The 72089-nt window shown below is 33.9% G+C and overlaps 5 protein-coding genes and 1 pseudogene across 5 annotated transcripts; 3 read left to right on the top strand and 3 right to left on the bottom strand.

Moving 5' to 3' along the window:
• Positions 1-11098: 11098 nt before the first annotated feature.
• Positions 11099-12931, bottom strand: LOC114742259 (disease resistance RPP13-like protein 4). The gene has a single exon (XM_028930533.1). The coding sequence runs from the start codon at positions 12929-12931 to the stop codon at positions 11099-11101; it is 1833 nt and encodes a 610-aa protein (XP_028786366.1).
• A 17322-nt stretch (positions 12932-30253) lies between these two features.
• On the top strand, positions 30254-33626 carry LOC114742258 (disease resistance protein SUMM2-like). Its single transcript, XM_028930532.1, has 4 exons — positions 30254-30349; positions 31711-32059; positions 32263-32967; positions 33102-33626. The coding sequence occupies exons 2-4, from the start codon at positions 31724-31726 to the stop codon at positions 33624-33626; spliced, it is 1566 nt and encodes a 521-aa protein (XP_028786365.1). The 5' UTR covers positions 30254-30349; positions 31711-31723.
• A 181-nt stretch (positions 33627-33807) lies between these two features.
• On the top strand, positions 33808-35096 carry LOC114742265 (uncharacterized). The gene is made up of 3 exons (XM_028930538.1): positions 33808-34244; positions 34369-34469; positions 34790-35096. The coding sequence occupies exons 1-3, from the start codon at positions 33851-33853 to the stop codon at positions 34928-34930; spliced, it is 636 nt and encodes a 211-aa protein (XP_028786371.1). The 5' UTR covers positions 33808-33850; the 3' UTR covers positions 34931-35096.
• Positions 35097-41235: 6139 nt separating this feature from the next.
• On the bottom strand, positions 41236-42944 carry LOC114742257 (disease resistance RPP13-like protein 4). Its single transcript, XM_028930530.1, has 3 exons — positions 42058-42944; positions 41597-41967; positions 41236-41513 (listed from the first exon to the last, which is right to left on the bottom strand). Exons 1-3 carry the CDS (start codon positions 42942-42944, stop codon positions 41236-41238), a joined length of 1536 nt encoding a protein of 511 aa, XP_028786363.1.
• Positions 42945-50440: 7496 nt separating this feature from the next.
• On the bottom strand, positions 50441-52148 carry LOC114742256 (disease resistance RPP13-like protein 4). Its single transcript, XM_028930529.1, has 2 exons — positions 51298-52148; positions 50441-51197 (listed from the first exon to the last, which is right to left on the bottom strand). Exons 1-2 carry the CDS (start codon positions 52146-52148, stop codon positions 50441-50443), a joined length of 1608 nt encoding a protein of 535 aa, XP_028786362.1.
• Positions 52149-52164: 16 nt separating this feature from the next.
• LOC114742255 (nardilysin-like) lies at positions 52165-60926 on the top strand (annotated as a pseudogene).
• Positions 60927-72089: the final 11163 nt, after the last annotated feature.

Below are 72089 nucleotides of genomic sequence, written 5' to 3'. Positions count from 1 at the left end.
AAACTTCCTAATATGTAAAATTATGATTTGGAACCTTCAATTTAAAAAATAGCAAATAAGGACCCCGTCTTATTTTTATAAATATGAAATTGTGGTGAAATGTATGAAATGTCCCTCAGCCAAATAACAAATTGACTATGAGAAATGAAAAGTTTACTTTAGCGAATGACAACTTCAGTAGATTAAATCATAACTTGGTTGAGGGTATGTCAAATGACGAGTTAGAAATGACAAGTTCATTTTAGCGAATGAAAATTTCAGTATACTAAATCACAATTTGATTGATGTGCATTTCAGACATTTCACTCACATTTCATATTTAAAAAAGTAGAACTCGGTTCTTATTTGTTATTTTTCAAATTTAAAGTTCCAAATCACAATTTTATATATTATGAGGCTTTTATTTGCAATTTTTCCCAATTTTCTTTCTTATTTTTTTTGTTTTTTGTTTAATTCTCTCTCCTCACCTCACTCACGATTCTCTTTTTTTTTTTTTAATTAACTTTTTCCCATCCCTACTCTCTTCCTTTTATGTGTCTCTCCAACCCGTGAATACTCCCTTTTCCCCGCTTCAACACGCATGAGTGATCTGACAAGACTTGTTGGTAGCATCTACTCTTCCTTACTTCATGACTAGCATTGTATGCGTTCAGATCTGCATTTTCAATGGCGACCATTTTGCCACACTTGACACTAGGAAAGTATTTGACTTCAAGCTTCAGCTATGGTGACTTACAATTTTTTTCAGCAAGGAGGTAAACCGGTAACCCACCCAACCCGCAGGGTTACGCGGCTTAATCCCGAGTTGTTGCAAGCTGGGGCAATTCACATCGGGTCACAAAAATTCCGATTTAGAAACTTGACCGGACCAGCCATATCACTGGTCACCGAGTTCCAAGCTAACCCGGCCGGTCCGATCGGAGTTTTAATGCACTGGTTCAAACTTGGGATTTCATCTAAGCGTGGCCAGTGGCATAGCTGCTGCCTGCTGAGACAACTTGCCTTATGAAAACAGCATAAAAAATTTTAAAAAATTATATTTTTTTACCAAAAAAATATGATTGTTATACTCTCATCAAAACTCAAAATAAATGTTTAATTTTTAGAAGAAAAGACAAATTCTGCTTCCTTTAATTACTCTGTGCATGCAGACAGACGCATATATATTGGCCTTCTTTGCGTTATGAGATAGCTAGGATTGTGTGTTTCAGACCAGATCAGATTGTTTTGCCTTTGTGTGCTGCTCTTCTTTCATCTTCAACACTGCTTCCTTTTCCTTCAACTTCCACGCCAAATCAATCAATTATATCAATTTTCTCATTCCCTAAATCCTCCCCTGTTCTTCTCTGTTCTTCAATCAACCCTGTTTTGTTTATTTTCTTGCTTCTCCTCTGCATTATACAAATTAAAGTCTTCTGCTATTGCTGTGTTTTGCTGGTGTCTCCGGCTTGGTTCATCAGAGACGAGAAGATCAGTTTGGTGATAGTGATAAGGGTAAATTCTGCCTCCTTGTTAGAAACTTTTGCATTCACTGGAAATTTGTGTCACTCTGTTTTTTATTCCCCCCCCCCCCCCCAATTCCCTCTTTTGACTCTCAACAATAGAACTTTGTTAAGGAGAAATTCAACCACGAATCTTGATTCAACTTTTTGTGTTCTCCGTCATTTATATGAATGATTGGTGAAATGGATGATTGTCAAGCACTGTTGACTCCATTGAAACATAGCTGTAATTAAATATTTCACATAAGTATATTGGGTAATAATTAAAATTATTACTCTATTGACAATATAATTAGTTTTATTTATTTTTTTAGTCTTTTGTTTGCCATCTTATTCTTTTGCTCGTTAATTAATAATCACCGGGTCTAATTATATATAGCCATTTGTGTGTGCATGGATTATATATATTACATTAGGTAGTATATTATTTCATAGTTAATAATAATTTGCTTTATAAATAGAATGAAAGTGCTTCAAATTCTAGGTTGCTAGAGCTTAAGATAGAATGAAATGGAGTGACTTCATTAGAAATAAAAATCATTATTTGAACATTTTACAGGGGAAGTGGGAGTCTAATTTTATTTTTTTTTAGGAAAATTATTATACGATATATTAATTCTCACTTGACTCTTACGTAAGAATTACTTTAAAACGTCATATTGGCTAAAAAAAAAAACTATTATATGAAATGCATTATAATTTCCTCAATATTAATATGGGGATCAAATCAAATGAATCAAATATTCACAAATTTAAAGTGCAAATGTATACTTCAATAATTCTCTAGCTTTTTTTTTTAATTATTTGTTTTTGTAAGGGGGGTATATTTCCATAGAAAACTTTATGCAAAATGCAACTAAGGTGGACCTAAATTGACCACATTTAATGATTAAGAGTTTTGAATCAGCTAAGCCGCTTGAATGTGTTTTTTTCCTCCTGAGCCTCTAACGAATAGTGGAAAGAGCTATGTATGTCTGGGGATATTCTTTTCATTGTAATGGTTAGCTTCTTTTAGATAACTTCGTCTCTCTGCTTATTTCATTTTCCTTTTTCTATTTCTATTTTTTTTCTCAGTTTTCCATTATCAATGGCCCTAAGGTTTTCCTCCATCAAAGAGCATACTGGGAAAAGAGAAACAAAAGAAAGAACAACAAGTGAAAATCCTGTTGTGTTCCCTCATGTGAAAACCCTAATTCTGGACGGGTTGCCAGAATTTACTGGGTCGTCCTCCAACAGGGATGGTGTTCGTGGTGTTAAATGGCTTGAGTTGGATACGGTGGAAGTTTCTTCCTGTCCCAAGATTGGCAAGTCAATGTTGGGAAAGGTGGACAGATCTCTTTTGAAGAAAGTCACTGTGGAAAACTGTCAGCCATAGGCACTTGAAGATCTTGAGAGCAACATCGGTTATCTCTTTGAGTTAACTGTAAGTACTCTCTTCCTTAGTTCTTCTTCTCACATCATGTGAATGGAAATGAAAATATAAGGAAGCTTAAGGATAGAATTTCATTTTTATACTAAGAGAACAGTTTTTAAGAATATAACCCCCACGCACAGCACACAGGAACAAAGGTTTTCAATACTGTTCCTCACTTAATGCTACTGACTCTGGTATCATTATTTTACAGGATGAAATCTCCAAACTTGAAAATTTAAGGATCGATGACTCGAAGGAGTTGCAGAAATAAATGAGAATGGAGCTTCATGAATCATCTTTCAGGCAATTGAAAACTGTAGAGGCCTTCCATTGCGGCAATGAGTTGAACGACTTTTTGTCCATTTTGCTTCGTCCGTCGAGTAAGCTTGAGCGACTGACTGTGGAATCGTGCGACCCGCTGGAACAGGTTTTCGATCTCACGGGAATTGGTGCTGAAGAAGGAAATCTGAAATTCCCCAATTTGAACACAATGAGATTGTGTTCGTTACGCAATTTGAAATGCATATGGAACAAGGATCCAAGGGGGATTGTGGAACTCGGCAAACTAGTCAAATTAGAAATAATCCATTGTGGGTTACGCCAGGGTCCACTTTCGATTGCTTGACTGGAAAAACTTGTTCTTCTGGAGGAATTGAAGATAGATTCATGTAAGATGCTGGAACAAGTCATAGAGGACAACGAGGAAATGCAGGGGAGATCATTTCACAGTTTAAAGGATCTTTATCTTGCAGACCTCCCAGAGGTGAGTAAGTTCAGCTCAAGGAACTGCAATGTCAGATTTCCTAATCTACTGAGATTGACGATAGAAAGGTGTCCCAAATTGAATGAATTTAAGCAACCAGACGCCAACCATTGAAGTGACATCCAGTGGTGTGCGGCAGAAAGAGATGATGGTATGTATAATAATAAATCTTGTTCAGTCCTCTAATTTGAACATCGTCACAAAGTCAAGTATTCATCAGGCATTACAATTTATTAATGTGAAATCTTCTGTGGCTCAAATAATATCTTGAAGCTCTTTTCTGCAGCACGCATGCCCTAAATTGGAGAGGTTGATGCTGGAAGGCCTGGAATTGTCGAACGTGGAAGTGGTTTCCTTGAGCAAATTGAATCATATGAGGATTGCAGGGTCAAAGGAGTTGAACAAACTGGTTGTAAGGAATTGCAGTTCTCTTGGACGCCTGGAACTGCCCACAAAATGTTTAAATCTGAAAGAGGTTGAGATTTCTGACTGTAACATTTTGGAACAGATTGCCACTGACCGTGTAGAAGGAGGAAAAACGGACGAGAAAACTTCCAGTTGTTTAGAATCTATTGTTCTTGAAAATCTACCGAAGCTTTCATTCTCATCCTCGGAGACGCGTGAATTTCCATCACTAAAAAAACTGAGAATAATCAACTGTCCTGAGGTTGGGACATTGTCAGGGAGCGTTTCTCCAAAAGCAGCGGCAGATCACTCACTAGACAAGGTAGTAAATCTGTTTTTCAAAGATATTTCTTGTGATCTCTTCCTCGTTGTGATGATGATCATCCCAACGTCTAAATATGCAGCGTTAAATTTATGGCTTAAGTATATATTCTGTTGCAGAGGAGTTTAGCGCGTGTATTATTTGACGACGTAAAGGAGGAGGGTAAAATGAAAATGTTAGAATTACTGGAGTTGGCTAACTTACCCAATATGCAGCTGTGGAAGCAGGAACCTAAGTTTCCAGTGTTCCAAAGTCTGGCCGATCTTAAAATCATGCGTTGTGGAATCATGGAAAAATTATTTTCCATTCTGGTGGCCGGTGGCCGAACACCTTTCATGTCTGAGATTGCTATCATTATATGAATGTGAAAATATGGTTCAAGTTCTTGGAGGTGGAGGAGGAAATAGTAGACGAGTGTTCCAGAAGTTGGAGACGCTTGTGCTTAAACATATGCCAACACTCACCAGTTTCTGTGAAGATGATGTTGATTTTGGTGAACTGCCAGAGTTAAAGATGGTTAGAGTGGAGGAAGTTCCAAACATGAACACATTTGTGAAGCAGCCTCTCAGAACTCCAAAATTGAAACAAGTTTATGTGACACATATTAAGAAATGCTGGCTACAAGACCTGAACGAGACAATAACACACGTGCATGAAAATCATGGTACTTATTACATCATCAAAATATTCTAATGTCATCATTTTTAGTTCTGGTTGATTTATCATAGCAATATAGTATAATTCATGTCGCAGTGAATTATGATTCTTTTTCTGCATGGTTTTGTCTGATAGATAAACTTAGAAGGGAGGTCTGGAAAACTGGCATTGCCAGCCTCAAACGTTATGCAGAGGAAGCTGAAAAAAAGCTCGTCACAGGTACGCTGCTGAACTTTTATCTCTTAAAAAAGCATTTTCTGAGCTATGAAAATGCTCTGTGCGATTAAATATGGTTTACTTATTTGATCTTAAATTGAACGTGTTATTCAACTTTAAAGGAAAATTGAGTCAAAAGCTACTTTTTAAAACGCTTCTAGCTTAAAAGTAGTGATATATATGACTTGTGAGATTATATATATGTCATAATAGATGTGAAAAATTTAAATTTCTTTAGATTAAATCAAGGTGTTAGATTTGAAATATTTCTTTTGTTTGCTTCATCGCTTTTACTGTCTTACTCCTTATTGGGAAATGAAAAAGGCAAGTTCGAGATTAATGAAGCGGCAGCAGAGATGGAATTGCATGAAGGCGTGCACAGGAAATCATATGAAGAAAACAAAAAAGAGATCGAAGAAGAACGATGAATATGTGTGTGGCAGTAATTGCTGTGTGTGTGTGAGGGAATCAACATTCTTAATTAGGGAGTATGTATGTTTTACCGGTCTCCTTCTACTATGGCAATACGTGTTTGGTATGACGTTGAATGAATAATGAAGGAATAGAAAGAGAGACATGGAAATGGGAATAGGAATATGAATAATACTCCTTTGGTTTTTAATATAGAACTCAATTATTGAGTTGGTTTTAGTTCTAAATATAAGAATCATTTTTCATATTTATCAATTTTCTCTAAATTACCTCTATAGATACTCCCTCAATCATAGTCAAGTAGAAGAGGGAAAGAAGGTATTAAGAAAGATGATTATGGTATTTTAGGAAAAATATGTCATATTTTTTATAATTAACTAACTTACCTAACTTCCTTAATCTAATCAAATTAGTTAAATAGGTCTTATATTAAAGACCGGAGGAGTATAATATCACTTGAAACCTTTTTATATGGTACGTTTGAAATAAAATTCATCCTCAACTTTTTTTTTGAAAAAAAATCGGTCTTTATTTGATAGAATCAACAGAGGTTGGATTTAGTAATAACATGACAAACGAATTTTTAAATTTTAAAGAGATATTCATATTTAATGCACAATATTGTTTCGAACATGGAACAAGATTGACTCGTTAATGCACTACCCTGCTTAGTAAAGAAAATTGTATCAAACTTCAAATAATAGAAACCTTGTAAAAATGTAATTACTATCATACTTAGTGACCTATAATAAAAGTATACTCTTTTTTTTCCCCAAAAAGTGCCTTTGATTAAATATCAAAGCCGTATATATAGTTTTTTTAGAAAAATAAAAAATGTGTTCTCACAGAACATAATTAGCATTTGATTTTGAAAAGACATGAAGGATTAGGACGTGATGGTACCACACATACGGGATCCAGAATTTTTTGGCAAAAAAACAAGTTGACTTCTCACATAATACCCAAGATCAATTTGGACTTCACACAATTTATTAATCTATAGTACCATTCATTCCCTCTCTTTCATGGAACTAGAAATTAAAGTCTCCTATTTTTATACATATTGGGTGACCTTATAGAAATCAGTTTATTATTGATAACAATTATGAAAATATTGCTGCAACAGAAACGAAGTAATTAGATGTAAAGGGAGAAGTTTGCGAGCTTCCTCCAGCATCTCCTCCGGATCCCCTTTTTCGGGAATGCTCCTTCTCTTGAAGAACCTTTTGGCCTCTTCACATGTGTCTTGGAACCTCTTTTGTCCCATTCCTGCTATGGCGGACATCATGTTGGGCTGCATAACCAGAAGGTATAGCATGTAATCTGAGACAAGCATGCTGATTTGTCTCTTGCGTCGACCCTCCCCTTCATTATTAGCGTCTTCGGCGGAACAGAGAGTAGTAGCAATGTGCCACAATAGAAGGCCATGATCAAAAGGAACTTCGTTGGGATCCACAAACGGCTTCAGACTTTCTAATTTGTCCTTCTGGACAACCTGTTCGCCTCTAGCAGAACATATGGTTTGGATGGCCTCTATATCTTGAGCAGCATCTGATTTCTCTTTCAGCTTTTCGAACAAGTATTCCCAAAGCTCTTTAACGAACGGGTTTTTGGACTCGTACCTCCATTGATCAAGGAGGTCTCTCATATTAGAACGTTTTCCTCGTTGATAGAATAAATCCTTGACATATACCCCGATTCTTAAGCACAGATTACGATGAGGAACCCTCGGAACTGACTCGTTCAGGCAGTAACTCAGCAGATTGTACCCCGTGATTGATCGAGACCATCTGCGCATTAAAAATTTGGTGGACAATCTGTGACACCCTTGGTAAGTGCCTTTCTGGATTTGTGGCCAAGTTAGATTCCCCCACCTGAGGAACCGCGACAAAAATATTCCATTGAGACACTTAAAGATTCTGATTCGGAATTTTTGGTAAGGAGAAGCTGCGTATGAATCTATTAGAGTCATCGGAGAGGGTAGCAGTGTAATCAGTGAAAAAAAGCATGAAAAGAGCCATGACATCCAGGAACAATGCGCCAAACAACAATGCATAAGTCATCCTAACATCCAACTTGTCGAAACCATGCCTGTCTGCCTTAATGAAGAGTACGAGGGTGGCCGTAATGGACATTAAGGAAACGAATTTTCCCCAGAACCAGAACCAATATTGGCGAATCACCGAGGCCTTGGTTTAGAAAACTTCATACATGAAATTGAGCTCGACTTCTATGAGCATGAGAGCCTCTCCTGCGGATTTGCTTTCAAAATATCTCCGGCTGTCTTGCCGGTCTTTGAAGCTGTATATCATGTCAACGATGAGACCTTGAAACTTAAGGAAGAAGGAGAAAGCTTTCTGCACCAACTCAAAGTTTGTAAATATCAATCGCCACGAGCTCCTTTCCATCGTTGGATGGCGCACCGCGAGCTGACACACTGTAGTAATGATAAAGGATAACATGTGTTAGTCTGCTATTTATTTAGTGGAGCTTTAATAAGTGATGTTAACTCAGTAATACAAGTCAGTTTTACCCTTCATTTTTCTCTCCCTGTTTCTTGATTTCCGCTCCCATCTTTTCCCGTCTCACCGGTCTCCGGAATCATGATTATTTCGGCTGAAGGTCGGCCGCCACCCTAGAAGAGTACTCCTCCATGAGCTTCGCATAATTGGCCCCCGCATCCGGCTCTGGAAGTAAGGACTGCTTGAAATTATCGATGGCCGTGATGTACAGAGCATGAGTTCTCTCAGCGTACTTGATTAATCCGGCAACAAACATCAATATCATCAATATCATCGGCAACCATAAGCAGTTGTGACTGACTGGAAAACGAGGCCGCGAAGGTGCCTGAGCCAGAGCTCATTGTCCTCTAAAGAAAACATAGTGATGGTGTCAGAGCCACCCAGGTGTAGGAGAAGGAAGGGACCCCAAAATGCCATGAGGTAATCGTTTTGTGTGAGGGTGGCTTTTTGCTCTTGATTGTTGGAGATGAGTCCAATGCAGTAGCCAGCTGCCCAGTCGGCGAGAAGATAAGCCAACCAGACAAAGAATATGAAGAAGCCTCCTCTGATGCGTTTTCTGTAGGGGGCAGAAACGATGAGGAAGATCTGAAGGAAGAGACTGAAGAGGATAATTATGCGGATGTTCCACTGGCCCCATATCAGCTTCTGAAATTGTGAGATGGAAGAAAGCATGTTGGAGCCTCACAAAATACCAAAGTTATAGCCTTGGGTATGCCTAGTATGTGTGTGGGGTGGGGGGGGGGTGGTTCGTTACAGATTTGGGAATCTTCATCCCCATGTTTCGGAAGCCATCATTTAAAAACAGTACATGCGGCCCCATGGATGCCTGCTTCAATGTTTCTTTTCTTTAATTTTTTCCTTTTCTTTAACTTATTCTTCTCCTTTTTTTAATGTTTAAATCAAATTTGGCATCTTGCCGGTAACAGCCACGCGATACACATATCGCTTATTCTTAAATGTAATGCGACGTCAAGATATACAACCTCCTTCTTCTATTGAAATCAATAAAAATATTAAACAACATTAACTAACCTTAAAATTTAATACTCCTCTCATCTTATTTATAAGATAGAGAGAAAATTTCTTTAATCTTATTTATCAGTCATCTCATTAAATTTTTAGTATGAATAAACTATTTTATCCTTTACTTATTATAGTGTATATGATTATTTTTTTACAAAAGTGTATACATTAAATATAGGCACACTAAAAGAGTTGTTGTATTTTAAAGAAGAGTTAATATAGTTTAAAATTTTTTTAGTCCATATAAAATATATTGAAAGTGTCTATAAATAAAACCAAAGGAGTAACTCTCTAACTTCACTTCCTATTCGGTCACAAAAAAATAACTTCACTTCCTAATTTCACCCTATATTTAGGATTAGAAGAGTATTAGATTACACCTCATAAAAACAAAGTCTACACAGTATTCCCTCCAATCCTTTTTATAAAATCCTAAAACTTGAATTGATTTGATCTATTTTATAAAATCCTGTTTAAGGTTGTCTAAACGTTAAATACATTTTTATTATTTTTGTTCCTGATTAATTTTCTATTTTCTTTGCTTATCTTTTTCTCATGCTACATACTCTTTCTTCCTTTATCTCATTGCAAATATTTCTCTCTTTTACTTGCTTTTTTTTTTTTTAAATAAGAACATCCTCGAAATTTTTTTAAATTCTTATATATTTATTGTTTTTAGCTAATCTTAACTATTTTTTCAAAGCATATAATTTAGCTAAGAAAATTTGTAAAAAGAATCGGTGGGAATAATACATGATGGGTAAATTTGCATGAAAATTTTAATAATAGGACTTATAAATATCATTAAAAAATTTTTCTATCTATTTTAGAAATAGCAATAGAAGAGTACAATGCATACATCTCTATTTTTTTTTTTTTTTGAGCTCAGCATATTTACTGACGGTAGAAGTAATTAATCTCTCCATGTTGTAGATTTCCTGCAAAACTTTAGTTTGAGGGAAAGACTTACTGGTTAATTTTATATACTTTTACACTTTTTTCAATCACATCAAAAAGTGGCCAGATTTTAAAACAATAGTGATATTCATAAATAATTTATGAAAAACTAACATATCTCGATTGATAGGAAATGAGAAACTTGAGTATATATTTCTCTTTGATTTATATATATCCACAAAACTCAAGTTTTAATTTTGTCAAATTTTAGGAACATAATTATTTTTTAACATTTATAATTTTTATAATTGCTGACTAAATATTTGTGTTTGAGATGCAGCAAACATCAAGTTTATTATTATTATTATTATTTTCATAACTTAGTTTTCTTTTTGAATTCTTTTTTCTTTAGGTACTTTTATTTTTTTCATTAATTTCGTAGTCATCATATATAGTAGTACAGAGAGTAGCAGTGTTTCCTACAGATGAATTTGTTGTTATTTTATTCTTTTAACCCCTGGTTGTACAACATCAACTTTATAAATTCTTTGCTTTTATTCAAAAAAGGAGAGAGAATATCTCTCAGAGCCTATAAACTGTTTTGGTTATACTACCATCTGTCTCAATCTATTTAAACATACATGGCACAAAAGAAGAAGATTTGACGTAAGTATGCGACTGAACATTTTTTTATTAGCCTTCTGAATTGTGAAAATCGAAAGACTTCATCAGCAAAACCCATTACAACAAGATGAAAAGGCAAACAACAAAATCAACCAGAAACAGAGGAAAGTATCATCTATCTCTTGTATGATCTCGGTTGGGAAAATGATATCAAGTCCCCAAACAATTATATATATGCCACACATATTCTTTTATTCCATATATAATCTGGAAGTGGAAATTGTTTTGAAAGTCAATCTGTCACTACCTCGTCGTCCTTGTTTAAGGCCACTCAAACTCAACTTTTTCTTGCTCACCTCTTTTGCTGACCCACTCAACCTTCTTTAGGTATTGGAGCGAAGGAAACATTCGCTTGAGAGTTTCTTGGTTAATTGTCGGCATTTTTGTATACTTGAGGACGAAATATTTCACATTATTCCACTGCTCGCCCTTATTTGGTAAATTACGGAGCTTTCCTCCCTTAATGTATAGCGTCTCCAGATTCATCAGTTTGCTGGGCTTTAACCATTCTGGCATCGTCTCGTGAGGAATGCCTTCAAGATCCAGTTTTTGTAGCTCCGGCGGAAAAGACACAGACTGTAAAGCGGTTGCTCTGCCCCAAGATATTTTCAGACACTTGACCTCTGGCAAATCCTTCAAGTTGTCGAAATCATCTTTCTGGATGGTAGCCTCACTCCCTATATGTATGCTTAATCGCTTCAGAGTCTTCAGATGTGGAAGATGCTCTAATCTAATGAGAGTCTTCTGAGAATTGCCTATTATGAATCCCTTGAGCACTTGGAGCGGAGTAAGGTTGTGGAGCCCCTTTGGCAAGCTTTCCATCAAGTAACATTCTGATACATCCAAATGTGTGAGCTTTTTCAAGGACGCAACCGCATCGGGCAAGTTTTCTAGATTATGGCAAGCCTTGAGGTCCAGAATTTCGAGGCTGACCAGTTCTCTGATGGAGTCTGGAAGTGAAGTTATTCTTGAAATCCCACGGAGGCTGAGATACTTGAGCAGTTTCTGGGTCTTCAAACCTCCGGTTAGGAACGATTCATCTTGAACTTCGATGTGATGGGTGGGAGAAACCTGCCAACGACCAAGCTGAAGCACCACCAGTCTCTTCAGTTTAGCAAGCCATTGGTCTTGAAAATGAAGATCCCTCTCGTTCACATTAAAAATGGTCCTCAAAGTCTCTGGCAGCGTGGATTCTCCTTCAATTCCCAAATCAGGGTGACCAGAGATCAAACAAGTACGCCGGGAATGGGCAAGATCAAAACGTGGTATCCCATCTTTTATGTCCAAAAGCCTCTCTTTCTTCGCTAGTGCGATCAACATGCAACGGACCCAGGGGGAAATTTGACATTTACTCACTCTCGGGCACTTGCCATGGGGTATGAGTAATTCTAAATCTAAAAGCTCTTCAAATACTCTTTCGCCTTCTTCCTCGTGCGGGACCAACCCTTCCCCAATCCACCAATAAATAAGAAACCTTTTCCTCAGAACGGCATTTCGAGGGAAAATTGCCAGAAACAAGCAAATTCTCGGGTCACGCTTAAGTTCATCAAGTCCGAAGAAAAATTCGTAGCTCACCCGAAGACGTTTCACGAGCGGATCCTCTTCCGCGTCGTCTATAATATCGAGTTCAGTTTCAGATAAAGCTGGGAAATCTTCCTGATTGAAATCACTAGCACGTCGGCCCAGAATTTTGTTTATTTGATCGAGCTCCTCACGGATAGAATCGAAACGAGAGGGTGCGGTAGTTTTGCTGAGGTGATCCTCTTCCGCGTGGTTTACAATATTCAGCTCCGTCTCAGATAAAGCTTGGAAATCGTGCTGATTGGCCTCACTGGCAGGTTGGCCCAGAAATTCCTGATTGGCCTCACTGGCACGTTGGCCCAGAAATTCGTTTATGTGAATGAGCTCCTCACGGATAGAACGGAATCGGGGGCTCAGTTCCTGTTGCGACTTCGTGTCTAGTTGGAATTGATTCTTCGAATACAGGTCGATCGTCTTCTTGACATCTTTGTCTACATCTTCAAAGGTCTTTTTGAGTTGAGGCAGCAGTTCGAGCAGATCTCTCGTTGGATCTGTTTTTGTTGGGCTCGACATGTTCAGAGCGCAAGAGATGGAAACGTTATCTGTGGGGATGAGGGCATGAGCGCCTGAGCATGAAGCTAACTTGCCTCCGATCCATTCCCCTCGTTGGAACGCTCGCTTGATATTAATTTTTATTAAACATTTCATTGCCTGGACGCTTCCCTACACTACCCGGCAATTTCTCGGTTCATATTATTTTATTAATGACATTTTAATCTTCTAATGCTACATGAAATATGAGTATTAAATTTAGACGTTTTCATCAAAGGAAATTTAAATTATTATTTTAAATAATTTTTCTTTGTACAAGATAAATACAAGATGATTTAAAAGAGTTTAATTTGCGTCATTTTTAGAAGTATAATTTCCAAACGCTCCTACTGGAATAGAACAGATTTAAAAAAAAAAAAAAGATGAGAAGTGACCAGCACGATTTGAATTTATGTAACTTGTGCGAGAGGAAACCTTCTGTAATATTCTAATGCCACTTGAAATTAAAGCATATGGAAAACTTTTTTTTCCCCTCTTTTTGTTTCTTTTTCTAATTTAGTTTGATTGATAAGAATATCCAATATATTTGTATTATTTTTAATACTTGTTTAAAAAAGGGAAAACCATATTGGAGGTACCTATACTTTCTCTCAATTTTTAATTTGGTACCTATGTGTTTTTTTCCCTTTAATTAAACATTTAATTTTATCTTTTTAGCAACATTAGCTCTTATAACTTTGTTCTATTGATATTTTTAGTTTCTACATAAGGATTAATGATGTTAATAGAGGAAAAATAAAGATTTAATTAAGAACAAAAAACACATAGGTACCAAATTGAAAATTGAAAAAAAGTATAGGTACCTCCAATATGGTTTTCCCTTTAAAAAACGATAAAAAACAGCATTAGTTCTTTTTTTTTTGGGGGGTCAAATTAGACATATTTTCATGTATATGTCAACCGAAGTTTCATATTTACAAATTTTTAAATAATACAATATCTAGACAAAATTGAGTCAATTTGTTTTAGGTGCACATTTGCATTACCGATAATAAAAATAGAAGTGTCCATATTTTATTGGCAAATTTATGAGTGCAGATACGCAGTTTAACTAATATAACCATATCAAAATAACAAGATTAGAGAAATTAACCTGATCTTGAACTAGGTTTTATCTCCTAACAAAAACTATCTGATATGAAATGGGATGGATGGGGCCAACTTTAATTTGGGTAAGAGAATATTATCAACATAATTCTTTCTTTTCCCTGTTGGTTTATTTCATAGCTCCACATAAGAGCTTCATCTTCCTCCCACAGGTGCTGGAAACTGCCCAGGTCTGTTCTTGTGATTCCTGTCATCATCATGGAATCATCCTATGTCGCCAGATTTCTGATAAAACAATACTCCCAATCCATCGACAAAGAGACTTCATTCCTATCAGATCCTACCTTGGACAGGTTTAAAGCCATAGGTAAAAGCTTGAAGACAACGTTAATGGGGCCTGAAAGCAATTCACGGCTTTCCGATCTTAACGACACCCTCACAGAGTGGCAGATCCTCAAGGAGCAGGACAAGTCTATCAAGAGGATTTTGTCCTGCCAGCGTCAGATGGCTCGCATGAGAGAGCGCTCAGATATCGTTGCTAGACTCGACCGGATCCAAAAAGATCTGCCAAGTCCTTCAGACTCGACCAAATCAAGCCTGCACACGGATTTTCTGCTCTCTGATCAGTGTTCCTCCTCCGAACCCGATCGAATTACTACTCCTCCTGTTGAGGTCCAAGAGTCTTCCGACAAACTCGAAAAGCAAGTGGTTGGTTGGCTCTCGACGCCGGGTGGTGATGACTTCAAAGCCGTCGGGATTTGTGGGATGGGCGGTTCGGGCAAGACAGCGCTCGTTAATAGCGTTTTGGGACAAAAAGCTGTCGTCAACAAATTCCAGTACCGCATCTGGGCTGGCTTATCGGATCTTATGACGTGCGAAGAAAAAAAGGAGATCATAGATGTCAGGATTATGAAACACTTGTTGTATTGTTTAGGCTCAGATACTGATGGCATGGCGGGCAATTTCGACGGGGATAAGGATAGGCTCATGGAAGAACTAGAACGTCGATTGCTGACGATCTCAAGGAACTACATTTTGGTGTTGGATGACCTGTGGGACTGTACCGAATGGTTCGCTGATAATTTGTTAGGCAAATTGAAGAAACATGAAGGTGGTGCTGTCATTGTAACCAGCCGGAAAAAATCCGTGGCCCAAAAATTCGGTGCAAACAATAGATTAATACATCTAAACCCTTTCGATTACAGGGAAAGCGCATTTCTTCCATATATTAGACTACAACCCCCAAGCCGTCCACCAGTAATCCCATCTACAACTCCCAAGCCGTCCACCAGTAATCTCATCGTCGATCAATCTGATGGATTATTGATGGCCATTTAGATTTTATACATCTTCTTCCCTTCTCTTACTGGTCTGAAATGACTTTTTTCTTAAGTTCGAAAGAGATAGCAGTTCGTGGTATGCTTGTGTCTTCGACTCTTGTAACTCAATTATGTGTGATTTAATGCATTTTTCTTTAACTGTCATTTTTTCCATAGTCATATATGAATAATTTTGTTATCCTTTTTCGATTACGCTCATTCAAAACCTTTGTTATTGTAACCGAAGCTGCTAAAGAGGAGATAGAATGCTCAGCATTGACCTAATAAGTACTTACCATATATGTATTGCGTTTAATAATTCCGGGGGTGATTCGTGATTGATAAAATTAAACTCAATTGGTTTAATCAAGAAACTTTGCAGTTTCATTATATTATTCTTCGAAGTTATGAAGAATGCAACTTGATTTGTTGATAAACATTAGCTAGGCACGATATTATGATGGATTTTGCCTGAATTGATTTAAAACCTCACGTAGTAAGCATATAGGATGGAGATTTTCGGATGTGGCTGCTCTTCCTGCGTTGGAAATTAAAACAAAATAATATGTGTTTTGAATGTTAAAGAGGGCTTTTGATAAGTACACGAAAAGCATCGGGATGGATCAGGAGAGTGATAATCACTCTTATTAATTTTAAAAATATAAATTCTATATTTAAAAAAACAAGTGATGAAATAATATAGTTTTAAATTTTAATTTGACGAGTGAATAGTTTTTTCCCCTCATCTTCAGTGACCCAATTGAATCTGTGAATCAATCGTCTTCTTCCTTAAACCTTTATTATCATGTTATGCACAAAACATATATGAAGGAAAATATTTTTTTCTTAAAAAAAGGAAAAGACAAAGCCACGCTCATGCATTGTACGGCATTTTAGGAGGAATAATGGAATGGTCACGCAAGGAAATGATGCCGAATAAAGGAACATGATGTGGCTCAAGAGTAAATATATATAATATGATGTTAAAGAATAAAGTGAAAAACAATGACGTTAGGATTTCCTCTGCTAAAGAAACTCCACATCAAAAATACAGCAAAAATTCAGCACATTGTTTCTTCTTCGGAGAGGAATCAAACTCCACATTTTTCTATTATCTGACTTGCTGGGCTGGCTGCAGGCTGCTCTTCCTGGCTTGAAGCATTTGAAGCTGGTTAGTATTTCAGCAATACAGCGTTCAGTTTTGGGGACTCCGTCTGACTGGGTGGTCCCCTTGCAAAATTTGAAAACAATGGAAATCATGGACTGTAATGATCTCGATTATTTATTTGTCGTTGATGGTCCTGATGACATTGATATAGAATCATTTCGTGCATTGCTACCTGAGTTACATCAACTTTCTTTGTGAAATCTTGATAGCTTCGTGAGCATAACAGACCTCAACAATCATGGGGGAATATTGAAGTTTAAAATGTTAAACCATCTGACGGTCAGCGTGTGTAACCAACTGAAATATCTTCTTCCTCTGTGTGTCCTCAAACATATGAATAGGACTAAAAAATTTTGACGTGTGAGTCGTGAGTCTTCTGCCAAAAAAAGAATCCAAGAAAGAGGCTTGCACGGCCTTCAATAAAGTTGGTATTGATTCGATTAAATGAAAATAGACATTACACCAAACTTCACGGGGCATCCAAACCGCCTCAACTTATTGTCTTTTATTTTCTTTTAATATTATACAATAAATAAACATATGCACTTATACAAATATACTCGCTCCTATTCTTATATATAAACTTTATTTTTTTTAAAAAAATCTTATCTAAAATATAAATTTGATTTTTTGAGTTTAAATATTTTTTATTATTTTTATTTTGTTCCTAGTTAATTGTATTTAGTACTCACTCCCTTTTATCAATGTTATTCTTATATTTTTTTCATCATTTTTTTATTTATTACCTTTCTTATTTACTTGCTTAATAAATAATGGCATATTTTTAAAAAATACTTATAATCTATTTATTATTTATTATTAATTTTAAAAATGAGTTTATAATTTAATTATTTAAAGCTTATACATATAACTGCGCTGAATATTAACGCGGGATCAAATCCGGGACTTCATCTTATCATCTAAATATGTGGGGGTGGTGTACTGGTGTTGCTGCAGGACATCACGACAAACGCAATACTCTGACAAACAACATCACATCTTTCCGTCGTTAAATTTGCCATTAACTCTGAGTTAGTCATCCTTTTCCTGGTATTATCACAATTCACAAGCAGAACAAAATATTTTTGGAAAAATTTATTATAAACCAAAATTACTTCCTCCGACACGCCCATCATATAAATAATATTATTTTTGATCTTAAATATAAAATTTTATTTATAGTTTGTAAACAAAATCTTATAAATAAGTCAGAGAATAGTATCAAGTAGTAAAGGCGTGTGCGATATTCGCGATGATCAGATTTGTAACCTCCAAAATATGGTTAATTATGGTTTTTTTTTTTACCAGCAAATGGTTAACTATGTTAAGCATAGAAAATTACTATAATATCCTAAAAAAATAACTATTAACGAGTCGCCATAATAATTAAGTTTTTTTTGGTTGAGATTTTGTTATAATTTTCTAAATATGAAATGAAAAAGTTAAAAAAAATTTAAAAAAAAAAACGATGACCGACTTTTCAAAAGGTGTCTTTATCAGACATGCCCCCCATTAATTGCCGCTTTCTTTTCTGACAACCCTGGACTTCTGGAAAAGTTAAAAGCAACTTGAAGACTTTAATCTTTTTGTTTTTCTTGACCAGCAACTTGAAGACTTTGATCAGAACTTCAGGACAAAGACAAGGGACCCGCAAACCTGACTTTTTCCACATCAGTAATTATCGCAAGCTTCCAACTCCACTGAACATAACATGTGAATCTGTCGGGCATCATTCAGCGTCTGACGAGGAAGGATATTGTTGTTTTCTGCATTTATATAACTTATTTTCTTTTTAAATTTAAGCTGATTTTAGTTTAATCTCTAAAATTTTAAACAGCTGATTTTAGATCTTAAAGTTTATTCTATTTTAAAATATTAGTCTTTGTAAATATAATAGTATTAAAATTTGCTGAAGTATCATAAATTATTAAAATGATAATATAAACTTATTAAATAACACCTAATTAAATTTTGTGTGAATAGTAAAACGATTATAATAAAAAAAATGAGTTCTAAAAACGTGAACAATTCTTCAATCAATAGTGAGGAAGAAAAATGGGAGCTAAACATTTATATTTTGAGTGCTTTTAATTATAATGTACTTTCTAAATTCACGTCACTAGTTTAACATTGTTTATGATATGTAGCAAGTTCATATCACACTTTAATGTCGTTTATAATATTTTGGTAAATTTTAACATCATTATACTTTTAGAGACTAATATCTTAAGATGAACTAAATTTTAAAGAATGAAATTTGAGGAGACTAAAACTAAAATAGACTCAAATTTTAAAGATAAAAAATTATGTTAACCCTTCACTGTTTATTGGATATTGGATGCGACATGACACAATTAATGGAAATGATTTTAATTATATGAGATTTGAATTAAATGTTGCTCATGTACCGGGCAACCGCTTGATAATGTAGCTCAGTGTCTTGTTTTCTAAATAATTGGCGTGATGGACATTGCTTAAAAAAAAAGAAAAAAAGAGATGAAGTTGCTTTCATTTAATTAATTTATTTTTTCTCGGGTTCCTGGTAAAAACAACTATTTTTTCTTGGGTTCCTGGTAAAAAAAAACAAAAACAATTCTCTGGTTACTGGTAATATATATATATATATATATATATATATGTGGACACATTCTGCACTGGGGACTGGAGGGTAGGAAAGAGACGGTTGAAAAGTCAAGTCTTCAGTGTCTTGTTTTCTAAATAATTAGCATGATGCACATTGCTCGAAAAAGAAGAGATGAGGTTGCTTTCATTTAATCAATTTATTTTTTCTTGGGTTCCTCGTAAAAAAAAACTATTTTTTTCTCTGGTTCATGGTTAAAAAAAAAACAATATGGACACATGGTGACATTCTACACTTTGGACTGGAGGGTAGGGAAGAGACGCTCGAAAAGTCAAATCTTCAGTGTCTGGTTTTCTAAATAATTAGCTTCATGCACATCGCTCAAAAAAAAAAAACAAAAGAAGTTGCTTTTATTTAATTAATTTATTTTTTCTCGGTTTCCTGATAAAAAAAACCTATTTTTTTTCTCGGATACTGCTCTACTAATGCTAACGGTTAGAGTAATTTAACGAGGGTTGGAAAAATACAAATTTTTTTTATTTTCTGGCCGACGAGTTGGAAACTTAGAGTATTACATGAATCAAACTTGACAAAGTTTCAGGCCCATTAGATATTTCGGAAACTTAGACAGGAACTAAAAACCGGCTTGTAAGCAGGCTTATGATTGAGGCTCTTTAACTAAAGTCTGACATGGGCTAACTTATTCTCATCCTACTTGTAACGCTGGATGCACCCAAAAAAAAAAAAGCTTCAATCATTTTAAATACTACCTTCAGTAGTAAAAGCTAATTGACTAATTTGAAAAAATTAAAGAAATAAGTTGAATTAGTTATTTGTCCTAAATAGGTATTGTCTTACCTAAAATATCTTTACTAATCAAGTGTATTGACTAGAATTATCATTGTTAGAATGGCTACTTTAGAGAAAAATGTATAAATATGAGAGACAAAATAGATTGGGGTCTTATATTTAGGACCAAAATAAAAGTCAAATAGAATCTTATATTAAGGACCGGAGGTAGTATAACAAACAAACTCTTTCTGAAGAGTCAAAGGTTCGGTCGGTGCAATCTCTCTAAGTATCTCTATTTTTGTTTTTTATGAGCCACAAACAATTAATTAATTAATTAATTTTTTCTGGTTGCATTCGCTTAATTTCTTTATTTCAGGACAGGTTTTTAAATTAATTATCGTGTTCATTTTTATGCTATCAAGGTCATAATGGAGTTGCAAGCTTGTAATTATTGATACTCGTTTTAGTCCTATATATAAGCTTCAAATAATCAAATCATATCTAAGAACTAACTGTTAAAATTAGTTAAAAATAATAAATTGGTTAGAAATGTAATTTTTTTAAAAAATTTACCCTTATTTATTAAGAGAGTAAATAAGAGAAGCAATAAATGGACAAGTGATGGAAGAAAATATGTAAGGGTAATATTAATAAGAGAGAATGAGTGCTAAATGCAGTCAACTAAAAACAAAATAGAAAAAAAAGTAATAACTACTCAAACAAGCTAAAAAATAAAATTTATATTTTACACCAAACTCTTCTCTAAAAGTCAAGTTTATATATAAGATGGGAGGGGGTATTTGATACTTCTAAAATATGACCTGTTATAAAAAGTGCACGGTCTATATCCCTGTTCTTTCATCATCTTCCTACATCATGGTGGCCCAATGAGGAAGAAAATGCCAGACCTAGGAGCCACTTTATAATCCACTCCCTGAGTTAAACATAAAAAGAAAAAAGAAATGTAAGATGCTGAGGTCTTCTTTAAAAATATAGAAAAAATGACAAGTAACATACATTTTAAAAAGTTAAAATCTTAAGTGGGTGCCACGATTTATTATTAATTAATTATAATACTACCTCCAGTCTTAATTATAAGAGCTAGTTAACTAATTTAAGGATATTAAGGAAATAAGTTAATTTAATTATTTATAATAAATAAGTATTATTTTTTCTAAAATATCCTTGCTAGTCAAGTATATTGGCTAGAACTACTATTGTTAGAAGGATTATCTTGAAAAAATACATAAATATGAGAGACAAAGCGGACTTTGGTCTTATATTTACAATCAAAATAAAAATCAAACAAAATTTTATATTAAGTACATGAAGTAGTACTACCTCTGATCCTTAATATAAGATCCCATTTGACTTTTATTTTGGTCCTAAATATAAGATCTCAATCTACTTCATCTATCATATCTATTCGCTTTTTTTAAGATAATCCTTTAAATAATGCTAGTTCTAACTAAAAAATTTGATTAGTAAAAACATTTTACGAAAGAAAATACCTATTTATTACAAATAACTAACTTGACCTATTTTTTTAATTTACTCAAATTAGTCAACTAGTTCTTATATATTTAGAGCCGGAAATAGTATTAAATTAACTGGCCATCAAATCGCACATTATTGAGAGGAGCACTAGTGGAGGGCCGCATAGCACCATAATGTCAAAAGTGTTAGACCAATAAGTGTGAGCGTGATATTTTTTTTAGTGTCTTAAGATCTAAACCACTCTTCCTTCACTTCAAAATTTTGGCTGTTTAAGGTTATGATTCGTATCTAACAATTTTTAATTCATATAGATGTTACAGATTGACTAAAATATCTTCATTTAATTTTTTTTTAATTAATCTGGGGTGTTAAGAGAGGAAAGAAAAATAAAATTAATAGAAGTCTCTTGTTATTGACACTGCTCCCTTCGCTCATCATCATCATCCTCTTCTTTTTATCAGGGCCCTTTGTGAGGAGAAAAGCCAGATTTTGAGAGTCAATTTTTGACCAAGTCTTTAATTGAGACTGGAAAAAAATGGTAACTAAAGTGTTCTTCTTGTTCCATTTTTTGTTTGTTTCACGTTATCGTTACTCTCTTTATAATACATTAATCTTGATAGCAACCGGAAAGGAAAAAAGTTACAATGACAGATGGAAAAGTCAATGTCTTCGGTAGTTACAGTCTTTTTTTTTTCCCCTCTTTTTTTGAAATGTTTCACACCACGTATTTTTTTTGAAAAAACAACACAAAAATGACACTTAACTTTAAAAATTTATATTTGGTTATCTAAATAATAATTCTTATTTGATTACACATGACTAAATTGAAATTTTAAAATTTGCTGAAAAGACTAAATTAGCTTTTAATTTTTTTAAAAAATTTATCAAACTCCCTTACTAGCCTGCCGGTTGGTTGTAGGAGCTTTGGTGTTGGTGACCAGCGTCGAGATTATGTGGGCTGCCGATCGCCTAAGCTCCGACAGCTAACTAATGACCGGTCACTAGAGTTTCAGTGACCGGCAACTATTTTTTTGTTGTTGAGATTTTTATAATTCCAATAACATGGTTAACAAATTCTTTAATATTATTAACAAGTTTAATATAGTAGTTAACAATAAATTTTTCAGAAAATTCAAAAAATAGCATTTTTATAATTTTAATAATGTGGCTAACAATATTTTTTACACTATTAAGAAGTTTAGTATAATAGTTAACAACATATTTTTAAGAAAATTTAAAAAGTTACATCTTTGCAACTTTAATAATACGGTTAATAAGTCATGTAATGATATTAACAACTCTTATAATTATAATGATTACCTAAAAAATAACAAAAATTTTGTTGCCAATCTTTATAGGGAGCTACTATTAAAAAAAAAATCAACCTTCATAGGAAATTTTGTTAATGGCGCTATAAGAGTTGCTAATATCGTTACATCATACATGACTTGTTAAGTGTATTAATAAAGTTGTAAAAATGCTACTTTTTGAATTTTCTAAAAAATTTGTTGTTAACTACTATACTGAACTTGTTAATAACGCTAAAGAATTTGTTAACCGCATTACTAAAATTGTAAAAATACCAATTTTTGAATTTCTTGAAAAACCTGTTGTTAACTACTATACTGAATTTGTTAATAGCATTGAAAAACTTATTAACCGCATTACTAAAGTTATAAAAATGCCAATTTTTAATTTTCTGAAAAGTGTGTTGTTAACTACTATATTTAACTTGTTAATAGTATTAAAAAACTTGTTAAATGCGTTATTAGAGTTATAAAAATCTCAACAACAAAAAAAAGTTGCCGATCACTGGAGCTTCAGTGACCAGTCGTAGGCTGACAGCCCTGTCTAAACTTCTATGATGCTCGCTGATGCCAGAGCTCTGGCGACCAACCGATGGGTAAGGGTGTTTGATTTAAAAAAAAAAAAAGATAAAGGGCAATTTGGTCTTTTCAGCAAATTTCAAAATCCCAACTTAGTTATGTGTGATCAAATTGAAATTTTCATTATTCAAGTGACCAAATAGGGATTTCCAAATTTAAGTATTGTTTTTGTGTCATTTTTACGATACTTTTTTTCCCCAATTAAAACCTGGAATCCATTAAGAATAAATGATACAAAGAGAACAGACTCCTGAAATTTAATGCTTCTTTCATCATCTGTAATACTATCTCCAGTTTTTAATATAAGATCTTGTTTGATTTTTATTTTGATCCTAAATATAAGACCCTAATTCACTTTATTTATCATATTTATATGTTTTTTTAATGTAGTCTTTCTAATAATTGTAGTTCTAGTCAATACACTTAATTAGTTAAAATATTTTAGAAAAAATAATACTTATTTATTATAAATAACTAATTTAACTTATTTTCTTAATCTCCTCAAAATTGATCAACTAGCTTTTATAATTAGGACCGAAAGTAGTATTTATAAACTCCCAAGTTTGTTCATTTAATTTTGTCTTTGAGATTGTGGGGGGGGGGAAAAAGGTTTTTTGATCGAGTTGCCACAATTTAATATGAATGAATTAATTACGAGTATCTTCAAAATTTAGATATATTTGTTAAATTACGACAAAATATACAGAAAAGCCACAATAACAAGTATATTCGGACACACATTTAAGTTTTATATAAAGTCTCAGGTGACAGCGAGAATTAATTATTCACTAGCCAGTCACTAGATTAAAATGATTGCCCGTCATTTCCAAGTCTCTTTTGTTTTGTTTTTTTATTTTTTTGTTCCTGAGTGCCCTAATTATTAATTATCATGGTCCCTCTTAATGCATCCAAAAATCAAGAAAGCTCTGGTGGGCAATATGAATTGGAGCTGCTGTGGTGGGCTGACCTGCTTTCAGTCTAAATTTCCATCTGGGCGAAAGCGTTTTTTATTTTGGGGCCCAAAGTCTTTGGTTTTGTTTCGTTTTTCTTTTCTTAAAACGTGGTCCAGTTTTTATTACCCGAATCGGTACTCGTTTTTGACTCGTTTCTTGGGGACACATCGGATCAGATCAGATCATGAGTGGGTTCTTGGTTCAATCGGTTGAACTAGTTGATCCGATTTGGTTTCTTAAAACTTTTTTTAATGGCAAACCCCATGAAATAGAAGGAAAAACATATTTGGGGCAGCAAAAGAGGACCAAAGATCCATTTCATGCCCAACCTCGTTAGAAACTAAGTTCTAGTTGATCGAGCCTAAACTATACGAGAAGCCCATTCACAACAGTGTATCATGAAGGCCACAATATAGGATTTTAGAATTAGGCCCTTCAATCAGATCGTACATCACCAATGGAGGTTGAGTCTAGCAGACATCATAGGCAACCATAATGATTTTCTTTTTCAAGAAAAATATTAATATTTAGCGCCTGACAATGGTTCAAACATAATTATCTCTAATAAGAGAATAGCTGTACCTATAAAAAAGATAATACTTTTTGTTTAGAACAATATTATTTAGTACATTTATTTATTTTTTCCACCCAAAGTTGTACGACATCAAGTTTATAAATTCTTTTGGTTATGCGTCCTCTTTCATGTAAATATGCGACTCTAACTTTCTCCCGTTGGCCTTCTGAATTGTGTGCAGTTGAAACTCATTAACTTTCGTGAACAGAAGAACATTTCAGCAACACCCAACAGAATGTAAAGGCAAACAGCAAAACGAACCAGAAACAGAGGAGCGGAGCCTTGTCTTACATGCTGTTTCGGGATTCACTCCAAGGATTATTACTGAGAAAATGATATTCAAATTCCAAAACAATTATTTGCAACAAATATTCTTTTATTTCACAACTTGGAAGTGGAAATTGATTTGAAACTCAATCTGTCATAGCCCCAACCTTGTTCCATTCATACTCGACAACTTCTTGCGCGACATTCTCTTCCCACTCAACCTTCTTCACGTATTGGAGTGAAGGAAACTTTGACCTCAAAGTTTCTCGATTAATTGGCGGCATCTTAGTATACTTGAGTACCAAATATTTCACATTATCCCACTGCCCTTCCTCATCTAATAAATTCCTGAGCCTTCGTCCCTTAATGTGTAGCGTCTCCAGATTCATCAGTTTGCTGGGCTTTAACCATTCTGGCTTCCTGTCGTGAGGCATGCCTTCAAGATCCAGCTTTTGTAGCCCTGGCAGAAAAGACACAGACTCTTCAACATCTGTTTTACCCCAAGATATTTTCAGGCACTTTACCTTTTCCAAGTCCTTCAACTTCTCGAATTCCTCTCCCTGGATAGTAGCCTCACTCCTTATATGTATATTCAATTGCTTGAGATTCTTCAGGCTTCGAAGATGCCATATTCTGATGGGAGTCTTCTGTGAACTGCCTATTATGAATCCCTTGAGTATTTCAGCAAAGTGAGCTTGTCGAGACCCTTTGGCAAGCCCTCCAGCAGGTAACATTCTGATACATCCAAATGTGTGAGCTTTTTCAGTGATGCAATGGCAACAGGCAAGGTTTCTAGATTGTGACAGGCCTTGAGGTCCAGGATTTCGAGGCTGGCCAGTTCTCTAATGGAGTCAGGAAGCGAAGTTATTCTGGAAATCCCACGCAGGCTGAGATACTTGAGCAGTTTCTGGGTCTTCAAACCTTTTGGGAAGGATTCATCTCGAACTTCAATGTGATGGGTGGGAGAAACCTGCCAATGACCAAGCTGAAGCACGGCCAATGTCTTCAGTGTAGCAAGCCACTGGTGTCGAAAATGAAGATGTCTCCCGTTTACATTAAAAATGGTCCTCAAAGTCTCTGGTATGGATTTTGTTTCAATTTCCGAATTAAAGGGATCATCGATCAAACAAGAACGCTAAGAATGGGTGGCATCAAAACGTGGTATCTTGCCCTGATCTGGTATCCCGTGCTCTAATTTCAAAAGCTTCTCTTTCAGGGCAACTGAGATCAACATGTAACGAAACCAAAGGAAAAATTCAACATTTACTCACTCTTGGGCACTTGTCATGGGGTATAAGTAATTCTAAATCCAAAAGCTCTTGGAATACGCTTTCGCCTTCTTCCTCGTGCCGGACCAACCCTTCCCCCATCCACCAATAAATAAGCCTTTTCTTGAGAATAGCATTGTTAGGGAAAACTGCCAGGGACAAGCAAATTCCCCGGTTATGCTTAAGCTCATCAAGACAGAGGAAGAATTCATGACTCTCACAAAGACATTTCATGAGTGGATCCTGGTCTGCTTTGTCTATAATTGCCAGTTCCGTTTCAGATAAAGCTTGGGCGGAATAGTCATGGGCGGCCTCATCATAAGCGGCAAGTTGGTGCAGCTTTTCATTTAACTGAGTGAGCTCGCCAAGGATAGAACAAGAGCCAGAGGGTTCAATTTTGGCGCAGCGATCAGCCAACACCGAGAATTGGTTGCCCAGTTTGAGTTCCCCCTGCTTGGAAAGTGGGAATTTACTCATCGTGTGGTCGATCACCATCTTGATGACTTTTTTGGCTGATGAAACATCTTCAAAGGTTATGTCGAACATCTTCTTAAACATCTAGAGTTGATGCAGTACTTCTCGCATGTCTGTGGTTGGATTTGTTGGGATCGACATGCTCAGAGCGCAAGAGATGGAAACATTGTCTGGTACAAGTTTGGGAGGAGGCCAGGGCATGCATGAGCATGAAGGCAAGCAATAACCAAGGGTCCTCATTCAGCACCATGTACGTGTCCGTATAATGCAATCTAGATTATTTAAGATTTAATGCGAATAATTGAGATTTAAAATTTTTAACATGTAATTTTTTAATAATAAATTTATTTTTTAAAGAAATGTTAGTGATAAGATTATTTTTATTTTGAATTTTGTATCTATTAAAATAAAATATTATTTAAAGTATGTCAAAAGTTTAAATTCAATCTGAAGAATTCAAAATCAATATAATGACTTAGATTAAGATGATCACTCCATGTTTATTATTATTATGAGCATGAAATAAGCCCCAATAACCAAAGCTGCTAAAAAATAAATCAGTTTCAGTGCTCATAATAGCAGTGAAATCTAAATTATTCAAAATTAATTTTAATAGTCTAGATTTAATATTTTCAACTAATAAATTTTAAATAAAAATTTATTTTCTAAAAAACTTACAATTAAAAGATTACAGTTATTTTGAATTATACCTATAAAAAATATTTTTTAGAAATAAAAATATTAAATATAAATCACAGCCATTCATATTAAATTTAAATGTTGAGATTTAATAAGTATCATGCTATTTATCCTTATGCACTGAAAGTAGTGAGGCGGAATGTACAGCATTGGCGCTTCATAAAAGTAAACTCAATTAATTTAATCAAGAAACTTTTCAGTTTCACTGTATTCTTCTACGTCACTTGGAAAAACGAAAGAATATCTGTTCTGAATGTTGAAGAGAGGCTTTTAATTAGTGCACGGAAAGCATTGGGATCAAAAGAGTGATGATCACTCTTATTAATTTTTTTTTTTGGACCAGAATCACTCTTATTAATTTTAATAGTTTAGATTCTACACCAAAAAATAAGTGACTTTTTTTTTAACAGACTAAAGTATATTTTTAGTTCTTTGATTTTGAACAAGATTTTAATTTAGTTCTTAAATTTTAAAAAATGTATTTTTAGTTTTTTAATCCTAAAATTGTTAATAAAAATATCATATTGAGATCTTGAATATTGATAAAACATGATCTAATATCAATATATTAAGTTTAATTTTCAAAACAACTATTATTGTTACAAAAAAAAATTATCATTTAAGATAATTTTAAGATTAAAGAACTAAAAATATAATTTATAAAATCAAGAGATCAAATTGATACTTTGTATAAAAATAACGTCTGAAATACCTCTTTTATACCTTATGACATGAAATGATATAGTACTTTTCTTTTCTTTTCTTTTTATTTTTAACAAGAGAGGGCTTAAATTTTCACGAGTGAACATTCTTTCTTTCTTTATTTTCCCCCCCTCGTCTTCGGTGAAGCGTGATCCGTATATTTATGTGAAAAAGAGGGGGAAAATTCTACAAGAAGAAAATAATCAATCGAAAAATGGAACCTTCTTATGTGGACAATCTTATTCTCGAATCAGTTCTCTTTCTATTGCGCTTTTTTCTTTTTCGAAATATATCTTGCTTTAAAGAATACAATGGATATATATAAGCTTTTTTTATAAAAAAAATGTGAGAGGTCACATATTTACTTTCACTTCTAATTTAATAATGTTAATGCATGACTCTCCAAAGTAGGAAGAAAAAGGAATAAAGTGAAATCAAAGTAAGAGGAAAAAAAGGAAACTTACTTAAAAAATTTCTGGATGAGACAATATTTTGGGAGACGGACCATAAAGTAAGGAAATGATGCTGAAAAAAAAACAGGGAAGCGATTTGGTTGAAGAGTAAATTAAAGTAGCTGTCTAAGAATAAAGTGAAATTAAAGTAAAAGAGGGAAAAAAAAACAAGAAGCTGAAAAAGAGAGAGGGCAAAATTGGTGCCAAGCAATAGTAAAGAATCGTTAGTTTGCTTGGTAATGAAATTTGGTATTTTTGCTTTGAAATCTCTACAGGCTAAGTAACCAAGAATTCTCTTACAGTCTTACCAGAGGCTCATCATTCAAAGTTCAAGTTGAAAGAGACCGAATTCCTTTTTTGTAAACATGGGTCTCTTCTTTTGTACATTTTTTAGTTATTATGAGATTCTTTCTTCACTATAAATATATTAGTACTAAAGGGGGAGGTTACATTGGCTCAGAAAAGGAGAGAAATTTTATAAAAAAATAAAATGAGAAATTAGGGACATTAATTTGGTGAAAGTTTGGATTTAAGGTGGGCAAACATATATTGTTGACTTGAAAGTTTGATTTGATTGGTACATACTCTTGCTGCACACTGATATTTATTTACCATATAATATTTTTAATGAATTAATTAAAAGACATTTAAAATTTTTAATTATAGATTAAATTGAAAATGAATGTGAGGTGAAAATGAAATTTTAAGTAAAGTTAATGATAAAACTAAAACATTTTTTTTCCATGTATAATACTCATTTAAAGCATATCATTTTCTGATTACTACTGCATCTCTAAAATCACAACGTAACACTAAAGAAATTTTAGCAAAGTAATAATGAATTAAGAGTTTCATAGATATAATTTTAATATAATTTGGATTTTTTCAATAAAGAAGATACTATAAACTTTGATTAGATCTGATAATACTTAAATAAAACCTGTGGATAGTATCACATATTCACATCTTATACGTATGTAATATTGTAATGATAAAAAAAGGATAATATGGTTATCATTTTCTTTATTTAATACAATTTAGAGATACGCACACACACAAACACGTCAATGCCAAGTTTAAACTCAAGATCTCATCTAAGCATGGCGGGTAGCATTGTTACTGAGATAACTAACCGTTAACATCATGTAGTTATTATAAAAATAGTATAAAAAATTTTAAAATATAATTTTTTTCCCACCATAATCTCCTCAAAACTCAAAATAAATGCCTAATTTTTAGAAGAAAAGACAAATTCTGCTTCCTTTAATTACTCTCTACATACTTTCTTTCCCCATCATCAACTCTGTACATGCATACAAACACACATATATATTGGCCTTCTTTGCGTTATGAGATAGCTAGGATTGTGTGTTTCAGACCTGATCAGATTGTTTTGGCTTTGTGCGCGGCTCTTCTTTCATCTTCTTCACTGCTTCCTTTTCCTTCAACTCCCACGCCAAATCAATCAAATATATGAATTTTCTCATTCCCTAAATACTCCTCTGTTCTTCTCTGTTCTTCAATCGACCCTGTGTGGTTTATTTTCTTAATTCTTAAAAAAAAAAAGGGTTTCTTTTCTTGCTTCTCCTCTGCATTATACAAATTAAAGTCTTCTGCTATTGCTGTGTTTTGCTGGTGTCTCCGGCTTGGTTCATCAGAGACGAGAAGATCACTTTGGTGACAATCATATAGTGATAAGGGTAAATTCTTCCTCCTTGTTAGAAACTTTTTGCATTCACTGGAAATTTGCGTCACTCTGTCTTTTATTTCCCCTCCCCCTCTTCTTATTTCCTCTTTTGACTCTCAACAATAGAACTTTGTTAAGGAAAATTCAACCACGAATCTTGATTCTACGTTTTGTGTTCTCTGTTATTTATATGAATGATTGATGAAATGGATGATTTTCAAGTACTGTTTACTCCATTGAAACATAGTTGTAATTAAATATTTCACATAAGTATATTAAGTAATAATTAAAATTATTACTCTATTAAAAATATAATTAGTTTCATTTATTTTTTAGTCTTTTGTTTGGCATCTTACTCTTGTAGTCTTTAATTAATAATCAACGGGTCTAATTATATATAGCCTTATGTGCGCGCGCGCATGGATTATATATATTACATTAGGTAGTATATTATTTCATAGTTGATAATAATTTGCTTTATAAATAGAATGAAAGCGCTTCAAATTCTAGGATGCCAGAGTTTAAGATAGAATGAAATGAAGTCACTTCATTAGAAATAAAAATCATTATTTGGAAATTTTACAGGGGAAGTGGGAGTCTAATTTGATTATTTTTAGGAAAATTATTATGCGATATATTAATTCTCACTTGACTCTTACGCAAGAATTACTTTAAAACGTCATATTGGCTAAAAAGAAAATACTCCTCAAGTCCTTAATATAATACTCATTTAACTAATTTGATTAGATTAAGAAAGTTAGATAAATTAGTTAATTATAATAAATATGACACTTTTTTCCTAAAATATCAAAATTATCTTTTTTAATACCCCCTTCTTTTTCTACTTGATTATGGTTGAGGGAATATCTGTAGGAGTAATTTAAAAAAAATTGATAAATATGATAAATGAGTGTTATATTTATGACCAAAACTAACTCAATAATTAGGTCTTAATATTAAGGATCAGAGGAATACTATTATATGAAATTCATTATAACTTCTTCCTCAATATTAATATGAGGATCAAATCAAATGAATCAAATATTCACAATTTAAAGTGCAAATGTATACTTCAATAATTCTCTAGCTTTTTTTTTTTTTTAATTATTTGGTTTTGTAAGGGGGGTTATATTTCCATAGAAAACTTTCTGCAAAATGCAACTAAGGTGGGCGTAAATTGACCCTGATCGGTTTGAATCAGCTAAGCTGACTGAATGTGTCCCCCCCCCCCCCAACAAAAAAAAAGAAAAAGAGTGGAAAGAGGTGCGTATGTCTAGGGATATTCTTTTCATTGTAATGGTTAACTTCTTCTATATAACTTCGTCTCTCTGTGCTTATTACATTTCCCCTTTTCCATTTCCATTTTTTTCTCAGTTTTTCATTATCAATGACCCAAAGACTTTCCTCCATCAAAGAGCATACTGGGAAAAGAGAAACAAAAGAAAGAACAACAAGTGCAAATACTGTTGTGTTCCCTCGTGTGAAAACCCTAATTCTGGACGAGTTGCCAAAATTTACTGGATCGTCCTCCAGCAGGGATGGTTTTCGTGGTGTTAAATGGCTTGAGTTGGATACGGTGGAAGTTTCTTCCTGTCCCAACATTGGCGAGTCAATGTTGGGAAAGGTGGACAGATCTCTTTTGAAGAAAGTCACTGTGAAAAACTGCCGGCCATGGGCAGGTGAAGATCTCGAGAGCAACATCGGTTATCTCTCTGAGTTAACTGTAAGTACTCTCTTCCTTAGTTATTCTTCTCACATCATGTGAATGCAAATGAAAATATAACGAAGCTTAAGGATCGAATTTGATTTTTATATAAGAGAAGAGTTTTTAAGAATATAACCCCCACACACACAACACACAGGAACAAAGGTTTTCAATACTGTTCGTCACTTAATACTGCTGATTCTGGTATCATTATTTTACAGGATGAAATCTCCAAAATTGAAAATTTAAGGATCGATGACTCGAAGGAGTTGCAGAAATATATGAGAATGGAGCTTCATGAATCATCTTTCAGGCAACTGAAAACTGTAGAGGCCTTCCATTGCGGCAATGAGTTGAACGAGTTTTTGTCCATTTTGCTTCGCCGGTCCAGTAAGCTTGAGCGCCTGACAGTGGAATCGTGCGACCTGCTGGAACAGGTTTTCCATCTCACAGGAATTGTTGCTGAAGAAGGAAATCTGAAATTCCCCAATTTGAAGACAATGAGATTGTGTTCGTTACGCAATTTGAAGTGCATATGGAACAAGGATCCAAGGAGGATTGTGGAACTCGGCAAACTAGTTAAATTAGAGATAATCGATTGTGGGTTACGCCAGGGTCCACTTTCGATTGCTTTACTGGAAAAACTTGTTCTTCTGGAGGAATTGAAGATAGAGTCATGTAAGATGCTGGAACAAGTCGTAGAGGACAACGAGGAAATGCAGGAGAGATCATTTCATGGTTTAAAGGATCTTTATCTTGCAGACCTCCCAGAGTTGATCAAGTTCAGCTCAAGGAACTGCAATGTCGGATTTCCTAATCTACTGAGATTGACGATAAAAAAGTGTCCAAAATTGATTGAATTTACTGCCGGGCTTTTAAGCAACCAGAAAGGGACATCTGGTGGCGTGCCGCAGAAAGAGATGATGGTATGTACAATAATAAATTTTGTTCAGTCCTCTAATTTGAACATCCTCACAAAGTTAAGTATTCATGAGGCATTACAATTTATTAGTGTGAAATTTCTGTGGCTCAAATAATATCTTGAAGCTCTTTTCTGCAGCACGCATGCCCTAAATTGGAGAGGTTGATCCTGGAAGGCCTAGAATTGTTGAGCGTGGAAGTGGTTTCCTTGAGCAAATTGAGTTATATGAGGATTGCGGGGTCAAACAAGTTGAACAGACTGGTTGTAAGGAATTGCAGTTCTCTTCGAAGCCTGGAACTGCCCACAAAATGTTTGAATCTGAAAGAGATTGAAATTTCTGACTGTAACATTTTGGAAGAGATTGCCACTGACCGTGTAGAAGGAGGAAAAACGGACCAGGAAACTTCCGGTCATTTAGAATCTATTGTTCTTGAAAATCTACCAAAGCTCTCATTCTTGTCCTCGGAGACCTGTGAATTTCCATCACTCAAAAAACTGAGAATAATTAACTGTCCTGAGGTTGGGAAGAAATTGTTATCAGGGAACGTCTCTGCTAAAGCAGCGGACCACTCGTCGGACAAGGTAGTAAATGTGTTCTTCAAAGATATTATTTCATGTGATCTCTTCATCGTACGTTGTGATGTTGATCACCCCAACGTTTAAATATGCAGTGTTAAATTTATGACTTAAATATATATATTCTGTTGCAGAGGAGTTTAGCACGTGTGTTATTTGATGACATAGAGGAGGAATCCCTTCATGGTGAGGGCAAAATGAAAATACCTCCTGAGTTAGAATTACTGGAGTTGGCTGATTTACCCAAAATGCAGCTGTGGAAGCAGGAACCTGAGTTTCCAGTGTTTCGAAATCTGGCCGACCTTAAAATCATGCGTTGTGGAATCATGGAAAAATTATTTTCCATTCCGGTGGCCGAACACCTCTCACGTCTGAGATTGCTATCATTATATGAATGTGAAAATATGGTTCGAGTTCTTGAAGGACGTGGAGAAGGAAAGAGTAAACAAGTAGTAAAGTTCCCAAAGTTGGAGACACTTGTGCTTAAACACCTGCCAAGACTCACCAGTTTCTGTGAAGAAGCTGTTAATTCTTTTGAATTCCCAGAGTTAAAGATGGTTAGAGTAGAGAAAGTTCCAAACATGAACACATTTGTGAAGCAACCTCTCAGAACTCCAAAATTGAAACAAGTTTATGTGACACATATTAAGAAATGCTGGCTACAAGACCTGAACGAGACAATAACACACTTGCGCGAAAATCATGGTACTTACATCATTAAAATATTCTAATGTCATCATTTTAGTTCTGGTTGATTTATCATAGTAATATAGTATAATTCATATCGCAGTGAATTATGATTCTTTTTCTGCATGGTTTTTTCTGATAGATAAACTTAAAAGGGAGGTTTGGAAAACTGGCATTGCCAGACTAACTGAAACCGACAGCCTCAAACGTTATGCAGACGAAGCTGAAAAAAGCTCGTCACAGGTACGCCGCTGAACTTTTATCTCTTAAAAAAGCATTTTCTGAGCTATAAAAATGCTCTGTGCGATTAAATATGGTTTACATATTTCATCTTAAATGGAACGTGTTATTCAACTTTAAAGGAAAATTAATTGAGTCAAAAGCTACTTTTAAAAACGCTTCTAGCTTAAAAATAGTGATATATGACTTGTGAGATTATATATCATAATAGACGTGAAAAAATTTAAATTTCTTTAAATTAAATCAAGGTGTTAGATTTGAAATATATCTTTTGTTTGCTTGATCGGCTTTTACTGTCTTACTCATTACTGGGAAATGAAAAGGGCAAGTTCGAGATTAAGGAAGCAGCAGCAGAGATGGAATTGCATGAAGGCATGCACAGGAAATCATATGAAGAAAACAAAAAAAGAGATCGAAGAAGAACGATGAATATGTGTGTGGCGGTAATTGCTGTGTGTGTGTGAGGGAATCAACATTCTTAATTAGAGAGTATGTATGTTTTACCGGTCTCCTTCTACTATGGCAATACGTGCTTGGTATGATGTTGAAAGAATAATGAAGGAATAGAAAGAGAGACATCGAAATGGGAATAGCTAGGAATATGAATAATATAATATTACCTGAAACCTTTTTATATGGTACGTTTGAAATAAAATTCATCCTCAATTTTTTTTAATTAAAAAATCGTCTTTTGATAGAATCAATAGAGGTTGGATTTAGTAATAAGATGACAAACCAATATTTAACTTTTAAAGAGATATTCACATTTAGTGCACGATGTTATTTCGAACATCGAACAGAATTGCTTTGTTAGTGAAATTACCCTACTTAGTAAAGAAAAATTGTATCAAACTTTAAATAAGGGAAACCTTGCAAAAATGTAATTACTATCATACTCAGTGACCTATAATTAAAGACTACTCTTTTTTTTAAAAAGTGCCCTCAATTAAATATCAAAGCGGTGTATATAGTTTTTTTAGAAAAATAAAAAATATGTTCTCACATAACATAATTAGCATTTGATTTTGAAAAAGCATGAAGGATTAGGACGTGATGGTACCACACCTACAAGATCCAGAATTTTCTGGCAAGAAAACAAGCTAAACCAATTTTTAACATAGATCGATCTATAGTACCATTCATTCCCTTTCTTTCATGGAACTAGAAATTAAAGTCTCCTGTTTTTATACATATTGGGTGACCTTATAGAAATTAGTTTATTATTGATAACAATTATGAAAATATTGCTGCCACAGAAACGAGGTAATTAGATGTAAAGGGAGAAATGCCCGATGTGCATTACCTAAACCAATCATGAAAATATGTTCTGCAATAAAAGCAAAATAATTAGGAAAAAAAACTTCTTTGGACCTAGAGGCAAAGAGAACTCAACAAATTAAAAAAGAAAACGTCTTATAATTAAATAAAGAAATGACATGATATGAAGCAGCTGTCAGTCAGCCAAGTAACTTTCCCAGTAAAAGGAAAGAATGAAATCCTGGCCGGCCGCGTATTGCTTAAAAATATTACAAATCATAACAATACGTTCTGCAATAGGACAAAGTAGTTTTTTCAAAAAAAGAAATCCAGAAACTATTTATTCTTATGGATCTCACCGAATGTTAAATTTTTCCATAGTTAGTTGTAAATTTTTGTAGTGTGAATGCTGAGGACTTCGATTTGATATTTAAGAATAAGTAGTTTTATATAATTATTTAATGTAAGCTGAATACAATTACTCACAACTTACACTTCCACTATTTACCCAAGAATAACACTTTAGTCTTCATACATATTCAGGATCCTTGAGGATAAAGAATAACATGAGTTTGGTTATCACGTATAATTTAATATTTTCTCATCATGTAAAAATAGAAAAAAAAATCATTAATCAATACTTTGATAAAATGAAAATAACAATCTATCTGGTAATTTTCAACTGATCATCATCATAAATTATCCTGTCGCTAAATTAAAAAAGAAAACAACCAAATCAGCACAAACAATTATATATAAATGGATCACCCTCTCCTCTCAATTTAACCGACCAAACCAGCACAAACCATTATATATATATGTATATATTTATATAGACATGGATCACCCTCTCCTCTCAATTTAACTGTGGGAGTAACCCGCTATGAGTTTGACCCTCGCGTCGCCATCCTTGATTTGAAACTGAGTGCTGAGACCGAGTTGAGCCATTAAGAGCCAAACAAAGGAAATGAGCTCGCCACCTTTACTCAATAACTGGACGTGTCCCGTAGGCCTGCAGTGGCACGCGGCATACGACAGCAATTCCACCCACACACTGGCTATGATTTCCCATTTCTTGTTATTTTCTAATTTGTTCAACTCTTTGGCCAAACGACATGCGTCAAACAATAGGGATTTGCTCCTATCCCCCTTCACATCAATGGGTTTTTGTTCTGTTGGCACTTTCATTAGAATGTCGCAAGCTTCCTTCAGCATATCCTCCCCACCATCCCCTTCTGCTGGAATGCTCCTCCTCTTGAAGAACCTTTTGGCCTCTTCACATGTGTCTTGGAACCTCTTTTGTCCCATTCCTGCTATGGCGGACATCATGTTGGGCTGCATAACCAGAAGGTATAGCATGTAATCTGAGACAAGCATGCTGATTTGTCTATTGCGTCGATCCTCCCCTTTATTATCAGCGTCTTTAGTGGAACAGAGAGTAGTAGCAATGTGCCACAATAGAAGGCTTTGATCAAAAGCAACTTCGTTGGGATCCACAAATGGCTTCAGGGTTTCTGAGTTGCTGGCCTTCTGGACAACCTGCTCTCCTCTAGCAGAACATATTCTTTGGATGGCCTCTATATTTTGATCACCAGTTGACTTCTCTTTGAGCTTTCGAACAAGTATTCCCAAAGCTCTTTCACGAACGGGTTTTTGGATTCATACCTCCATTGATCAAGGAGGTCTTTAATATTAGAACGTCTGTCCCGTTGATAGAATAAATCCTGTACATACACCCAGATTTTGAGGCATAGATTATCAGGATCCCTCTGAACTGACTCATTCACGCAGTAACTCAGCAGATTGTACCCGGTGATTGATCCAGACCACCTGCGCATTAAAAAGTTGCTGAACAATCTGTGACAGCCTTGGTAAGGGCCTTTCCGGATTTGTGGCCAAGTCAGATTCCCCAGCTTGAGGAACCACGACAAAACTATTCTATTGAGAGGCTTGAAGATTCTGATTCGGAATTTTTGGTAAGGAGAAGCTACGTAGGAATCTATTAGGGATTCATCGGAGAGGGTAGCAGTGTAATCAGTGAACAAACGCTTGAAAAGAGCCATGACATCCAGGAACAGAGCGCCAAACAGCAACGCATAAGTCACCCTAACATCCAACTTGTCGAAACCATGCCTGTCTGCCATAATGAAGAGTACGAGGGTGGCCGTAATGGACATTAAGGAAACGAATTTTCCCCAGAACCAGAACCAATATTGGCGAATCACCGAGGCCTTCGTGTAGAAAACTTCATACATGAAATTGAGCTCAACTTCTATGAGCATGAGAGCCTCTCCTGCCGATTTGTTTTCAAAATATCTCCGGCTGTCGTGCCGGTCTTTGATGCTGTATATCATGTCAACGACGAGACCTTGAAACTTGAGGAAGAAGGAGAAAGCTTTCTGCACCAACTCAAGTTCGTAAATATCCTTCTCCACGAGCCCCTTTCCATCGTTGGATGCCGCACTGTAATAATTATAAAGGATAACATTTGTTAGTCTGCTACTTATTTAGTGGAGCTTTAATAAGTGATGTTAACTCAGTAATACAAGTCAGTTTTACCCTTCATTTTTCTCTCCCTCTGTTTCTTGATTTCTTCTCCCATCTTTTCCCGTCTCACCAGTCTCCGGAATCATGATTATTTCGGCTGGAAGCTCGGCCGCCACCCTAGAAGAGTGCTCCTCCATGAGCTTCGCATAATTGGCCCCCGCATCCGGCTCTGGAAGCAAGGACTTCCTGAAATTATTGATGGCCGCGATGTACAGAGCGTGAGTTCTCTCAGCGTACTTGATTAATCCGGCAACAAACATCAATATCGTCGGCAACCATAATGGGTTCCGAGGGACCGTCAGAAGGAAGACATAAGCAGTTGTGACTGACTGGAGAACGAGGCCGAGAAGGTGCCTGAGCCAGAGCTCATTGTCCTCCAGAGAAACGCAGAGATGGTGTCAGGGCCACCCAGGTGTAGGAGAAGGAAAGGACCCCAAAATGCCATGAGGTAATCGTTTTGTGTGAGGGTGGCTTTTTGCTCTTGATTGTTGGAGATGAGTCCAATGCAGTAGCCAGCTGCCCAGTCGGCGAGAAGATAAGCCAACCAGACAAAGAATATGAAGAAGCCTCCTCTGATGCGTTTTCTGTAGGGAGCAGAAACGATGAGGAAGATCTGAAGGAAGAGACCGAAGAGGATAATTATGCGATGTTCCGCTGGTCCCATATCAGTTTCTGAGATTGTGAGATGGAAGAAAGCATGTTTGAGCCTCACAAAATACCAAGTTATAACCTTGGGCATGCCTAGTGTGTGTGTGTGTGATTTCTATATATTGTGGTTGGTGGAAATTTTGTTACAGATTTGGGAATCTCCATCCCCATATTTAGGAAGCCATCATTTAAAAACAGTACATGCGGCCCCATGCATGCCTGCTTTAATTTTTCTTTTCTTTAATTTTTTCCTTTTCTTTAATTTATTCTCTCTCTTTTTTTAATGTTTAAAAAAGTTTGGCATCTCGCCGGCAACAGCCACGCGATACACATATCATTTATTTTTAAATGTAATGCGATATCAAAATATACAACCTCCTTCTTCTATTAAAATCATTAAAAATCTTGAACAACATTAACTAACCTTAAAATTTAGTACTCCTTTCCTCTTATTTATAAGGTAGAGAGGAAAAATTTTTCTTAATGTATTTATAAGTCACCTTATTAAATTTTTAGTATAAATGTAATATTTTGTCATTTACTTATTATAGTGTACATGATTATTCTTTTTAGAAGTGTGAACAATAAATATAGGCAAATTGAAAAAGTTGTTGTATCTTAAAGAAGAGTTATACAGTTTAAAATTTTCTTAGTCCGTATAAAATAAATAGGACCAAAAGAGTAACTCTCTAATGTCACTTACTAATTTCACCCCATTTAATATTAGATTACACCTCATAAAAACAAAGTCTACATAGTACTCCCTCCAATCCTTTTTATAAAATCCCAAAATTTTAATTGATTTGCTCTATTTTATAAAATGCTACTTGGGGTTGTCTAAATGTTAAATACATTTTTATCATTTTTATTCCGAATTAATTTTCTATTTTCTTTGCTTATCTTTTTCGCATGCTGCATACTCTTTCTTCCTTTATCTCATTATAAATATTTCTTTCTTTTACTTGCTTTCTTTTAAAATCAGGACATACTTAAAACAAATTTTAATTCTTATATATTTATTATTTTTGGATAATCTTAACTGTTTTTTCAAAGCATATAATTTAGTTAAAAAATCTTATAAAAAGAATCAGTGGGAATAATACATGATGAATAAATTTGTATGAAAATTTTAATAATATGACTTATAAATATGATAAAAAAAATTATTTTCCATCTATTTTAGAAATGGCAATAGAGGAGTACGGTACGTACATTTCTATTTTTTTTTTTTTTTGAGCTCAGTGTGTAGCAGTAACTAATCTCTTCACGTTGTAGATTTTTTGAAGAGTTTTAGTGCTGATTACGAGATCCTCTGCATACACACATATATTCTCTTATATACATGTGTGTGTGTGTGAAAATACATACTAATTTTTTTGAGGGAAAGACTTAGTAGCTAACTTTATATACTTTTACACCCTTTTCAATCACATCAAAACAAGTGGCCAGATTTTAAAATAATAGTGATATTAATAAAAATTTTGTTATGAAATAAATAATTTATGAAAAACTCACATATCTCGATTGATAGGAAATAAGAAACTTGAGTATATATTTCTCTTTGATTTAAATATATATATATATATATATCCACACACCTCAGGTTTTAATTTTGTCAAATTTTAGGAACATAATGATTTTTTAACATTTATAGTTTTTATAATTGTTGACTAAATATTTGTGTTTGAGATGCAGTAAACATCAAGTTTTTTTTTTTTTTTTTCCATAACTTCGTATTCTTTTTGAATTTTTTTCTTTAGGTACATTTATCTTTTTCATTAATTTCGTAATCATCATATATAGTAGTACAGAGAGAAGCAGACCAATGTTTCTCACAGATGAATTTGGTATTATTTTATTCTTTTAACCCATAGTTGTAAAACATCAAGTTTATAAAATCTTTCGGCTGTACATTCATCTTTTACCTCAATTCTTTGCTTTTATTCAAAAAAGGAGAGAGAACCTCTCAAAGTTTATAAACTGTTTTGGTTATACTATCATGTGTCTCAACCTATTTAAACATACATGGCACAAAAGAGGAAGAAGATTTGATGTAAATATGCGACTGAACATATTTTTAATTAACCTTCTGAATTGTGAAAATCAAAAGACTTCATAAGCAACACCCAATACAACAAGATGAAAAGGCAAACACAAAATCAACCAGAAACAGAGGAGAGCATCATCTCTTGTATGATCTTGGTTGGGAAAATGATAATATTAAGTCCCAAACAATTATCTGCCACAAATATTCTTTTATTTCATATACAACTTGGAAGTGGAAATTTTTTTTGAAACTCAATGGCCTCGTCCTTGTTTAAGGCCACTCAAACTCAACTTTCTCTTGCTCACCTCTTTTGGTGACCCAATTAACCTTCTTCACGTATTGGAGCGAAGGAAACATTGCCTTGCGAGTTTCTTCGTTACTTATTGTGCTCATGTTGGTATACTTGAGGACCAAATATTTCACATTATCCCACTTCTCGCCCTTATTATATGATAAATCACTGAGCTTTCCTCCCTTAATGTATAGCGTCTCCAGATTCATCAGTTTGCTGGGCGTTAACCATCCTGGCATCTTCTTGTCAGGAATGCCTTCAAGATCCAGTTTTTGTAGCTTCGGAGCGGAAAAGACACAGACTGTAAAGAGGTTGCTCTGCCCCAAGATATTTTCAGACACTTGACTTTTGGCAAATCCTTCAAGTTGTCGAAATCAACTTTCTTGATGGTAGCCTCACTCCCTCTATGTATGCGTAATCGCTTCAGAGTCCTCAGATTTGGAAGATGCTCTAATCTAATGAGAGTCTTCTGAGAATTGCCTATTATGAATCCCTTGAGCACTTGGAGAGAAGTGAGGCTGTGGAGCCCCATTGGCAAGCTTTCCATCAAGTAACATTCTGATATATCCAAATGTGTGAGCTTTTTCAAGGATGCAACTGCATCGGTCAAGTTTTCTAGATTATGGCAAGCCTTGAGGTCTAGAATTTCGAGGCTGACCAGTTCTCTGATGGACTCAGGAAGTGAAGTTATTCTTGAAACCCCACGGAGGCTGAGATACTTGAGCAATTTCTGGGTCTTCAAACCTCTGATTAGGAACAATTCATCTTGAACTTCAATGTGATGGGTAGGAGAAACCTACCAACGACCAAGCTGAAGCACCACCAGTCTCTTCAGTTTAGCAAGCCATTGGTCTGGAAAATCAAGATCTCTCTCGTTCACATTAAAAATCGTCCTCAAAGTCTCTGGCGGTGTGGATTCTCTTTCAATTCCCAAATCAGAGTGACCAGCGATCAAACAAGCACGCCGGGATTGGGCAAGATCAAAATGTGGTATCTTTTCCTTTATGTCCAAAAGCCTCTCTTTCTTGGCCAGTGTGATCAACATGCAACAGAACCAAGGGGAAATTTGACATTTACTCACTCTCGGACGCTTTCCATGGGGTATGAGTAATTCTAAATCTAGAAGCTCTTCGAATACTCTTTCGCCATCTTCCTCATGGGGGACCAACCCTTCCCCAATCCACCAATAAATAAGAAATCTTTTTCTCAGGACAGCATTTCCAGGGAAAATTGCCAGAAACAAGCAAATTCTTGGGTGACGCTTAAGTTCATCCTGTCCAAAGAAAAATTCGTAGCTCGCCCGAAGACGTTTCACGAGCTGATCCTCTTCCGAGTTGTCTATAATATCCAGTTCCGTTTCAGATAAAGCTTGGAAATCATGCTGATTGGCCTCACCGGCATGTTGGCCCAGAATTTTGTTTACGTGAACAAGCTCCTCACGGATAGAACGGAAATGAGAGGGTTCAGTAGTTTTGCTGAGGTGATGATACAACTTCGAGAATTCGGGGCGCAGTTCCTGTTCTGACTTTGCGTCTGGTTGGAACTGATTCTTAAAATACTGGTCGATCGTCTTCTTGACATCTTTGGCTAATGAAATATCTTCAGAGGTTTCGTCGAAGGTCTTCTTGAGTTTACTCAGCAGTCGGGGCAGATCCGTCGTTGGATCTGTTTTTGATGCGCTCGACATGTTCAGAGCGTAAGAGATGGAAACGTTATCTGTGGGATAAGGGCATGAGCATCTGAGCATGAAGATAACCTGACTCCGATCCACCCCCCTCGCAGGAACGCTGACTTTATATTAAATTTTATTAAAACATTTCAGTGCTTGGACACTTCCCTACACTACCTGGCAATTTCTCGGTTGATATAATTTTATTAATGCCTTTTTAATCTTGTAATGCTATATGAAATATGAGTATTGAATTTAGACTTTTTCATCTAAAGAAATTTAAATTATTGTTTTCAATAATTTTGCTTTGTACAAGATAAATACACGATGATTTAAAAGAGTTTAATTTGCGTCATTTTTGAAAGTATAATTCCCAAACGCTCCAACTGGAATAGAAAAGATTAAAAAAAAAAAAAGATGAGAAGTGACAAGCACGATTTGAATTTATACCTAACTGGTGGGAGAGGAAATCATGTGTAATATTCTAATGCCACTGGAAAGCATATGGAAAACCTTTTTTTTCCCCCTCTTTTTGTTTCTTTTTCTAATTTGGTTGGATTGATAAGAATATCCAATATATTTGTATTATTTTTAATTCTTGTTTAAAATTTTATTTTTATATCATTCATTATCATATGTTAATCGACCTCAATTAAACGATCAAAAACAGCATTGGTTCTTTTTTTTGGGGTTCAAATTAGACATATTTCCATGTATATATCAACCGAAGTTTCATGTTTACAAATTTTTAAATAATGCAATATATGGACAAAATTTAGGTCAATTTGCTTATATACAATAGGTTAAATTTATAGGTGCACATTTTAGTTAGTAATAGTAAAAATAGAAGTGTCCATATTTTATTGGCGAATTTATAAGTGCATATACATAGTTTAGCTAATATAACCATGTCAAAATAACAAGCTTATTGATTAGAGAAATTAACCTGATCTTGAACTAGGCTTTATCTCCTAACAAAAACTATTTGATATGAAATGGGATGGATGGGGCCAACTTTAATTTGGGTAAGAGAATATTATCAACGTAATTCTTTCTTTTCCCTGTCGGTTTATTTCATAGCTCCACATAGGAGCTTCATCTTCCTCCCACAAGTACTGGAAACTACCCAGCTCTGTACTTGTGATTCCTGTCATCATGATGGCATCATCCGACGTCGCCAGATTTCTGATAAAACAATACTTACAATCTATCGACAAAGAGACTTCACACATATCAGATCCTACCTTGGACAAGTTTAAAGCCATCGGTGATCGGTTGAAGATAAAAATGTTAATGGAGCCTGATGACCTTATGAATTGATGGCTTTCCGATCTTAACGACACCCTCACACGGTGGCAGATTCTCAAGGAGCAGGACAAGTCTATCAAGAGGATTTTCTCCTGCCATGATCATATGGCTCGCATAAGAGAGCGCTCAGCCATCGATGCTAAACTCAGCTGGATTCTCGAACGATTACCTCCGGTGGATCCTTCAAACTCGACCAAATCATCAAGCCTGCACACGAATTTTCTGCTGTCTGATCAGTGTCCATCCCGCAAATTCGATCGAATTACTACTTTACCTGAGGTCCAAGAGCGTTCCGACGAACTCGGAAAACAAATGGTTGATTGGCTCTCGACGCCCGGTGGTGATGACTTCAAGGCCGTCGGGATTTGTGGGATGGGTGGTTCGGGCAAGACAGCGCTTGTTAAAAGCGTTTTGGCACAAAAAGCTGGCGCCGACAAATTCGAGGTCATCTTCCGGGCTGATTTATCGGATCTTATGACGTACGAAGAAGAAGAAGAGATCATAGATGTCAGGATTATCAAACACTTGCTGTATTGTTTGGGCTTAGATACCGATAGCATGGCGGGCAATTTCGACGGGAATAAGCATAGGCTCATGGAAGAACTGGAACGTCTGTTACTGACGATCTCAAGGAACTACATTTTGGTGTTGGATGACATGTGGCACTGTACCAAATGGTTCGCTCATAATTTGTTAGGCAAATTGAAGAAACATGGAGGTGGTGCTGTCATTGTAACCAGCCGAAGAAAATCCGTGGCCCAAAAATTCGGTTCAAACAATAGATTAATACATCTAAATCCTTTCGATTACAGGGAAAGCGCATTGCTTCCATATATTAGACTACAACTCCCAAGCCGTCCACCAGCCATCCCATTGTCGATCAATCTGATGGATTATTGATGGCCACTTAGATTTTATATATCTTCTTCCCTTTTCTTACTTAGTCTGAAATGACTTTGTTCTTAAGTTCAAAAAAGATAGCAATTCGTCGTATGCGTGAGTCTTCGACTCTTGTAACTCAATTATGTGTGCTTTAATGCATTTTTATTCAACCGTTAATTTTTCTTCATAGTTATATATCAATAATTTTGCTATCCTTTTTCAATTATAATCATTCAAAACCTTTGTTATTGTAACCGAAGCTGCTAAAAAGGAGATAGAATGCTCAGCATTGACCTAATAAGTACTTACCATATATGTATTGAGTTTAATAATTCCGGGGTGATTCGTGATCGATAAAATTAAACTCAATTAATTTAATCAAGAAACTTTTCAGTTTCATTATATTATTCTTCTAAATTATGAATAATGCAACTTGATTTGTTGATAAACATTAGCTAGGTGCGATATTATGATTCATGTTGCATGAATTGATCTAAAATGTCATGCAGTAAGCATATACGATGGGGATTTTCCGATGTGGCTGCGCTTCCTGCCTTGGAAATTAGAACAAAATAATACTCATTTAGTCCTTAATATAAGACATATTTAACTAATTTGACTGGGTTAAGAAAGTTAGGTAAGTTAATTATAATAAATATGACATGTTTTTCCTAAAACACCATAATCATCTTTCTTAATATCCTCCATCTTCTACTTGATTATGGTTGAGAAAGTATCCATAAAGATAATTTCAAAGAAAAAGGTAAATATAAAAAATAAGTCTTATATTTATAACAAGAATCAACTCAACAATTAAATTTTATATTAATAGTAAGAGAAGTATATGTTTTGAATGTTAAAGAGAGGCTTATGATAAGTACACGAAAAGCATCGGGATGTACCAAGAGAGTGATGATCACTCTTATGAGTTTTAATAATTTAGATTCCACATTGAAAAGAAACGAGTGACTTCTATCATATCTCATGATGATGAAATAATATAGTTTTAAATTTTAATTTGACGAGTGAATATTTTTCGCCCTCATCTTCAGTGACCCAATTGAGTCTGTGAATCAATCGTCTTCTTCCTTAAGCCTTTATTATCATGTTATGCACAAAACATATATAAAGGAAATTTTTTAAAAGAAACAAAAGGAAAAGACATAGCTACCCTCATGCATTGTACGGCATTTTGGGAGGAATCATGGAATGGTCACGCAAGGAAATGATGCCGAATAAAGGAACATGATCTGGCTCAAGAGTAAACATATAATATGATGTTAAAGAATAACGTGAAAAGCAATGACCTTATGATGCAGTAACACATAAGTTTTCTTTTGTTTTTTTTTGTTTTTTGGAATAAGTGAGAGGTTGCTGATTCAATCACACTTATAATTTCATGCTCTTAATGCATGACTCTCCAAGCTAGGAAGGAAAAAAGAATAAAGTGAAAAGTAAAACCAAAAAAACGGAAAATTATTAAAAAAGAAATGCCTGCAGGAGACAATATTTAGAGAGAAAACGGACCATAAAGTAAGGAAATGATGCTGGAAAAAGCAAAAAGGGGAAGCTGAAGAGTAATTTAAAGTAGTTGTTTAAGAATAAAGTGAAAGTAAAAGAAGAGGGCAAAATTGAAGCCAAGCAATAGTAAAGAATCGTTAGTTGCTTCGTGGGAAGCAATTTTGGTACTTTTCCTTTGAGACCTCTACACGCTAAGTAACCAACAATACTCTTACAATCTTACTAGAGGCTCATCATTCAGCCTTCAACTTGAAAGACACCAAATTCTTTTTTTGTACATTTTTTTAGTGAAGAAATTCTTTCTTCACTATACATATAAAGAGAGGGGCAAATTGGCTAAGAAAAGGAGAGAAGTTAAGAAAATAGGTATTTAATTAATTATAAAACTAAAACAATATATCTTTTTCATGCATAATATTCCTTTAAGGGTATTATTTTCTAATTACTATTGCATCAATACTATAAGAAATTTTAGCAAAGTAATATAGCAAAATTAAGAGTTTCACAGATATAATTTCAATAAAATTATAAGTCATTTATAACACATCCTCGCATATTAATAAATATATTAAATTGATAATTTTTAAAATTTGCCCTTATTAAAGTTCTCTCTTTCTCTATATTTACAAAACATTCTCATATCTCTCCTTCTTTCTTTCTTTTTAATGAGAATTAAATAAGATAAAATTAATAAAACATGCATTGATGGCCACTTAGATTTTATATATCTTCTTCCTTTTTCTGACTTAGTCTGAAATGACATTGTTCTTAAGTTCAAAAAAGATAGCAATTCGTCGTATGCCTGTGTCTTCGACTCTTGTAACTCAATTATGTGTGATTTAATGCATTTTTATGTAACTGTTATTTTTTTCATAGTTATATATGAATAATTTTGTTATCCTTTTTCAATTATACTCATTCAAAACCTTTGTTATTGCAACCGAAGCTGCTAAAAAGGAGATAGAATGTTCAGCATTGACGATAATAAGTACTTACCATATGTGTATTGAGTTTAATAATTCCCGGGGTGATTCGTGATTGATAAAATTAAACTCAATTAATTTAATCAAGAAACTTTTCAGTTTCATTATATTATTCTTCTAAATTATGAATAATGCAACTTGATTTGTTGATAAACATTAGCTATGTACGATATTATGATGGATTTTGCATGAATTGATTTAAAATATCATGCGCCAAGCATATAGGAGTTTAAAACCTCATGCGTAGCATAATTGGGCCCCCCATGCATGGCTGCTTTTCTTTTTCTTTTCTTTAATTTATTCTTTTCCCTGTTTTGGATGTTTAAACTTTAAATCAAGTCTGGCATCTTGCAGGCTGCAGCCACGCTGTACACTTCTTTCCAACAAGTATGTCATTTTTAAATCAAGTATGTCATTTTTTTTTCCGGTAACTTAAAGCAGGCTAGGAATAGTGTTAAGATCAGAGTCTTTCCAACAAGTATACTTCTTAATATTTAAATTTGTGTTTTTTTTTTTACGAGAAGAATACCGCTTATCCTCAACTAACAACTTATTAATACACATATATATCATTTATTCTTAAATGTAATTGTAATGTGAAAATACTATTTCCCCTCCTTTTTATAAGTTTTAAATATAACTGAATTACATAATTTAAAAAAATAATTAAAGATAATAAATATTAAAAAATATAACTTATTTTTCCAAAACATCTTTATTTATGAAGATTATGAGCGGAAGAGAAAATGGGTGAAAAAATAAAAATAATTAGAGGTAAAAATAAAAACAAACACATTAAATGTTCTGATATTTCAAAGTGTATGCAGCTCATAAAAATGACCCAATTCATTCAAAAAGTTGAAGCTTATATCACCAAAAAAAGAAAGAAAGAAAGTGAAGCTTAGAAAAGGAGGGAAGGGAGGATTACATATATATATATATATATATATATTTATATATTATATATTCTAATATCTGCAAAAATATGTGTTTATTTAAGGGAAACACTTAGTAGTTAACTTTATATATACTTATGTACTCCAGTCAAATCGAAACAAGACTGGCCAGTTTTTAAAATATTAATGATATTAATGAAAGAATTTGTTATAAATAAATAATCCATAGAAAATTTACTTGTCTTGATTGATTGGATACAACCGAGAACCTTGAGTATATAATTTTTCTCTTTGATTTAAATATATATCCATAAAGTCTTAAATTTTAATTTTTAAAATTTAAGAAACAATTAATTTTTTAATGTTTATAATCTTTGTAATTGTTGACTCAATATCTGTGTTTCAGATATGGTAAAAAATTATATTATTTTCTCTTGCGTAATTTTATAAGCATGATATAGCAACAAAGAGTCAAATATTAAGTTGTCTGATTGTATTGCATAATAATATTGCACTTTTTGCTTATCAAAAAATAATATTATACTTTAATAAACCTAAACTAGTATTTATATTCAATTTAAATAATTTGAGTTTTTATTTTGTTTATATCCAGAGCGACATTTTCTTGCACTACAAAAAAAAAAACTTATTACCAGCAAAATTAGCAACAAAAAATTATTCTCTCACTAATTTCTGATGAATTATCAATGAAAATTTCATTGCTAAATTTAGCAAAATATTCCATCACTAATATTAGTGGCGGATTAGTAACAAAATTTTATTTTATCATTAAATTTTCATTACTAATCAGTCAAAAAATCTGTTAGCAATTTTTTAGCAACATAATTTTTCTATCGTTAATTTTTGTTACTAATTTTGCTGCTAAATTTTTTACCATGAAAATTTTTGTCACTAATTCTGTTGCTAAGTCTAATATGTTGTTAATTTTAAATTTTGTTGTTTTAAATTATAATCCTCCAACAATTTATATAATAACATCACTAAAAATGTAATGATTTAAATATATTTTTAATTGTAAAATAAATTGATATATTTGTAAAATTGATATTAATAGAGGTATCATTATCATTCATTTCGTCTTTGGATACATGCTCAAATAGAAAGACAATTTCTTAGAAAAATTGTTTTATATTTCATTAAAATCAATTCCTCTTGATTATTAGTAAAATATTAATAACTTTCTTATACAAATTAATATAACAATAAAATTTGATTATTACATAATTAATAACTCACTGATTTCGGTATTCAACGTAAAAACAACTTGTATATATAAACGTTTTTTAAAAAAAAAATGCAAGATTCACATATAAGTAAGAGAAAAATGTTTATCATAATTTATTCAAATCATTTAATTTTTTATATGGAAAATTTATTAGATTTTATTATAATAATTATTATAATTGGCTTACATATATATTCTTTTTGAATTTTTTTTTTAGTTATTTTTATTTTTTTCATTAATTGAAATTCTTTTCTTTCCATGTCGCCATTATGGGGAATCATTAGCTAAGCGATGGAATCGTAACGATTAATTTCGTAACCATCACATATACAGAGAGCAGCAGACCAATAATGTTTCCTCGAGATGAATCTGATGTTTTTCTTTTTTTTGGCTCAAAGTTGCACAGCATCAAGATTATAAATTCTTTCGGTTGTGCAGCCATGTTTTTATATCAATTCTATGTAATCACACACGGCACCTCAAGAGAGAAAAAAGATAAAGATTTGAATAAATGAACTTTCTGTCAGCGGCCTTCTGAATTGCGAGATTTCAGCAACAGCCAATACAACAAAATGAAAAGGCAAACAGCAAACAGCAAAATTAACCAGAAATAAGACAGGAACATATCATCCCTCGTCTTATTATTTCATAATTTGGCATTGGAAATGGTTTCGAAACTCACTGCCCAATATCCCTGCTCCATTCATCCTCCACGGATTGCTTACCATCTCTCCACTTCAGCCTCTTCACGTATTGGAGTAAAGGAAACTTTGACATGAGAGTTTCTTGATTAATTTGCGGCATACTGAGCACTAAATATCTCACATTCCACTGCTCGCCCTCGTAAGCTAATAAATCTCTGAGCTTTCCTCCCTTGATGTATAGCGTATCCAGATTCATCAGTTTGCTGGGCGTTAACCATTCTGGCTTACTGTTGTAAGGAATGCCTTCAAGATTCAGTTTTTGCAGCCCTGGCGGAAAAGACACAGACATTTTAACATTATCTGCTTTACCCCAAGATATTTTCAGACGCCGGAGCTGTCTCAAATGCTCCAAATAGTCGAATTCACCTTCCTGGATGGTCGCCTCACTCCCCACATGTATACTTAATCGTTTCAGATTCTTCAGACTTGGAAGATGCTGCAATCTAATGAGACTCTTCTGCGAACTGCCTATTATGAATCCCTTGAGTACTTGCAGCGAAGTGAGGTTGTGGAGCCCCTTTGGCAAGCTTTCCAGCAAGTAACATTCTGATACATCTACATGTGTGAGCTTTTCCAACGATATAACCGCATCAGGCAAGGTTTCTAGATTATGACAGCTCTTGAGGTCCAGAATTTCGAGGCTGGCCAGTTCTCTAATGGACTCAGGAAGTTTAGTAATTCTTGATATCCCACGCAGGCTGAGATACTTGAGAAGTTTTGGGTCTTCAAACCTGTTAGGAACGATTCATCTCGAACTTCAATGTGAGGTAGGTGGGAGAAGCCTGCCAACGGCCTAGCTGAAGCACCACCAATGTCTTGAGTTTAGCAAGCCATTGGTCTTGAAAATCAAGATCTCTCTCGTTCAAATTAAAAATGGTCCTCAGCTTCTCCGACGGCGTGGATTCTGTTTTAATTCCCAAATCAGAGGAGTGACCAGCGATCAAACAAGTCCGCCGGGAATGGGCAGGGTCAAAACGTGGAATCCCGCCCTCTAAGTTCAAAAGCTTCTCTTTCCTCGCCTCTGAGATCAACATGTAACGGATCCAACGGACAATTTTACATTTAGTCACTCTTGGGCACTTGTCAGTATGATAGGGTATAAGCAATTCAAGATCCAAAAGCTCTTCAAATACTCTTTCGCCTTCTTCCTCGTCCCGGACCAACCCTTCCCCAATCCACCAATAAATAAGAAACCTTTTCCTTAGAATAGCATTTCCTGGGAAAATTGCCAAAAAAAAGCAAATTCTCGGGTCGTGCTTTAGTTGTCGGAGGGAAAATTCATAACTCACCCGAAGACGTTTCAGGAGCGGATGCTTGTCTGCTTCGCGTATCATCCTCTGTTGGTCTTGAGATAAAGCTTGGAAATCGTCCTGATCGACCTTAGCATCAACTTTGGCCAGAAATTTGTTTATTTCAGCGATCTCATCACGGATATCACGGAAACGATGAGAGGGTGCAGTATTTTTGCAGAGGAGGAGGTCCTGCAGCTTCAAGAATCGGGGTCCCAGTTCCTGTTCGCACTGTTGGTCTAGTGGTAAACGATTCATCAAATGGTCGATTGTCTTCTTGACATCTTTGGCCGATGAAACATCCTCAGAGGTTTCTTCGAAGGTCTTCTTGAGTTGACCAAGCAGTTGTCGTGCGTGAACATCTTTCGTTGGGTTTGTTGGGAGCGACGACATGTTCAGGGTGTAAGATATGGAAACCTTCTCTGATACAAGGTTGGGGCCTGGGTATACGATTATGGACAGAGAAAGAAGATGATGAAACCCTGTTATTTTTTTCTGGGATAATTAACGTATAAGTACTTATAGTTTCAACTGGTTTTTAATTAAGTTCTTATAATTTTTTTTATTAGGTCCTTATACTTTTATATATTTTTAATCAAGTCCTTATAATTTTTTTTCTTTTTATCAAGTTCTTATTGTTTTACTTTTTTTAATTAGGTCCTTGTAGTTTTTATTTTTTATTTTACAAATAATAACATTTTAAAAATAATAAATTATTGTAACAATCTTATGTTAATATTCTTTTAAATTTTTAGTTAAACAAATATATTATTTATTTTCAATTTGAATTTTTATAATTATAAAATTCAAATTATAATAATAAATTTTTCTAAAATTAAAATATGATTACAAATAATTTATATTCAAGTATAATTATTATTCTGATATTTATTAATTACTAAATGATTATATGAATTATTTTATCCAATTATATAATTATTAATTTAAAAATGAGATTAATTTTAAAGAATAAAGTTAATAAATAATTTTTCGAAAACTACAAAGCACCTAATTAAAAAATAAGTGAAACTATAAGGACCTGATAAAAAGAAAAAAATAGAAGGACCTAATTAAAAACACACGAAAGTAAAAGGAGTTGATAAAAAGAAAAAATTTTATAAGGACCTAATTAAAAATCAGATGAAACTATAAAGACTTGGAGATTAATTATCTTTTTTTTTTTTTTTTTACCACATTTCAGTCTGTTATTCATCAACTCAATTTAGATCGGTGTACATGTGTTGCATATATAGTACAAGTGGGTTCCAACTAAACTCGGTTACAGACTCAAGGAGTTGCCAATTTGACAAATAGTGACAGCTGGACACAGCTAAAGCCCATTGGGCTTATACACTAACACTGGGCATGAGCATGAAGCCTACTTGCCCCCGTCCCTCTTGTTGGAACCCTTTATATTAAATTTATATTAAATTTTTAATTTAAATTGGAATGGTAAGGGTTTCAATAAGTAAAAGAAAAGGAAGACGAAAAGTGACAAGCAAGATTGTATATCTAATTTGCGGGAGACGATGATGAATAGAAAATATAACTTTCTTGTTTTTACCAGCGAATAGGAACTATAACTTTTCTTTTTTAATTCGGTTTGATTAATATGAATTGATAATATCCTTTTGTATTATCTTTGTACTACTTATTTAAAATTTAATTTTTTATATAATTCATTATCTTATGTTAAATTGTCGAATATATATGTAGTTTATATATGTATGAGTATCTCTCAATTTTTTTATTTATACAAAATCTAAATTTATTTTTCATATATGACACTATTGATCTAACTAACACACTGCTGCGTTGTTAATCTCGAAAGTGCAATTTATTAAACAACTAATAATGACATCAATTAAACGATCAACTACTGATAAAGTGATAATGGGATGGATCAACATAGTTCTTTATTTCCCCTGTTGGTTTATAGCTTCATATATACAGGCTTCTTCGTCTGGAAACCGCCCAGTTCTTTACTCTGGTCCGCATGGGATCCGAGGTAGCCAAATTTCTGATGAAACAATACACAGATTCCATCGATGAAGACGATTCACAATCTTCGGATGCAATCTTTGCCAGGTTCAAAGCCATCAGTGAGAAGTTGAAGTCTGAAAGTACAGCGTTAAGCATCCCTGAAAAGATTTCATGTCTTTCCTATCTGAATGACGCCCTCACCGAGTGGCGGATCCTCAAGGAGCAGAACAAGTCGATCAGGAGGATTTTCTTCTGCCATGATCGTGTGGCTCGCTTCAGAGAGCGCTCAGCTATCAACGGTAGACTCCACGACATCGAAACATCGATATTACGCCAGGAAAACCAACCCAATTTCCCGCCGGCTGATGATCAGAATCCATCCTACTTACCCATTCGAACTGCTTCTATTGAGGTCGACAAGTCCTCCAATAAACTCGAGGAGAAAATGGTTGGTTGGCTCTTGACGCCGGGAGATGACTTCACGGCCGTCGGGATTTGTGGGATGAGTGGTTCGGGCAAGACGGCGCTTGTTAAAAACGTTTTGGAACAAAAAGCCGTTACAGACAAATTCAAGCGTATCATTTGGGCTCCCCTATCGGATTTTATAACCTGCGAGGAAGAGATAGATGTCAGACATGTTGAATATTTGCTGTATCGTTTGGGCTTAGATACTGATAGCGTGGTGGACAGTTTCGATGAACATAAGGACGGGCTCATTGAGGAACTAGTGCGTCAATTACGGAAGATCCGAGAATTACATTTTAGTGTTGGATGACATGTGGCACTGTAGCGATTGGTTTGCTGATCATTTCTTAGGCAGATTGAAGAAAATGAAGGGCGGTGCTGCCATTGTAACCAGCCGCAGAAAAACTGTGGCTCGAAAATTCGGTGAAAAGGATAGATTGATTCATCTACAACCTTCAGATTACAGGGAAAGCGCATCTCCTCAGGATATTGAGACCCAATTCCAGCCGTCCACTAGTAAATTAAACCAGTGAACCTGTCTTCAGCAGGCCATGACGTCGAAAGAGTTTTGGATGGATTGTTTGAGCAGATAGATTATATTGCAAAGTTACTCGAAAATTTTTATTCAGAAATGTTGGGTACTCAATTTTTTTTTTTTCCACTGCAAATTGCTTCACAGATTTAATATTGTAACAATATTGCCTCTACCGCTAGAAAATTTCTCTTCCCCACAAGACTAAAAAATTTTGACGCGTGAGTCGTGACTCTTTTGCAAAAAAAGAATCCAAGAAAGAGGCTTGCACGCACTTCAATAAAGCTGGTATTGCTTCGATTAGATGAAGACATTACATCAAATTTTTTGATCAATGCGACCAACCGGAAAAATATCGATTACTTCTAATATATTTTATATAGATAAAAAAATCTTAAATTTTATTAATTTTTATTTAAAATTTAATAAATTTTTAATTTTATCTCGATTCAATATATATTATATTTTATATAAATAAAATCAAGTAAAATTATACATTTATATTAAAAAAATTTCTTAATACTCTGCAAATATGACTAAAAAATTTTGGCGCGTGAGTTGTGACTCTTCGGCGAAAAAAGAATTCAAGAAAGAGGCTTGCACGCACTGCAATAAAGTTGGCATTAGTTCAAGTAAATGAAAACAGACATTACACCAAACTTCACGTGGCATCCAAACCGCTTCAACTTATTGTCTTTTATTATTATTTTTAATATCATATAATAAATAAACATATGCACTTACACACATATTCTCCCTCCTATTCTATATATAAACTTTATTTTTTTTAAAAAATCTGATCTAAAGCATAAATTTTATTTTTAAATTATTATTATTATTATTTTGTTTCTAGTTAATATGTTTAGTACTCACTCCCTTTTATCAATATTATTCTTTTTTATTTTTTATTTATTACCTTTCTCATTTACTTGCTTAATAAATAATGGCAGATTTTAAAAAATATTTTTAATCTATTTGTTATTTTTAATTAATTTTAAATATTATTTTATAATTTAATTATTTAAAGCTTATATATATATATATATAACTGCACGAGTATCAACGCGGGATCAAATCCAGGACATTAATTATTTGTCATTGTAGCGTTTTTGTATATTCTGGCTTAATCGAACGAATATATCTAAATTTTGAAGATACTCGTAATTAATTAATTCATATTCAATTGTGGGAACTCGATCAAAAACCAATTTTCCCACAACCTCAAACAAAATTAAATGAACAAACTTGGAAATAAATATTACAGATGATGAAAGAAAGAATGTAGAGAGTAATTAAAGAAAGCAGAATTTGTCTTTTCTTCTATAATTTAGAATTTTTTTTAATAAGCTTTTAAAAATTAGACATTTATTTTGAGTTTTGAGAAGATTATAACCATTATATTTTTATGGTGAAAAAAACATAACTGTTATAATCTTGGACAATATCCATAGCTTAGAGTGCCCTATCAGAGTAACTATGACATAAGCCTCACTTGGACAATGTCCATAGCTTTTTAGGAGATGTTCATCATATAGGGTCAAAAAATAATGCTTCGAAGCTTCTCATTCTGTGCGCTCATGTTTATAAAAATTGACCTTATCTCCATAGGCCATGAAACTCATAGATGAAAAAAGGCATGGAGCACAGAGTACACTTAACAGACCAACAAAAAAAAAAACTATCAATGAAATAACTGAAAAATTGAATATATTGATTTTCCCACAGCCTGCCTCTGCGCGCTCATATTTATAAGCATTGAGCTTATCTCCATCGGCCATGAAACTAATAGATAAAAACAGGCATGGAGCACAGAGTACACTTGATAGATAGAAAAAACTAACAATGAAATATCTAAAAAATTGAATATATTGATTTTCCCCACAGCCTGCCAAATGCAAGCAAAATCAAAGCAAATACTTCATGAATTTGAAGAATTCATCATAAAGAAATCCTAAGTGCTGGAGGAAAAACCAGGATGACCTCTACCAGTGTAACTATGACAATGAAGCTTTATAGGAGTTTATCCATTGCTCAAGGTAGTTTTTTCATCATTTAGAGATCAAACACTAGAGAAAGAACAAGGAGGAAAATTATATCCAGGTAATACACATGGAATGACCAAAAGCTAATATATACAGACAGGAGAGATGGCGGAACAGAGAGAACGGCGTCATAATATTTACAAATACAGTTGCAAGATAAAAGATCGGATACATAATTAACTTTTTCCCTGGCCATTTATAGAAAATCACCAATCCAGGAACGTGTTATTAATAGCCCATTACTTAATATGACCAAATGTGCTCTAAAAGCACGTACAAAACCCTTTTAAATTTATCCGAAGAAACGTGGGGGGAGGGGGGGGGGGGAGAGAGAGAGAGAGTTGCCTTCGGCTAGGTGTTCTTGAGCTTCAAGACTCTTGCCTCCAGTGCCACCGGGGTTCCCTGAGTCAGAAGCCATCCAAACTGAACCCTGGTATGGTTCACACTTTACTGAGGAAGATGTTGCACAAAATTTGATGGAGTTATGGAAGAATCCTCCAGAGATTGATGCTGAATTGCATTTTACTACTACAAAAAAAAACCATTTAACGGCTGTTAAAATAAGCTTTTTATGGCGGTTTTGAGAGTGATGTCTATGTCATCGACGTAAAATGTAAAGGATTTCATGGCGGTTTAAGAACAGCTGTAGTAAATGACTTTTCACAGCTGTTATATAAATAACTGCCGTGAAATTTTTTTTTTTTTTAGTCTACATTTCACCCTGTTGATTAGGGAACGGGGGAACAAAACCTCAAAGGAAGAGGTCTGAAAATCAATTAGCCAATAATCTCTCACTAATAAAAAGCATTCTGATGGAGCAAACATAGATTCTTTCTCGCCATAATAGCACCATTTAGCTTCACCTTCAACCACCAGATCGAAGCCACTAAGATTTAATAAAGATAAAATCAAAGACTCAAATCTGATAAAAATCAGATCTCTTCAAACCCAGATTAAACATCATATTTTTAACCAAAGAAAATAATCATATCAAACCACAAAAACTATGAAATCCACAAAAAGAATGGAGGTGAAAAACTCACAAATAAGAATGAAGAGGATGAGGAGATGGTGACGGCAACAGCGACAGTGACGGTGATGGAAGAACATGGTGGAGACGATAGAAGCAAAGGATAAATGCCGACAAAGATAGGAGGAGGGAGAAAATCAAGTGAAGACGGTAATAGGGGACTATGAGCTCTAACTCTAAAAAGTGAAAACTATCGCGTGAAGAATTTTAAAATTCTGATAAACTTTTTACGGCGGTTATTTAAAAAACCGCCGTAAAATACTTTTAACGGCGGTTTTTTAAATAACTGCATTTAAAAGTATTCTTATAATTACAGAAATACCATTGTCAAATTTTTTATAGTGTTTTTTCTAATAACCGCCGTAACTTAGCATCGTAAAAGCTCTTTTTTGTAGTAGTAATTTCCATCAAAGAATAATGAGTTTATTCCAAGAGATTTCTCCATTCGTGCTGGTGACCTGTGCAATGACGGCTTTGTAAATTCAACTTATCCTAGATGTGTAGTTGATGAGCCTTTGGTGAAATTATTGTACAAGCTGGATAGTACTTTCAAACTTCCTCGAACAGACACATATTTTCTCATCAACTTGAAGGGTGGATATGATAATGCAAGGAATTGTGTGTTGTCTGAATTGTTTATTAATCTTCTTAAGGATGAGCTGCATGAAACTATATACCATGCCAACATTGCCAAGTTAGAAACTTGAGTCTCTTTTGTTGGTGACAAGCTTGTGGTCAAGATCTGTGGTTTCAATGATAAGATTCCAATTCTCTTATCCAAACTAGTGCCTGTGGCTAGATCTTTTATACCAACTGATGATCAATTCAAGGCTATAAAAGAAGAAATGAAGAGAAGCTTAAGGAACACAAACATGAATCCATTGAGCCATTCATCATATTCGAGATTACAGGTTTTATGCAAGAGCTTCTATGATGTTGATGAGAAACTGAGTCATCTAAATAATTTGTTTCTTGATGATCTCAAGGCCTTTATTCCCGATCTTCGCTCCCAGCTTTACATTGGAGGTTATTGCCATGGAAACATGTCCGAAGAAGAGGCCATTAGTCTAGCAAATATATTTAAGATGAATTTTCCTGTGCATCCACAGCCACTCCCTAGTAAGTTGAGACAAGCTAAGCAAGTTATTTGCCTGCCACCAAGTGCAAACCTTGTTAGAGATATTGGTGTGAAGAACAAATTGGAGAAAAACTCTGTGGTTGAACTTTACTTTCAAATTGATCATTAACGTGTTGGGCGTATGAAATCAACTAAATTGAAAGCTTCGATGGACCTGTTTGATGAAATAGTGCAAGAAAAACTTTCAACCAACTGAGGACAAAGGAGCAACTTGGTTATTGATAAAGCTCAATTTTCATATATTTTATCCCACATTAAGTTAGGATTTAAATAATAATTTTGGGCTTAAATGAACTTTTTATGTGTTATTGAATTAATTAGTTGATTTTTGGATTTTTCATAAAAATTAAGATTTTGCATTGAAAATATAAATATTTTATGATTTCATATTTTTGACTTGGAATTAATTTTTCCTATTTATTTGGAAACATGTCTCATATTTTTAGAAAGATTATTTTGAGAAATTTTTGCAATTTCTTGCCTAATTTTTGTGCATATTTAATATTTAATTTTTGATATTATTTTATTATATTTGGATATAATCTATATTAATGGATGCACTTGAATTCTTATAGGTCAAGAAAGAACATATAGGAAATCCAATGGTGCAAGGTGATTTCTTAAAATTTGAGCATAATCTAATGGCTAATATCAAGGAGCATAGAAAATCTCTTCATATACCACTATTCCTCTAGTCTCACGTTGGCTCTCCCTTGAATCTTTCATCTATCCTTCCTTCCATAGCCGTGACCTCATCAATCACACTCGCCAACTATCACGTCATTTGATTTGCTTCCAACAGCAACCACCCACCATATACTTCACCCATATTATTTCCATCACCCACCATGATCGTGCTGTATAAGGAGCTCGGGCAGAAGCTTTTCACCATGGAAGCTTATAGCTTATTGGGAAACAACTTGGGAGGAGCATGGATGAGACTTGAGCCTTGGGCTAGCATTTGAAGATTATAAGGGAGTGATATTCCATTTATCTTTTTAATTCAAGGACTTGAGATTATTTAGTTTTAAATAATTTTAAGTTGTAATTTTGTGAGACAATTTAATTCTAGATTGTCATCTTTATGCTTGAATTGGATTGATATTTGGATTTTATTTGTGTTGAGACACTTGATGGAATTTATGTGTATGAATCTTTGCATTGTTAATTGAATTTATAATTGAGTTTTCACTATGAGTTTAATCATCAATATGGTTTGAATTGCAAAATTTGGGTTCTTTTGCCTCTTAATTGTTTAATTAAGGGGGTTAATTGTCTAATTGTTTAATTGGATAATTTCAAACATAATTTTTAAAATTAATTTGGATTGTTTTTATTGATTTTAATAAACTTAATTAACCAACTTTAGACCGTTATGAGTTCTCTAATAGTTTAAAGGTTTTTGAAATTGAGGATTCCTTTTGTTTTAAATAGGTGATTAAATTTATTAATTCCACTCTCTTATTACTTTCCTTTTGTCTAATTAACTGATTAAGGTTATGAATGTTAAATCCATGCAAATCCTAAGTTGTCCCCTCTACCTTACCTGAAGAGAAACTTCTCAATTTTTACTTGTTAATTTTCTTTACTCTTTAGTCAATTTTCCTTATTTATTATTTTAATTTTTTTTAAAATCCCCCCAAGAATTGCATTGCATTCATTTAGTTTAATTTAATCTTCATATAGATTTTAGAACATTTGCATCTTGCATTTAGAATTAGAATTTTGGATTTTAGTTTAGGTCTAATTTATTGTATTTTTTTTATCACCTAAATTTTTACCTAAAGAAACCCATAACTTGCTCTTTGGAAGTAATGACCTAGATTGATCCTAAACTACAAATTAATTGAGAGCTAGTTTAATTGAGTGTTTTGATGACAGAGACATCATCAGTTATGTTGTTGACTGAAGCCCACAACTAACGTACCGTGTTTTTGGGTTTTGTTTCTGCTCTCAGTCATCTGAGCACAACCCAATTTAATTGTTATGTGAAAAATGGTCCAAAAATTAAATTCTAGATCGATAAATTTGGCAATTGAATAAAATAAATATGTGAGTGGATATTAAAATCCCACGCGGATATGGCTATTCTCTTTTAGTGATTTGCTGGTTAACAGGGGGAAAAAAACGTAATCACTGGTCATTATACATAATGTTGTTGGCTTTTTCCCCCTTTAATTAGGTAAGTAATTCAGTTACAAAAATTCCATGGGTCATTTTTTTATCCATACAGAAAAAGGGTATGTTGAATTAATATTTTAGCGGAACAAGGACAGGCATATATTACACACGCACGTCATAATTTATTAACTCATATTCGTTATTTCATATCAAATAATTTATTTGCTCTGAAGCTCAATTATTTAAGCTGATATTCATGCCTGCTACTTGTCTGGATAAGTCCGTTGATAGTAACTCTCAAATGATTATTTCAAATAAAAGTATACTTTAAATTATTAAAATAAAAATTTATGGGTAATTTTTAAATGACAAAAGCCCAAATATCAAATGTATATTAATAAACAGATAATCATCTTCCCCCTTCTAATTCTCTAAGACGATTTAATGGGATAAGATTTCATCAATTCATACTATTTCTCCATAAAAATGTGATTCTCGATCTCAGGGTTGATATTCAAAAAAAGCTTATTTATTTTTTCTTTTTTATTCCCCCCCCCCCCAAAAATTCAACCACATCTCCGGGTCAGTCCTATGTTATCGTTTTTAAAATTAACTCCTCACGTTCTTCCTATTTGAACCTCCAGAATATTTGAACGGCTAATCATGTTTCAATCCTTATGATCTTCTCCCCCGAGTATACACCGAGTATTCTTCCTTTTGTTGAAGCATGTCTGACTATTTGCCTCGAGATGTTTGGGACAAAATTCTTCAGAGACTGCCAATAAAATCTATAGTAACATACATGTCTGTTTGTAAATTCTGGAAATCTCTAATCACTGATGATGACTTCGCATCTTACTACCTTAAACGCACCCTTCAAGCCAATGACAGTGATGGGGGGTCTCTTCTTATTAAGCTATGTACTCCAATGAAGGAAAGTTATTATATTGAGTGGGGCGAGGACTTTCATCTCGACAAGTATTACTCACTGATCAGGTCAGATAATCGTCATCAGAAAAGTAAGCATCATAATCTCTGTTGGAATACTTTTAAGATGAAGAGATGTGTTTTTGAAAAGTCATGTCCTTATATAAATTTATTAAATTAATAAATTTATATGAGGGGTTATATCTTCATATAAATTAATAAATTTAATTGAAGGGTTGTGTCTTCATATAAATTAATATATTTATATGAAGGGTTATGTAGGAAGTTGAAACATTAAATGACCCTACATGCTAAATACATTGTATTTAACTAAAGGTTATGTAGGAAGTTAAAATATTAAATGACTTTACATACTAAATACATTGTATTTATTAAAATTATGTTGGTTCATGGTTATGACTTTTTATTTAATAAGGTATTATTCCAAAAGGTATCTCTTTAAGGCATCATTCAATAGTCTATATAAACCTTTCACCTTCACTTCATTTGATACATATACAACACAACACAAATACTAAAATCAAACTTATTGCCTTTGTCTTTGAGTGCACGCAGGATAGAGTCAAATTATCACTTTGTAAAAGCCATTGTGGTCTTTACTTGAATTTTAGAAGTACAATCCATACTCAAGGGTCTTTATTGTATCCCGAAGAAAATTCACCGGTCAACCCAACTCGCACCCTAAAAAATAGGAATAGGTGGGGGTGAATTAAGCTTGAAGGAAAGTGCTACCCACGTCTTGAAGACATCGTACATCACTTTCTTATTCATCTCTTCTTCTTGTACTCTTTAGATAACCATTCCCACCAATAATCTCTGAGTTCTGAAATTCCCACTCACTATTTATTTATGCACTCATTTGAGGAGACATCGGACATTGGTTGGCTCTTGCACTGGTCGGATATGTCTTGCTGACTTGCTTCGAGACTGTAGCGTTGAAGTTCTTACTTGCAACCCTCCTATTCGACGATATGTCATTCTTCCTACATCCGAAATCTGTGTAAGCGATTCTTTTGGGATTCTGTTACGATTCTAAGAACAAGGACTTCAAAGTAGTTAAAATCATGGGATTTGGGTATGACAACAAGATAACTGTTCCTCGAGCTGAGATTTTCTCTCTTGCTTCTCTTTCTTTTCTTGGAGAAACATAATTACTTATGGAGTTGCTCGTGGATTTCTCATTGATGAAGAAACATCCCAGATATTTGTGAATAAGGTAGTAAAACTAGACTGGTTATTGAATCGGTTGAGATAGCGAGTTAAAAGTTAGTAAGTCAAAACGGGGTTAGACCAAAGTTAGACCGGTGTTAATTAAAATAATATTTTCAAATTTATATTGGTTATTTTAAATAAAAGTAAAGAAAGGATATAAAAACAAATGTCAAATAATAATAAATACATAAAATTTATATATAAAAATAAAATCAATAATAAGTGACTTATTTTGTAATTATAATAATATATATAAAATATTTCTTTCCATCATAATATATATAAAATAAACGATATATATTTAGAGAACTATATATAATAAATAAATGATACTCTATAATATAAACATTTATTAATCAAATATGTCCCCAGTTTACATTGTAGTTTCATGTTTTCTATTCTGTTAAGCCGTGCGGTTAGCAATTAATATATTATTAATATTAATTTAATATATTTCAAATTTTATTTTTCTCTCTCAGAGTCCCAGTTTTTGTCATTTCCACAGCTTCTCATGTTTTTCGAAGTCTGAATCCATTAATGCAAATGAGCAAATCACATGGCAGGCTCTGCATTTTCTAATTATCTTCTTTCCGCCACCCGTTCTGCTCTCTTTCTTTATTTCTCTCTCTTTCTTCTTCGTTTCAAATTCTCTACTTCCATTCTTCATTTTCATACCTCCACAGTCCACATCTCCTCACTTTCGTTTCAGAGACGCTCAAAGGGAAGTGAATAGATCAAGGTCACCGACTTGTAGTTGCACGAGGCAAAAGGTAAACCCGTAGAACAAGAGTCATGCGGTTGTCTCTCTTTTATTTCTGTGTTTCTTCTTTCTCTGGGCTCCGGATTTGTCTAGTTCTTCTCTGTCTGGTTTATTTTTTCAAGCCACTGGGCTACGCCGCCCAACCTAACGAGTTGTCTGGTTTATTCCCAATTCATACCAGGTTTGGACGGTTCACACCGGTTTGAGATTTTTCCGATTCAGATCGCCAACCGGACCCGACAAATCACTGGTTCGCCTGTTTCCGGCCTGAACCAGCCGGGTCTGAGTTTACAAACATTATTGTGAATGGTGCAATACACTGGTTTGTGAAGCGAACAAGTAACCATTCTGACTATTTTATATTATCATTTGATGTGATTAAAGAGACATTTAGGGAACTGAGTTTAGAACCTTGTTTGAAGGAGACACCATCCGCGGTGACTATTTTGGCAGGATCATTAGATTCACTTGCTTTCTCTGCATGTTATTCAAAGTCTGAGAAGACATTTTTTAGTATTTGGGTGATGAAAAAATATGCTGTTTCGGAACATGGACTAAAATATATTGTTTTGATTCGAGTCATTATGGGGATATATCAGGAGTATTAGCCCTTTGGAGCGAAACTGAAATGTTGCTAAGACGTCGTGATGGAAGGATAGTTTTAATTGATTCCAAGAAAAATTCTGTGACGGATTTGGAAATTGGGAAAAACCAGAATACTTCTGTCGGATCTTGTGCAGAGAGTTTGTTTTTGATAAACAAAGAAGAGGGTATTTGTTCTTACTAGAGGCAATGTGATATCTGAAAGCAAGCAGTTGAAGAATACTCAAAATCATGCTTCATGGAGTTACGGCAAAAATCATAATCCTATCCAGTTCTGTGAAACATTTGGTTTGCGTTTATGTACATTGCTCGATCGTCAAGCAATTTCAATGTTATTGGCTTGCATTTATGATCGGGAAACCAAAAACCAATTTTTTCATGTGTACTTCTGGCAGCTTAATTCTCACAAAACTTTTCTGATCTTGATAGTGATATAATTTCATTGCAGAGAGACAAGTTGATTATGGCATACTACGATTGTCCCTATATGCTTCTGATGAGTACAGGAAGGAGCTCATGAGTCCGACGATATAAATGGAGCATGATACATGAGTATTCAGTAGATCCAATCCAATGTTGCAATTGAGGCAGGATATATAATGAACTATGCAAATATCAGAGGCTCCATATTGTATTTGTCAAATAACTAATGAAGATCATCTTTTAATCCTTAACCTACTAAAAGTTACAATTATTGTATTTGTTTTCCCACTTGCTGAAGATATATTTGAAAAAGCGTTTAATAATATTCTTGAAATTATAGACTTGGCTTTAGTTAGTGGTACTGTTTGTGCTCTTGTGGGTTGTGGGCTTGTGGCCACATAATCCCCGATCACTCCCAAAGTTCTAGCTTATAATAAAGAAAATTGTAAAATTGTAAAATAACATGGGCGTAGAAATATCTTTTTCCCCTAAAAGCTTAGCTGACAAAGAAGTGAAAAGAGTACGCTATTACGCTGGCGCCCATACATTGGCCCTCCTTCAAGTAATAATTTAAAAAATCCCAAAAAAATCATAAGCCCACATTAATGAATTTTGTGGATATGATCGAAGGGGTAATGGAATCCAAAATATAATCAAATCATATCAATTAGCGGTCAAGCATCGCAAATTTCGTTAACGTCAATAACAATGAATTTGGTCATAACTCATAACAAACACCGCCTAGACAAAAGGTAAAGAGAATTCTGGAATCATATTCGGGTCTATCCTCTATATGCGTGCCCAGAGAAATGGACACACATGCTCATATGCGTAGAAGACAATCGCGTTATTTCCAAGCTGAGGCGATGGCTGCTGGCAATTTGCCTCCAGAAATTATGGTGGAAATTCTTCAGAGACTACCAGCAAATCTCTGGTAAGATTCACGGCTGTTTGCTAAACTTGGAATTCCCTCATAACGAACTAGATTGTGCTATCCTGTGCGTTGCACGGGGAGCGATTACTTTATTAAAGTTCTCACTCAAAATAATATTATTCTCATATTTGCTAGTACACATACGTTGAAATTACTCCAATGCATTCAATTCTTCTATACATTTTTATTTGTTTGCATAACTTATAAAATATTATCAACAATATTATAACTGTTATTATTTAAAAATAATAATAAAAATTTCTCAAATCGTATTTAAAATTTAAATTCATTGGGGACGAATGATGTTATTGCTCATTAGATGTGTAATAAAGGTCCACCGAGCGGGGATCACTGTTTATTTTTTGTTTTTTTTTGGTCACAAGGGGATCACTGTTTATTTGCCTATAGCTATGCATTCTCCGAGTCAATCTTCAACACATAGCTAGCTAGAAAAGTAGCTATGTGCTATAACCCATTAAACCAATGCCCATGTGAAGCTCGTAGAAGTTTCACGACAATAGAATAGAATAATTCTTCACCATGAAAGATTTTCAATCAAAACTAAACCATGTTGTCATTATTTTAGAATCTTCTAAGCATGAAATTGAAACTTGTAAGGATATATTGATATTGATCCCTCCTTCATATCTGATCACCTCAACCGTACCGCCCAACCCAGAAACGGTAACAATTTCCTCCTCCTCCAAATTCATCGTCCGTCTAGCGGACAGCCCAGCACGCACACAAATGATTATCAGGAATTTTACTCATTCTGCTCATATAATCAACTAGCTAACAGCTTTTCTTCTGATAGATTCTCATTCAACTCCTCGATTTCGATTGTATGGTTATTCTACGGTGGTTGGCACTTGCAATGGGCTTGTATGTTTTGCTCAACGTTCGATCATTTATTTCACTACTCTCATCATTTGGAACCCCTCCCTTCGAAAATACGTGAATCTTCGTAGACCAATCATACCCTGAAGCTGTCTTCAATATAATGGTCGTAAGGAATCTCCCAACCCATTTTCTATCTTTGCTCTTATGGCTTTATACAGAAAGCCTTGCGAAAAAGAACATGATTAAGGTACAGAAAGCTGAGAGGCGTGTTTCTTTGAAAATCAAGACTGCATGCTTCTTTTGCAAGGACAATTTTCAGATTTGGTTCTTTTTATGGTATTATACAAGTGTATTTTGCCTCCTTAAACTGAAAATATGATATTGTTATGAAATGGATCCAAAATAAGACCATAAAAGCATAATAGAGAAATATGAAGACAAGAGAATGAGAGAACTTTTGTATTTCATCATTTGCTTTACTTCCCTCACAATACAATGGCATGTCCTATTTATAGGTATAATCTTACATATGAGTTACACTATTATTTAAATAATAGATAGTGGACAATAAACCACATGAATGTGAAGTGGGAGTGAGTTACAAGATTAGAAGCATAGGGGAGAAGTAATGGAGTAGTGAAAGATTAATGCTTAGTGGAAGTAGTGGGAGTTGATAAAGTTGAAGAGTAAGAGGAGATGGACATCCACATTTGATAATATTCATAACACTTCCCCTTGGATGTCCATTATATAACGATGTGCCTCATTAAAAAACTTCAGCTAGGAAAAACCCTGTGGGACAAAAACCTAGCAGAAGAAAAAGAGTACATATTTATTGATACACTATTCGGTGCTGTCTCATTAAAAACCTTGCTAGGAAAACCCAGTGGGAAAAACCATAGATAAGGAAAAAAGAGTACAGCATGTATTTAACTCCCTCTCTTGATGACATCAATTGATATCCATGATTCTGTGACATCTGATATCATGAACAACCTTCTCAAATATTGTAATAAGAAGTGACTTGGTGAACAAATTTGCCAGATTTTTATTTGAACAGATTTACGAGACATAAATTTCACCATCTTTTGAATATTATGAGATAAATACTCCATTTGAAATTACTAGCACGTGGATCAGAAAAGAATCTAGAATTCTATTCCAATATCTTTGGTGAAAAAATATATTTTAGTAATAAGTTAACAGCAAATGATATGTCAAGTTATGCGTGACTGATAAGATATGATATGGTACTTCTGGACCTATGATTTGGTACTTCTGGACCAAGTAGTTTTTCATCACCTTTTCAAAATATATAAGGTTCTTTATTCACCTCCACAAATCTCACAACCATTAAAGTACATAATGGATGTGATTTATCCATATAAAAATACTTTAAGACCTTTCTTGTATCAATTATTTGATACACAAAAATCTTCATTTCTCAAATATTCAATTTGCAATCCGAAGCAAAACTCTATTCTTCCCAAGTCCTTTATTTCAAATTCTTTCTTGTAAACAATTTATAGCTTTTATGAGCTCTTCAGGAATTCTAATGATATTTATGTCGTCAATACAAACAAAAATTATAACAAACTCATTTTAAAAAGTTTTTCATAGAAATACATGGGCGAATTAGATTATTTTTATATCATTTCTTCAACCGATATTAACTTAGTCGGTTATATCACATATGCCCTGATTGCTTCTGGCAACTAATTTAACTTAATTATTGTTCTTAAGAACTTGAATTGTATGCTTCTGACAAGTGAAATCCTTCAAGAAATTTCATATATATATGTTTTGATCCAGAACTATAAAATAGATGATACATGCTGAAATTATTTTAATCTTCATAATATTTCATATACTAAAAGATTTCCTTATATATGCTCCTGGCATATTTTTGGTCGTTCAAGGATTATCATGTAAATTTCACTATTAATGATCCTCATCCATGAGTCATCTAACAGGCACATTTCATAATGCCAGACTATTCAAATATGTAAAATTATATCCACCACAAAGTAATATGTCTCATCATAATCATTTGTGAAAATCTATATGTTCATATAAACGTCCATATATTTTATAGAAACTTTATATTTCATGTGTTCGGACTATAGGCTTATTTTCACATATCGAAATAATATTTTCATCACCTCTTTTTTCTTTCACTTTTGTTCTTGGTCAAATTTATGTCTACTTTATATGATAGATCTATGTATAAGATCCTTTTTTTATCACGTGATATTTTTATGAAAATCATTGTCGATAACTTTACCTTTTCGGTACTATTTTTCCTTTTGTGATATAACTTGTTGAGATCTCTTTCTTCCTTTTTAGATACCTGAACCTCTTCTGGGATTTTACAATTAGTTATGTCTTGACACTTTTTTAAAGCATATGCCTCCTCAATCTAACTTCTAAGTTGTATGCTCCTCTTTATTCAAAGTATTTATATCGGAACCGATTAACCTCTCATGCTTCAAGCATGTCTTATTTTTATTTATACTAGTTGGAGCATTTTCAGCTGGAATAAGAGATTTAAAAACTTTCATTTAGGTCAGTAAAATATTTTGTAGCATCTCATGAATGCAATTTCGATGAACTTCTGGTCCATACTGATATATATATGAGGATCTGTATTTGATAGTAATAATGCATTCCATGCATTCTCTTTTCCAGCTACTCAATTTCTCCTCCTCATGTTAGAAAAACTTTATCAAATAACAGTCAACTAATTATGCCATATAAGTCTTATAAATCCATTTGCTTCCTTTAGGAACATTGTTTTGTTCCATTTAGAGGCAAACAAGAAGAAGGAGGTTCTTACCCAACAAATATCCCAACTTTCTTTTAATATTCATCTATGTGCATTGTGGTGGATTGGTAGGAATAAATATTGCAAATTTTAATTTTTAGATGGAAAATATCTGGCTCCTGACCAAAAGCCATTTTATTAGGAGAATTTTATTGTCTTGATGTCTATAAGTGCTGCAATATATTAAATCAAATATGCCAACACTAAAATGGATAAATTTGTTCTCATAAATATTGATCAAGCAATTCACGAAGGCATTAACAAATGATTTTGCTAGATCAATTTGTTAAGCAAGCTTTTCAATATTAAAGGCCTGATATATAAATTCACTAGCATCCTTAAAATCAAGTTTTGGAAATCACATAGTCCGGAAATATTTATCTAAATAATCTTGCAAATTTCAGGTTGCAAGCTAATGTCAGTCACACATGTTACCATTTTATATAGATGCATCTATCAAATATTGAATACTCGTATGGTTTATGTGCTTCTAAATGGGCCCATATATATTTCCAGAAATGTAGTTATCCATTCAAAAACAAAACATAACTAGTGATATTTTATAATCAATTTTCTCTGAGAACAAGCAGTACATACGAATTCTTTAAAATGTTGGTTAATTGGAAGAATCTTCTGGTTCTTCAATGGATATCAATACATAATCTTCAATAATTTATTACACCATATAGTTTAAGATGATCAAACAAGTCATACCAACAATAAATTTAATTATATCAGTAAACTTCTGGTTTACTGTACCATATTTCATTACCAACAATAAATTTTTTTAATATAATATATGATTGATGATATCCATTTATGAAATTGATATAAAAAATATATCCAATATCAACTCATACTTGTATTCTAACAGTCTCCCCCTTAAGATTGAGTTATTCAAACATGATTCCTTTATTCATATATTTCATAAGCATATAATAGGCTAAGGTTAATAACCTATCTTTTGCTTGGAAGCCCAATCACTTCCTAGTTCATATGTAGTTACAGACTTTAATCTAATTTTTCCATAACATTTACACTTTTTTCAGAGAACCAAAGTTATGATGTAGATCTATGGGTCATATTTTTCACTATCCATACTTTGTCTGCTCATAAAAATAATCAGCATTAGTTCTTCTAGAACTATATTAATACTATTATACCTAGTTCTTCAGCAACTATATAATTTAAGAGGAATATGAAAGACAATTTTATTTCAATATATTATTAACATAATAACAAATAATTATGAGTATCCCAGATTTAACTTGCAATATACATAGAGGACACACAAAAATGATGAAGAACATTTAAAATGAACTTTTAAAAATAAAGTACAAATAAGACTTAACGTTGAAAACTTCTCAATATTGATCACAGTATTATAGACATTTAAAATATTCAAAACTAATATTGAATCAGATCATATAAATAAGAAGAACACACAAAAATGATGAAGAACATTTAAAATGAACTTTTAATGTGTTTTGTCAAACTCAGTGTGGTATTTGTGTTTTTGTTAAGAAAAGTTGCTCTGCCTCTCAAAATAGGTTGTCAAACCCCTTGATGATCTGAGCTTAATAAGTCAGTTGTTTTTTGTTATGATGATAGAGCTGAAAGCAGAGTGGCAGATAGTTTTTTATGCCATAAACTAATGTTCTGTTTGTTTCTTCAAGAAAGTTTAGAGCTGTTTTTGCATCCATGCTGTTCCCGATATTCACTGCATTATACTGCATTCTTTTTGGATAACAGATATTTTCTATTTATTTAGAACATTTAATTTCAAGCCCTTTGATGTGATTAAGTGGAAAGTTGTCTTAAAAGGCTGAGATTATTGATTAAGATAGAAGCAAACCGTCCCTGCATTTGGTGCTAAAATTTTCGAACATCAAGAGCTCATTTTTATGTGTGACAAATGTGTCATCTTTGTAGTTTAATGCACTCATAAACACCACATTCTCATCACCGACCATAATGATTTTTATCACGGCAGTATTCCTTGACAACATGCTCGAGGTTGAAAAGTCAAAGAAAGATAGAGGGATGACACGGTGAGCAAAGTTCAGAAAGTTTAAAGAAGATGGTAGAAATAAAGAGTTCTATACTTTGCCATTCAATCTCAACAGGCTCTTCCCACCTTCTTGATAATCATGACAAATATGATGAGTAATATTCTTTCTTCACAACCATCCCTCAGTTTTTTTAACTTGATCCCACTTAGGAGTATAAAGCATTTGGATTCATGCTCTATAAATTCAATAAAGAGAACTTTTATGTTTCTAGCTTTAGTACCTTTCAAAAACTCTCAAGACTATTTCTAATATATAGTCACATTCTTTTATGGAACTTCTTCAAATATATCAATCCATGAATATAAAGAATCCTAATTTCTTAGACGCTACTTGATTTGAACATTTGTAGTCGTCTTGGGTTAAATCAAAAATAAAACTAAATTGTCTAGTGAAACACAACTTGGATC

Source organism: Neltuma alba, unplaced genomic scaffold, assembly GCF_004799145.2.
Source record: "Neltuma alba isolate B1F8T4 unplaced genomic scaffold, ASM479914v2 tig00003697_pilon, whole genome shotgun sequence".
NCBI classification, from domain to species: domain Eukaryota; kingdom Viridiplantae; phylum Streptophyta; class Magnoliopsida; order Fabales; family Fabaceae; genus Neltuma; species Neltuma alba.
This window is presented reverse-complemented; position numbering and strand designations above follow the sequence as displayed.

Excerpts from the sequence above, each read along its gene's own strand:
- LOC114742258 (XM_028930532.1), top strand. The coding sequence starts at position 31,724 with ATGACCCAAAGACTTTCCTCCATCAAAGAGCATACTGGGAAAAGAGAA. Across the intron at positions 32,060-32,262 it reads GTTATCTCTCTGAGTTAACT|GATGAAATCTCCAAAATTGA; the intron begins GTAAGTACTCTC and ends ATTATTTTACAG. Across the intron at positions 32,968-33,101 it reads TGCCGCAGAAAGAGATGATG|CACGCATGCCCTAAATTGGA; the intron begins GTATGTACAATA and ends TCTTTTCTGCAG.
- LOC114742257 (XM_028930530.1), bottom strand. The coding sequence starts at position 42,944 with ATGTCGAGCGCATCAAAAACAGATCCAACGACGGATCTGCCCCGACTG. Across the intron at positions 41,968-42,057 it reads GTGCTTCAGCTTGGTCGTTG|CCTCCGTGGGGTTTCAAGAA; the intron begins GTAGGTTTCTCC and ends CAAGTATCTCAG. Across the intron at positions 41,514-41,596 it reads GGATTTGCCAAAAGTCAAGT|GCATTCCTGACAAGAAGATG; the intron begins GTCTGAAAATAT and ends TGGATCTTGAAG.
- LOC114742265 (XM_028930538.1), top strand. The coding sequence starts at position 33,851 with ATGCGTTGTGGAATCATGGAAAAATTATTTTCCATTCCGGTGGCCGAA. Across the intron at positions 34,245-34,368 it reads ACACTTGCGCGAAAATCATG|ATAAACTTAAAAGGGAGGTT; the intron begins GTACTTACATCA and ends TTTTTCTGATAG. Across the intron at positions 34,470-34,789 it reads CTGAAAAAAGCTCGTCACAG|GGCAAGTTCGAGATTAAGGA; the intron begins GTACGCCGCTGA and ends GGAAATGAAAAG.
- LOC114742259 (XM_028930533.1), bottom strand. The coding sequence starts at position 12,931 with ATGTCGAGCCCAACAAAAACAGATCCAACGAGAGATCTGCTCGAACTG.
- LOC114742256 (XM_028930529.1), bottom strand. The coding sequence starts at position 52,148 with ATGTCGTCGCTCCCAACAAACCCAACGAAAGATGTTCACGCACGACAA. Across the intron at positions 51,198-51,297 it reads CTTGATTTTCAAGACCAATG|GTTTGAAGACCCAAAACTTC; the intron begins GCTTGCTAAACT and ends CGTTCCTAACAG.